Below are 63,511 nucleotides of genomic sequence, written 5' to 3'. Positions count from 1 at the left end.
CACATTTTGGCAGGAGCTATTTATTATGCATTTGTTTTTGCTGAATTCATGCATTCATGAATGCTGCTCATGACATTTATTAACCCATGTACTTTGCTTTGTCTGTCTGCTATGATGGAAAGCCTAAACTGTTTTAAATATATGTTATTAAAAAATCTAAAGAATGCCTTTTAAGAAGATTTGTCCAACATATTTTTATTTTCCTTTTTAAAAATGTGCATAATTTATTTCTTGTCTAAATTAAGTAACAATCAGAAAAGTGAAAGAATGGTATTAGATTCAGAACCAAAATAGTTTACATGTAATTGTCTTACTAGATATATAAACCAAAGTGAATTTTTTTCTAAAATTAGATATTATCATGAACGTAATTTTCAAACTATATTTTGAGTAAGAATGAATTTTTGCTTTATCATTCTTCAATTTGTGTGTTAATAGTATTTTTGTTTCATGTAATATGATGATTATACTTAACATTTTCATAATATTAAGTAATATAATGTAAAATATTCTTCAAATGAATATTAACCTTTTATTATACTTATCGCTAATGCCATTTTGCTCTTTATTTTTTATGTATCAGTGCCTCATGGGTGTAGACTGCTATCTACTAAAGAAGATTAATCAGATTTATATTCCTGTGTTTCTTTTAGAGTTCAAAGAAAATGTTGCGCATATAGGAGTTCAGAAATTGAATTGATTGACTAATGGGTTTTTCATGTAAGTTTACTTTATAAGAGTTCAAACAATGAATGTGTGTACTATTTATATGATTCTTATCTATTCACCAGGATCTGTGCAATATAGATTAAAATTTTTTAGTAATGTTCAGTCTTTCCAGGTATTGATTTCCGATTATACACTGAGAAAACTGTTACCCAAATAATATGATTAATTATATGAGGCTATTGCATTCTCATAGATAGGAAAGAATTTACTCTGAGACCAGATAAATGTGGATTCAAATCTCTACCCTAACTCATTCTATAACTTCCTACAAATTGTATTACATCTTTTTAGCCTTTTATTTCTTAGTTATACAATAGAGGTAAAAATACATAGTTTATGGTCTGTTTAAAGGATTAAATGAAATAATTCTTAACTATTATCTTCTTTCTTTACATGTTTCGATATAATCGTTATTATTGCCCATACTACAAGCAAGATTAAGTAAGATAGTATTTTCTACGTGAGGGTTTTCTCATCTACAAACTCTATGTAGACCTGGGTAGCTTCTGGCTTTTATTCCCCATGAGTTTTGTCCTATCCTTTCACAAGGAGACTATTATTGCTTCAGTGAGTGAAAAAGTGACCGCACAAAATACTCTCTTTGATCAAGGTTTATATTTTCTTAGAAGTGCTACTATCAATTGATCCATCACAATTAGCTCTCTAATGACCAGAATTGATTACTGCACTTGGTTTAGTTCTACATGAATTCAGATGGTATCAGGCCTCCTTCTTAGTGAAAGGATTGGAATTTCCCACATCTTGAAAAGGGAATTGGACTTTGGGTTCAAAGAGCATTTTACGAACTTGACTCCAAAGGCAATGGAAGTAAAAGCTAAAATAATCGAATGGGACTATATGAAACTTAAAAGCTTCTGCACAGCAAAAGAAACCATTGACAAAATAAAGAGGCCACCAACTGAATGGGAGAAGATTTTTGCAAACAGTGCCTCCGATAAGGGGCTAGTATCCAGAATATACAAGGAACTCATGCAACTCAACAACAAAAAAACAAACAACCCAATTGAAAAATGGGCAGAGGACTTGAAGAGACATTTCTCCAAAGAGGACATACAAATGGCAAATAGGCATATGAAAAAATGCTCAACATCACTAATCATCAGAGAAATGCAAATCAAAACCACAATGAGATATCACCTCACCCCAGTCAGAATGGCGATCATCAACAAGACAAATAGTAACAAATGTTGGAGAGGCTGTGGAGAAAAAGGAACCCTCATACACCTTTGGTGGGAATGCAGACTGGTGCAGCCGTTATGGAAGGCAGTGTGGAGGTTCCTCAAAGAATTACGAATAGAATTGCCATATGACCCAGCAATCCCTCTCCTGGGTATCTACCCAAAAAATCTGAAAACATTTAGAGATAAAGACACGTGTGCTCCAATGTTCATTGCAGCTTTGTTTACAGTGGCCAAGACATGGAAACAACCAAAATGTCCTTCGATAGATGAATGGATAAAGAAGTTGTGGTATATATACACAATGGAATACTATTTGGCAGTAAGAAAAGATGATATAGGAACATTTGTGACCACATGGATGGATCTTGAGAGAGTAATGCTGAGCGAAACAAGTCAGACAGAAAAAGCAGAGAACCATGTGATTTCACTGATATGTGGTATATAAACCAAAAGCAACAAAAGAACAAGACAAACAAATGAGAAACAGAAACTCATAGACACAGACAATAGTTTAGTGGTTGACAGAGGGTAAGGGGTGCGAGGGGTGGGGGGTGGGAGATGAGGGTAAGGGGGATCGAATATATGGTGATGGAAGAACTGACTCTGGGTGATGAACACACAATGGGATTTATAGATGATGTAATACAGAATTGTACACCTGAAATCTATGTAATTTTACTAACAATTGTCACCCCAATAAATTTAATAAAATAAATTTTTTTAAAAAAGGGAATTGGTTCAAATGGAAATATGCTGTAGCAGGATTGCCATTGATTTGTAGTTTTAATCATCTGGAATAGGTCTGAGCACAATGCTAGACATGTATGTATTTCTGAGGAAAATAGAATAACTACAGACGAGTAACTGCAGTCATTAAAAAGCATTATGAAATCAAGAAGCCTTTGCCTTTGTATAATTCATGTGAGTATTCTAAGACTCTTTATAAACAAAAAATAAAATATTTTCTAGACCTCTTCATAAAATAATTCTGAATGTTGTCACACATGTAATTGAAACTGTGGTTGAAATGTAGAGATGATTCTGTTTGTGGACTGTTTACTGTGTTACCAAACCTCAATTAATTCATTGATCAAAAGAAAGGCAAATGAATTCTAGAAATTAGAAAATGGGGGGGGGGGGGGGAGATGCCAATGAAGGGATTTCCTGAATACCAGCAATGGACTTGATTCTCATGGCAGAAGTATTTGTAATTGAGTTTGAGCTCAGGTCCTGAAAACCTATAACAAATAAAGACTGTTTAAATGATTTCTTGATAGAAATTCTAGGTGAAGGTTTGGATCACAATTGGAAAGGTTTGTATTTTGACAGGTAACATGAACTAGCTAACACATAGTCTTGACTCAAAAATAGAAATATGCTTTTGTTTTTTTGTGCTGTCTGTAACAAAAATGAATTTCACAAGGGAACCTAGCAAGACTGCAATGACAACATCATTTCACTTTTTTTAAACAATGTCTTTTCATCTAATCTTTTGGAGATCTAGTGTCTCAAAAATTTTTGTTTAATGACGTTTTTCATAGTGACACTCAGCTAACACTCAGAGATTTTCTTTTTCTTTACTGCTATACATATTATGGAAATCTACAGTTCTAAGCTAGCATGTATGTAAGTCTTGGACTAAGCTAATACTGGACCTTAACTGAATTATTAAAATTGTATGGAGCACACTCTTTTCCAGGACCTATCATTTAAGAACCTTTTGGAGCCAGACTTAAGCATAGTAGAGAAACAGCTTGATATGGATTCAAAAGACCAGACATTTTCTTTGTTAAAATCCTCTCCCTCCAAATTTAAAAAAGATAAAAGTGATTGATTTTTTCTATAATACGAATTTGTTATTCAGATTCATTTCTCCAAACATCTATCTGAGAGGAGTAATTCAAATAGGACATTTGTTGTGGTTGGTGGTGTGTGGAGCTCTGATATGATGGAAGCAATGAGCATTTTTAGTATCAGGTGTTACAGACCTTCCTGAGAGTAGAAGACAGAGCCTTTTGTGGGCAGGGACTCTGAGACTGTGACGATAGCCTATACTTCCCCTCCCTTAAAGCACTACCAATAGCATGTGGGAAATGGAAGGGAGAACCAATCATCAGAAGAGATGTAACCAAATCACCTTGTAAAAAAATACGAAACTATGTTCCAACTTTTAACTTTGATAAAGCACTTCATATAATTACTTTGAGGAAAGTCATTGCTACCTGTATCATCAAATTCTGATCTATTTCACTAAGAGATTGGGTCTCAATAAACTTTGAGGGAGCTTATTAAAATGGCTGAAAAAATTGGAGATAGATTTACAAATATTTATATACACATGTACTCACTTGCACACATATATAGTCTCATTTTTTGACTTTGACTCTTGCATTCTTTAAAATAAAATTTTCATCTTTCCTTTCTTCTCAAATTATTCTCATTAATATTGCAAAACATCTTCTCTAAATCCAGTCTGAGGGTCTATCTGTAACCTCAATTTAGGTGACTTATCCATTGGTTCATAGCTCCACCTTCTTTGAGAATTCATGAGTTCATTTTTTCTTTATCCTTTTTGTTTTTATCTGATCATTTGTGACACTTAGGGATGAATATCTTTATTTTTCCTTTTATTGGTTCAGTTGTCTGCAGAACTGACTTTTTCTTATTTTTTTCTTATCCTTTAGGACTCAACACTCTATAGCAATTGTAATTTAGACAACATTAGTCCTATACCACATGATTATATGACTTCATCTAAGAAAAATGATTATTAGCACAGAATCAAATAAGAGTTTTGTTAAATGGTGGCAAATATAAAAGTTGCCAACAGTGACAAGAAGACCACCACCCTTGCACCTAATCTTATTTAGTATGTAATTGTCAATACCATGAAAGTCAAAAAAATAATCCTCAGAGTAAGAAATCAGAATAATGATCAATCAAACTTAGAATTCCATCAACATTAGTACAAGGCAAGACACTTTGCAACCAATAAGAATGGTAAAGTTCTGGTAAAGTATACAATATACAGAGGGTACAAAAAAGTGTATACACATTTTAAGAAAGGAAAAAAAACTGTATTAATATTGTAATACTATGAGTGACACTAACATGCGTTTGATTAACAACATCTTTTGAGCAAATGTCATACTACACATTGCTACCTTAATTCAACTCAACTTCAAAAAGTAATAGATAGGTAACACCTCTTAAAATGTGTACTTTTTTGACACCCCAGCATTATTAAAAAAAAAAAAAAAAAACAAAAAAACTTACCACAATTTAGTTTTTGATATGTTGTTTCCACTAAAAATTCCATTAAAATGTACTGAAATAAAAATGTTTTAAAAATTAACAAATTTAGAAAACCCTACAGTATAATTTAGCTTCATCTATACAGTAGTAATTTGCCTTTTTTAGAGATACACTAGTTGTATTTTCCAATATTTTAAGTAATCAGTTTTATGTAATCTATGTTGAATTTGAAAAGATTGTGTTGAAAAATAAACTCATAAAGAATACTGTTATTAATTTCTTACTCAGAGCATGTTTATTTTTTAAAAATAATATCTATATATTACTTTTTAAATAGAATATTTCTTTAGTAATTAATTCTACCTGCCTGAAAATAAAATTCATTTTGTTTTCCAAACAATATAATTTAAGAAAAAACACTCTCATTTCCATTATGGACACACTCTTTCATAATAATAAAAATGTATTTCGCAAAATCTCTTTCATAGTATTAATTACATAGGTCAGATAAAACTGCAAAATAATTTTTGAAAATAAAACTCCTTTTCGTTGAGTTACATATTGAGATTTTCCAGAAATAAAAATAATTCTTGGTGCCTCTGTGATGTTAGATAGGTCACATAACCTTCCTGATGCATGGGCTCATTTCCATAAAATAATAAAGTAAAACCAAATAATGTCTAAGATCTCATTTAACGATAAGGCTCCATTTTCTTTTTTTCCTAATGTTTTTCAGTTTTCAATCACAGTGGATATACTATATTATATTAGTTTCAGGTGTACAGTTGTGATTAAACATTTATATAACTTATGAAGTGATCACCCCGATAAATCTAGTGTCCACCTGACACCATACATAGTCATTACAATATTATTGACTACATTCCTTAAGCTATACTTTTCATTCTCATGCCTATTTTGTAACTTTTTGTATAAACTTTTATTTCTTTATCCCTTTCCTTTTTTTCACCCACTCCCCAATGCTACTCTCATCTGGCAACCATCAAATATTCTCTGTATTTATGAGTTTGTTTCTGTTTTGTTGGTTTATTTTGTTATTTAGATTCCATATGTAAATTAAATCACATTACACATGTATTTCTCTGTCTGACTTACTACACTCAGCCCAATACCCTCTAGGTCCATCCATGCTGTTTCCATTGGTAAATTTTCTTTCTTTTTTATGGCTAAGTAATATTCCATGATATATATGTGCTACCTTTCTTTATCCACTCATCCATTCAGGAACACCTAGGTGCCCTCCATATCTTGGCTATTGTAAATAATGCTGCAATAAACAAATGGATGAACATGTCCCCTCAAAATGGAATTTTGGGTTTGTTTGGATAAATACCCAGAAGTGGTATTACTAGGTCCTTCTTTGTCACCTGTTATAACATTTGTTTTAAAGTCTATTTTGTCTGGTATAAGTATTGGTACTCCAGATTTCCTGTTTGTTTGTTTCCATTTTCATAAAATATCTTTTTCCACCCCTTTACTTTCAGTCTGTGTGTGTCTTTCAGTATGAAGTGAGTCCCTTCTAGGCAGCATATATAAGGGTCTTGTTTCTTATCCATTCAGTCACCCTATCTCTTTTGATTGGAGCATTTCATCCATTTACATTGAAAGTCATTATTGGTAGATATATAGTTATTGCCATTTTATTATTCATTTCTCCTTCCTCCTCTTGTTCTTGTTCTTCTTGTTCTTCTTGTTCTTTTTGTTCTTCTTGTTTTTGTTGTTGTTGTTGTTGTTGTTGTTGTTGTTCTTCTTCTTCTTCTTCTTCTTCTTCTTCTTCTTCTTCTTCTTCTTCTTCTTCTTCTTCTTCTTCTTCTTCTTCTTCTTCTTCTTCATTTTAAACAAGTCCCTTTATATTTTTTGTAATACTGGTTTGGTGGTGATGAACTCACCTAGCTTTCTCTTGCCTGGGAAGCTCTTTATCTGTTTTTCAATTCTGAATGACAGCTTTGCTGGGTAGAGTAATCTTGATTGTAGGTGTTTACCTTTCATTACTTTGACTATTTTGTGCCAATCCTTTCTGGCCTGCAAAATTTCTGTTGAGAAATCAGCTGAGTCTTATAGGAGCTCTGTTGTAGGTAACTAACTGCTTTTTCTTGTTGCTTTTAAGATTCTCTTTAACCTTTTTGTTTTAATTATGATGTGTCTTGGTGTGGGCCTCTTTGGATTAATCTTGTTTGGGACTCTCTGCATTTTCTGGCGCTGTATGTCTATTTCTTTCACCAGGTTAGGGAAGTTTTCTGTCATTATTTATTCAAATAGGTTTTCAATTTCTTTCTCTCTCTCTTCTCCTTCTGGTATCCCTATGACGCAAATGTTGGTATGCTTGATGTCTTTCCAGAGGTCCCTTAAACTATCCTTCTTTTGTTTTTCTGTTCTGATTAAGTGTTTTCTGTTACCTTATCTTCCAAATCATTGATTCAATCCTGTGCTTTAATCTATTCTTAATTCCCTCTGTTATCTTCTTTATTTTAGTTATTATACTCTTCATTCCTGACTGATTCTATTTATGTTTTTCCATCATTACTTTTATGTTTCCTATCTCTTTGTTGAAGTTCTTACTGACATCATTGAGCATCCCTATAACCACTGTTTTGAACTCTGCATCCGGTAGATTGTTTGTTTCCATTTTTAAGTTATTTTTCTGGAGCTTTGTTCTGTTCTTTCATTTGAGGCATGTTTCTCTATCTCCCCATTTTTACTGCCTGTGTTTGTTTCTATGTATTATGTAGAGCTATTTTGTTCTTGGTCTTCGTAGAGTCATCTTATGTAGTATGTTTCCTGTGGGAGTCAGTGGCATGGTCTCCCTGATCACCTAAGCTAGGTGCTGCAGGTATGTTCCCTGTGTGATTTGTGTGTACCCTCCTGTTATAATTGAGCCTTTGTTGCTCTTTGCACATCAGTGAGAGCAATTGACCCTTAGTCAAACTGGTTGTGTGGGCTGGTCATGTCTACAGTGGAGGAACTGCCAGGTATGCCAAAGAAAAAAAATACACATTTTAAGAGATGTTATCTATGTATCACTTTTTTAAGTTGAATTGAAATAAGGTAGCATGTGAAGTATGACATTCTCTCAAAAGATGGCATTAATCAAATGAATGCTAATGTCATTCATTGTATTACAATTTTAATACATTTTTTTCCTTTCTCAAAATGTGTATACATTTTTTTGGCACCCTCTGTATTTGCAGGGGCTGACTGTATGGAGCAGAATTCATTTTAGCAAGCTTCTGCTGCCTGCCGAGTCTGTCTTTTGGGTGTGTCACTTGTGGTAGCAGCTGGGTAAATCTCTGGCTTGGTCCAAAGCTGGACACCAGGTGTGCTGCCCCTTAGCCTCCTGGGAGGGGCCCTGCCACAGGCAAAATTCAACCACAGACTGTGCCCTACCCACAGCTATCTGTCATGAGCCACAAAGCAATACACAATGGCAGCCACCTGCACTAGGCTTGGAAGTGCCTTGAGGGTCAAGCCATGAACCGAGGCCAGCTGCCACTAGAGATGGGCTTGGAGATGCTCAGCAAGAGGTATGAAACATGCCACATGCAGAGGCTGCTTGTTTGGGTTTTGTGAACCTTTAAGAGATTTTAGGAAAGTCTGCTGCATGAGCCAGGACAGGCTGTTTGTATGGAAAAACCACTGAAAATGGTTTGTGTGGTACTGATAGATGGGTGGGGTGGGGTCACAGGGAATAACCAGGGTGGGGTGAATGGTGTTAACCAGGTTGATGGAAATTCAGATATGGCAGCCACCTACATCTGCACACTGGGAGGAGGGAGGGCTCAACAAATGAATAGTGGATTCTGCCAGCACTTCTTTCTGGGAGAAGGGTTGCCCCTCCAGCCCTCACCCTAAGCCAGAAAATTCAATTCCTCCCCAGATGTCCCTGGCAGCTTTTGAGTTGCTGCCCTGGTGACGGAGCTCAGAGTGAGTGAGGCCATCAGTGTGTAAATCCATACAGGTGCCCTTCAAGAAGAGTCCCTAGGACCCCTGCCACCCTCTGTCTCACTCATTCACATCTCTGCTGATTTTCACAGCCAGAAGTTGTCGGGACTTCTCTCCCAGACACTGGAACCCTACGCTGAGGGGACTTGCATGGGATTGGGACCCCTTTTTCCTGCAGGGAGCCCTCCACAGATGAGATAACCCTCTGATTTTTTCTCTAAATTAAAGTTTATTGGCGTGACAATTGTTAGTGAATTTACGTAGGTTTCAGGTGTACAATTCTGCAATACATCATCTATATATCATGTTGTGTTGTTCACCATGTAGAATCAGTTCTTCTTCCATCATCACATATTTGATCCCTTTTACCCTCATCTACTACCACCCTCCATTACCTTCTGGTATTGTCTATGTCTATGAATTTTTGTTTCTTCATTTGTTTGTCTTGCAACCAAATTGTCCTTTGAAAGACGATTGGATAAAGAAGATGTGGTATCACAATGGAATATTATTCTGCCATAAGAAAAGATGAAATAATGCCATCTGTCACAACATGAAGGGATCTTGAAATTATTATGCTAAGAAAAATAAGTCAGTGAAGCCCTTTGCTCTACGTTCAGGAACACGACAGGGATGTCCCCTATCATCTCTGCTTTTCAACATCGTGTTGGAAGTCCTTGCCAGAGCAATCAGGCAAGAGAAAGAAATAAAAGGCATCCAAATTGGGAATGAAGAAGTTAAATTATCACTCTTTGCAGATGACATGATGCTATAGATAGAAAACCCTAAAGACTCCACCAAAAAGCTATTAGAAACAATCAACGAATACAGTAAAGTTGCTGGCTACAAAATCAACGCACAAAAGTCCATTGCCTTCCTATATACCAACAATGAAATCTCAGAAAAAGAAATACAAAAAACAATTCCTTTTACAATTGCATCAAAAAGAATAAAATACCTAGGAATAAACTTAACCAAGGATGTGAAAGACCTATATGCTGAAAACTATAAGACTTTTTTGAAAGAAATTGAAGAAGACACAAAGAAATGGAAAGACATTCCGTGCTCATGGATTGGAAGAATCAACATAGTTAAAATGGCCATATTACCCAAAGCAATATACAGATTCAATGCAATCCCCATCAAAATCCCAATGGCATATTTTAAAGAAATAGAACAAAAAATCTTCAGATTTGTTTGGAACCACAAAAGACCCCGAATAGCCAAAGCAATCTTAAGAAAAAAGAACTATAATGGAGGTATCACACTTCCTGACTTTGGCTTGTACTACAGGGCCACAATAATCAAAACAGCATGGTATTGGCAGAAAAACAGACATATAGACCAATGGAATAGAATTGAGAACCCAGAAATAAAACCACATAAATATGGACAGATAATTTTTGACAAAGAAGCTAAAAACATACAATGGAGCAAAGACAGCCTCTTCAATAAATGGTGCTGGGAGAATTGGATAGCCACGTGCAAAAGAATGAAACTGGACTGCTGTCTGTCACCATGTACCAAAATTAATTCAAAATGGATCAAAGACTTAAGCATAAGACCTGACACAATAAACTGCATAGAAGAAAACATAGGTACTAAACTTATGGATCTTGGGTTCAAAGAGCATTTTATGAATTTGACTCCAAAGGCAATGGAAGTAAAAGCTAAAATAAACGAATGGGACTATATGAAACTTAAAAGCATCTGCACAGCAAAAGAAACCATTGACAAAATAAAGAGGCCACCAACTGAATGGGAGAAGATTTTTGCAAACAGTGCCTCCGATAAGGGGCTAATATCCAAAATATACAAGGAACTCATGCAACTCAACAGTAAAAAAACAACCCAATGTAAAATGGGCAGACGACCTGAAAAGACATTTCTCCAAAGAGGACATACAAATGGCAAATAGACATATGAAAAAATGCTCAACATCACTAATCATCAGAGAAATGCAAATCAAAACCACAATGAGATATCACCTCACCCCAGTCAGAATGGCCATCATCAACAAGACAAATAGTAACAAATGTTGGAGAGGCTGTGGAGAAAAAGGAACCCTCATACACTGTTGGTGGGAATGCAGAGTGGTGCAGCCGTTATGGAAGGTGGTGTGGAGGTTCCTCAAAAAATTACGAATAGAATTGCCATATGACCCAGCAATCCCTCTCCTGGGTATCTACCCAAAAAATCTGAAAACATTTAGAGATAAAGACACGTGTGCTCCAATGTTCATTGCAGCTTTGTTTACAGTGGCCAAGACATGGAAACAACCAAAATGTCCTTCGATAGATGAATGGATGAAGAAGTTGTGGTATATATACACAATGGAATACTATTCGGCGGTAAGAAAAGATGATATAGGAACATTTGTGACAACATGGATGGATCTTGAGAGTGTAATGCTGAGCGAAATAAGTCAGACAGAAAAAGCAGAGAACCATGTGATTTCACTGATATGTGGTATATAAACCAAAACAACAAAAGAACAAGACAAACAAATGAGAAACAGAAACTCATAGACACAGACAATGGTTTGGTGGTTGCCAGAGGGTAAGGGGGGTGGGGGGTGGGGGGTGGGAGATGAGGGTAAGGGGGATCGAATATATGGTGATGGAAGGAGAACTGACTCTGGGTGATGAACACACAATGGGATTTATAGATGATGTAATACAGAATTGTACACCTGAAATCTATGTAATTTTACTAACAATTGTCACCTCAATAAACTTAATAAAATAAAAAAAAAAGAAAAGAAAAATAAGTCAGAAAAAGTAGAAACCATATGATTTCACTCATATGTGGGATATAAAACTGAAAACAACAAAGGGACAAAACCCTCCTGATTTTTAATTAACACACACAGGTGTGGTACCAGCTTATTCTGTGTTTCCACCCCTCCTACCAGTCTTGAGTCTTGAGGCTACTTTTCTGTATGTCCTTAGTTTTATGACTTCTGTTCAGCTAGATTTCGGGCAAGTCTCCATGATAATTATTGTGTAGTTTAGCTGTAATTTTGATGAGGTTGTGAGAGGAGGCAAGCGCAATGTTTGCCTACTCTGCCATCTTGACCAGATCCCCATTTTTTTGGTAAAATTGTATTTTACATTCAAAAAATGAATCTCATCTTTCTTCATGACCTGTTCCATTTTTCTCACCATGTGCTGTTATAAGGATTTCCTCTCCATCTACACATAAATATTGTTAATTACTTAACATATTACTATAAATACCTCAGACTAGGAGACTCTTGACTCTGTGTTTGTGTGTGTGTGTGTGTGTGTGTGTGTGTGTGTGTGTGTGTTTGAGAGAGACAGAGGGAGAGAAATTTTTTACTTCCCCCAAAATATGAGCTTACCTTGGAATTAATTCTGAACAAGAGGTTGGCTGGTTTTACTTTAATCCATGTTCTGCTTTCAGGGAAAGCTAAAATGAACGTGAAGTGGACTCAGAATGATTTGGCAGTAACAGAGAACCTGCTGAAAGCTGCTGCCAGATCCCATGCAAGCTAGGCACTTGAGTAAAGATGTGCTGTTGCTTCTATTTGAATTCTAACCACCTTAACACTTAGTGGTCAGTTTAGCTTATGGTACACCTTCAATGTTGGAACATCCTGAGAGTTGATCAGCATAAAAATTGTGTTCCTTGTTTTCAATACTATTCTCATTATTTGCCTCATCTCTTCTCACTCAACCTAAATTTACCTTTACCTAATAGTAGTCTTGTGCTTTCTGTCAGTGCCACAGTCTTCATTGTTGTTAAATGACAAATATTAAATTTCTTAGGTTCTGAACTATAGTAATCAAAATAGGAAGAACATAATATATAATTGAATTTACATGATTGAAAAAACTATTGTTATAAAACTATTTTATAATTACTGTTAAAAAAATGATTATATTTTAGAACAGATATTTAAACCATTACTACTAATGTGGGAATTAAAAAATGTTTAAAAAGAAGATTAGGGCAAGTGAATATGGACACAGATGAGGCCAGACACTTTTAAAATTATTGCTAGACCTTAAATTTTATACACTTATATATACATATCTTTTTTCTAAAACAAAAAGTACCTTTTATCATTTAACTTTTGTTTACTGTTTATTTGATAGCCCCCTTATTGAATTTCCTATTTTGTATTGTTTTTGTTTATCATTTTACAGAAAATTTATGATTTGGCCTGTTAGGAATACTCCAATGCCCTTTCGAAATGCAGATACATATGTGCTTTCTGATGGGTCAAAAGTGCTTAATAATTGTATTTTTGAGATTTTTTTAATCCATGGCCTGTACTTTGAGGCTTCATGAAAAGATGTGAACTATACTTTGATGTCTAAAAAAATAAATTGGTTGACTTACTTCACAGGTATTTGTGACAGGAAACTTTCTAAACAAGCTAATGGCAGTAAATTGAGTGATCCAGATGTGTGGTTCTATCTAATTATCTTTCTAAGAATTTTCTGTATCAGTGAACTATGATGCTATGCTTAGGTACCAATTATTACTAACAATTTCCTTCAAAATTGCTCCTTGTATTATTGGACTGTCATAAATATTTTATAAGCAATTTATATAGCATAATTTATTTCATGAATTACAAATAAAAATGTTTGGTTTTCTCTTATAATTATTCTAAAATTACATTATTTCATTATAAATATGGTGAATATTTCTTCAGTAAAGTGTACTCAAAAAAACCCCTAAAATTAGACATAAAACCTCTACTTGAGCATTAAAATTTATAGGACTTTTCTGTTCATTGATTACTCTTTATTTACAGAACTATTTCAAGTAATCACCTGGCTTGAATACTATCTTTAAACATGGATAGATAATTTATTATCATTGCTACTTCTACCCTGAATAACATTGATTTATACGTACTTTTCATACTTAAAGTCAATTAAATAATATTAGAAACAACTGTGTTTGCACATGGAAAGATGAGATCCTTTAAGACAAGTATAATGGGGAGAATATTTTGCAGCATATTGACGAGTATTACCGAAAACATAGCTTCATACATTACATCACCAATGCAGCCGTAGGACTATAGGTTTTAAATACTACCTGAAGACCTTCATTTTCCATCTCATTTTTCTAACTAAATTTTAACTTAGTAATCTTATTTCTTGACTCTTATATACATACTTTTTCACTGGGCTCTCTTCCAACTAGTTCTAATTATATTGCAAAAAAGCTTCAAAACAAGATTTTTTTTTTTTTTTTTTAATTTCGTTCTATTCTTACCTCACTCTTCTTACCTCTTTACGTTCTATTCTTACCTCACTTTAATTTCGTTCTATTCTTACCATCACTCGTCCCTCACCAGGTACCCTTCTGATAAAACATAAACAATTCTCATAAGCACCAAGTATCTTTGGGAAAATTAAAGTAAGAAAAATTGGAAAAATTAACTTAAACTGATTTTTTTTTCTTCCTGAAAGCTCTGTGAAGCTTGTGAATTTTTAAGCATGTTCATTCATAGAAGTCAGATTATGTGAGGTCTGATTTAAAAATATGGTGAATGTTTAAATTAAAATAAATTGATTACAGTAAAAGACACATTGCATTAATCCCCCTCAAAATACTCTTTCTCGCTTCTAACACACTCATCCCATTGTTCTTGCCACTTTCTGAAGCAGTTCTGGAAGTCCTCTTTCATGAATGTCTTTAGTTGCACTGTTGTGGCTGCCTCAATGTCTTGAATTGATTCACAACATTTATCTTTCATGGTTATTTAGACTTTGGGGAAGAGCCAGAAGTCACACAGTGCCAGATCTGGTGAATAATGTTTTTGTTTGACAGAAATTGCCATATACCAGAAGCGATGTGTGACACAGATCCTTGTCATGATGGAGGATGGTTCACAGCAAACTTTAAAACATACCTTCTCTCAACCATGGCTTACACCCAACTGACTGCACTGAACAAGATGAAACTTGTCACACACTGTTACTAAGGTTCAACGCATCATTTCCCATACTGAAGAGTCCTGCCTCTTTGTTCGTTGGATGGCACTCGGCAGTACATTCACCATATTTTTTTATCACACCTTGTATACAGTATGACACACTGAGGCAATATCAACATCACCATGCAGATGTTTCTTATCAGATTCAGAAGCAGAGGACTGATGGGCATATAAATAAAAATAAATAAATAAATAAAAGACATGGTGACTACAGCTGAAGTATAGGACATACATGAAGTAGATAACATATGAATCTATCCAAGACTTAGGTCATTAGTGATATTCTTAATGGTGGGGTTGATGAAAAGATCTGGAAAGGAAAATGCTATGAATTGAATGCTCCTTAAAAATTCACCATGTTGAAGTTCTAATCCTCAATGTGATGGTTGTAGGAGGTGGGACCTTTGAGAGGTAATTAAGTTTACATGACATCAGGAGACTGGGGCCCCCATGATGGGATTAGTGACCTTATAATAAGAAGTAGGAACACCGCAGATTCTTCTCTTTACCTTGTGAGGATACAGTGAGAAGTTAGCTGTCTACAAGTTAGGAGGAGTGTCCTTACCAACAACCAATGCAGCCTGCATCTTGATCTTCGACGTCCAACAATCAGAACCTTGAGAAATAAGTTTCTGTTGTGTAAGCAACCCAGTCTATGGCATTGTGTTATAATAGCCCGAGATAACTAATACAGTAATGCTTATCTATATTTTTGTGAATGTGGTTAATCTGAAAATGCACTTAGAGTCTTAGGATGGTCTGTTGTTTCTTTTATGACTAAGTTATGCATTGAAAATATAATGGGGTGTTTCTAAAACCTAGACTACTTTAGTATCTCCAAGAAAACGGCTTGTGAAACTCAAGAATCTGAGGAATTTTAGTCCATTGTGTTTAAATTTTGATGGCAATCTTAAAAATTAATAAAATGGTGATCAAATTATTTTAATCACTAATACAACTATTTTTTATTTAAGTACTGTCATGGGTCATGATAGTATTTATGAGTTTTGCTGTATAGAGATTTTATACTGAGGTTGCCTGCTTGTATGTCAGTAACACTCTACTTCAACATGATTTAGCACTAGAGTTCCAAGATCATTTTTTTCCCTGTAAAATTCTTACAATTTCAAGTTTGGAATATAATGTAGAGAGCTCTTGGCATCTGTTCTTACTTCTATCTATCTCCTTACCACTTTGTCTCAGATATCAAGAGATCTTACTATGAATTCAATGGTACAGTCCATTGCCATGAAAATTCTCATGCTAAAATAGATGTATCATAATCTGGTATATTTGAATAATACCACTCAATCATTACAAAATGTCTCATTCTCCATCTTTCATTTCCCCTCTATTTTGGCTTTCAATTGGCTCATAAGTATTTTTTAAAAATAGACAGAAAGAAGAACAAAAATGTAATAGGTAGTTATACATAAGGCTGTATTCAAATTTAAAATTTCTAGATGCTAAAGACTGAGTTTTTATATTCTTTTTGCAAATGTAAGACTAAAATTAATCTATTCTCTAGGAGCATATCTGGGATTTTTGGAAGGTCTATTAATTAGTTAAGGTGAAATGTACCAAGAAGGATATAGTATACATAACATATATTTGATCTCAAACTTTTAGTATAGGTACAAAATCCACAAGCATTTTTCTCTGAGAATGATTATCCAGTATTTTCAATTTTTCAAAGGACATTTGAGAATTAATAACGCTGGCTAATTTTAGCAAATAAAAATATTTTTCCTTCCTTTTTCAATATTTCTGGTGAAAAGTTTCCTTGGTTTTTAGTCATCTGTTATTGCTTTACTTCTTCACTTCATTATTTTCTGAGGAGATGTGCATTTTGTATTAATTATCATGCATTAAATTGTCCAAGTTTTGTTGACTTCAAGAGAATTTACTAAGGGAAAATAATGTATTGTTTTTATATGTGAATTTCAGCCAGGAGGCAGTTGTAAGAAAATATGTTTAACCATCATTGCTGTGAGTCTGATTTAAACTGTTCTAACAAGTAAACCTCACACTTCAGCATGAACACAGCAGTTCTCTGGCATTGAAAAAAATTATTTTTACTCTTCTTGTTTTCCTGAAAATTAAAAATTGCAAAGCTCTCTCCTTCCTTCTCCCATCCCTTGCTTCTTCTCTTTGCCCTTCCATCAGCCTATCACAGCATGTAGCACAGATCTAAATATTTTGTGTATGCTTTAATAGAATAATTCTCATATACTTTTAAGAGAAAAAATTAACATGTTAAATTTTAGATATGTATATAAAAATATAAAATTAGTTGTTTGTTTATCTAGACTAATTGAACCAGTATAAATTTTGTATGCTGTTTTGGGTTAAGGTAGACCTTAGAGGAAGAACTATCATTAAACAAAAAATGACAAGTGCACTAAATTCTACAGAGTAAAAGTGAAGAATATTGAAGCCAAAGGAATTATAGTCTGGGGAAAGTTGGATAGAGAAAGCTGAGACCTGAAACACGAATACTAGTTTGTTAGCTTAAGCAGAAGAGAAGTATTAGGTTGGTGCCAAAGTAATTGCGGTGTTTGCATTGTTGAAATTTGCTGTTTTATATTGGAATCCTTCTTAAATAAATGTGGCTGTGTTACACATCATTTTAATGTGCATTTCTCGTTTTATGTTTTTTTTGTGTTTTTTTTTCTAATGGCTTATTACTTGCTGTTTATTTTATACTTATTTTAGACTATGGAAATGATGTTAGACAAAAAGCAAATTCAACTGATTTTCTTTTTTCTTTTTTGAGTTCAAAATGGGTGGTAAAGCAGTGCAGAAAACTCTCAACATCAACAACGCATTTGGCCCAGGAACTGCTAATGAATGTACAGTGCAGTGGTGGTTCAAGAAGTTTTGCAATGGAGACGAGAGCCTTGAAGATTTGGAGTGTAGTGGCCGGCCGTTGGAAGTTGACAACGACCGCGAGCAATCATCGAAGTTGATCCTCTTACAACTACACAAGAAGTTGCCAAATAACTCAAAGTCGACCATTCTATGGTCATTTGGCATTTGAGGCAAATTGGAAAGGTGAAAAACCTCAATAAGTGCGTGCCTCATGAGCTGACCGAAAATCAAAGAAATAGTCATTTGAACTGTCCTCTTCTTTTATTGTATGCAACAACAACAAACCATTTTTTGATCGGATTGTGATGTGTAATGAAAAAGGGGTTTTATACGACAACCAGTGATGACCAGTTCAGTGGCTGGACTGAGAAGAAGCTCCAAAGGACTTCCCCAAAACAAATTTGCACCAAAAAAAGGTCATGGTCACTGTTTGGTGGTCTGCTGACGGTCTGATCCACCACAGCTTTGTGAATCCCGGTGAAATCATTATATCTGAGAAGTATGCCCAGCAAATCAATGAGATGCAAAAACTACATTGCCTGCAGCCAGCACTGGTCAACAGAGAGGGCCCAATTCTTCACAACCCTCGACCGCACCTCACACAACCAATGCTTCAAGAGTTAAAGAAATTGGGCTATGAAGTTTTGTCTCATTCACCATATTCACCTGACTTCTCACCAACTGACTACCATTTCTTCAAGCATCTTGACAACTTTTTGTGGGGAAATTCCTTCCACAACCAGCAGGATGCAGCAAATGCTTTCCAAGTGTTCATTGAATCCTGAAGCATGGATTTTTACGCTACAGGAATATACAAACTTATTTCTCGTTGGCAAAAATGTATTGATTGTAATGGTTCCTATTTTGATTAATAAAGATGTGTTTGAGCCTAATTATAATGATTTAAAATTCATGGTCTGAAATGCAATTACATTTGAACCAACCTATAGAAGTCAAAAAAATTCATTTCTTGCAGACAGAACAGTATGTATGATAACCTTGGGGGAGGAGAAGTGGTATAATAGAAGAATTGAAAGAAATTCATGATAGTTGGAGTATAGAAGGCTTTTGTAGGAGTGATATTAAATAAAGCTGAAGAGACAGAGGCAGTACCAAATAAGACAGGGTTTTAAAGTCCAGGGAAGAAATTTGGTCTTTATTATGAGGGCAGTGGAAAACATTCAAAAGGATTTTAGTTCATGGTTGACATGGCCAGAAATGTAGTGTGAAACACCACAGTAGCAAAAATGGATGGGGAAATAAAATGAGCAGGTAGAAGTAACATTTAACCAGCTATTGCATACAAAATTATGATTGATATGATCATGATATATATCCATAGAATCCGATGGCATTACGAGAACCCTGTGACTTGGACTCACAGGATGGCTATAGAGATGGTAAGCAGAGATAAGAAAAATATATTTTGCATTGCTTGGGATTTGGTAGTTGTTCCTTGTCTTTTAGGAATAGTGGCACTCTCTCTCAGTGGTATATTGGAGCTGATATGTGGAGAGGCTAACATGTGAAGGAAAAATCCCAAAATACGTGAGAGAATAGATACAAATAAAAATTCAAAGACAGATGGGAGAATAGTTGCTCTTGATTTACTTGGTTAAAACCTGACAATCTTACGAGCATCCTGGTGGTTAATGAACACTAATGAATTTATAGATGTCACTGACTAGCAGCTTCATTTTGAATGACGTGTTGCTATCTGCCCATTGAAAGTGGCCAGTTTCCTGTGAGGTCCCTAAGGTGTAACTATTTTCGATAATTCCATGAGATTTACTTGTCGGTTGTATGAAAAACCAGTGATCAGAAAAAAAGCTTTTCATTGTACGGACACGGAAAAAAAATTATCAAGATAGATTATATTTTATAAATAGATTCTAAACTAACATCAAATGTAGATTAATGTATCCATAAGATTCATGCTATTTCTATTCAATTATCACACCACTCCGTATCCTAGAAAGTCACAACTTGTCAACAAGTAAGTTACTTCCCAGATATATTACTACTTTAAATACAGGAATACAGATAAAACTAAGTTTTTTAAAATGGAAAAACATCTTTGTTTTCAGTTAAACTGTAATCAAACTAACCTTCCATTAGACATTTGAATTTCCCGAATAAGATTTTCAACAGTTTCTTCCTTTTCTTGTATCTAATGACAATCGATTCCTTAATTGTTATATATATATATATATATGTGTATATATATATATATATATATATATATATATATATATATATATATATAATGTCTTTGAGGGGTTCAAATTAATGAAAAAGATCTTTGTAGTAAGCTAATCTGCCTATATTTCCTTTTTGTTTCTACTTCTTAAAGCCATATATAGAAAAGTCAAATATCTCTTTCAAAATGGCACTTTAAATATTTGAAGATGATTATCATCTAACCTCTAAATTTCCATAAACAAAACCTTCCATTTTTTCAGATATTTCTGTTATTATTTACTGTTACTATGCACCAATACTTTTATCAATATCCTCTGATATATTTTCCATTTTGTCTAAATTTCCCTTAAAGTGTACAATCCAGAAGTGAATTAAGTATTCTAATTGTGGTCTAAGTAGCTCAGAAGTTATTGTAACTCATTTGAGATACCTATTTATTTAACAACTATTTATTGAACACATTTATATGAGAAGCAGTTTGCAATGGTCAAGATAGTCAGTAACCCAGCCACTATATAACCTACTATCCATAGCAGACACTTTTGGGGTTCTTTGCTCACTGTAACTCTTCCAGTGATGTGCTAAGGCACCTCATACAACCCAATAGTGCATATCTCCTCCCAACTTTGGTTTTAGTCATATTCTACTGATAGCTTGAAATAGGCCTTGAAAGGAGTATTTATACCATGGAAATTATTGAACACCAAAATAAATATTTTGATTTTTGCTTGTTTTGCTTGCTTTTTTTATTGTTGTTTTTAGGGTTTTCCTTTGTTTTGTTTTGTTTTTCTTTTTGGAAATCTGGTTATCAAACATATATCAGTATACCACCTTTTTTTGTTGTTGTTGTTGTTTGTTTATTTGTTTGGAGTTTCTTCCTCCCCCATTTGTGGGATCCAAGCAGTAAATTTTTACTAAGAGACTTGGTCTTATGACTATAGTTGATTAAGCTATTGGCAAACAAAGTGGATCATTAATAGATACTTGAAATTAATGTTCATTCTATGTTTTGAGGAGAAAACATTTATTTAAATCTATTAACTATATCATGCTGATCCTCTATACATTTATTAATAAATCAATAATTTTAAATTCAATTCCTTCACCTGATGAAAATGACACCAACATATAAGTTGGAGGTGTTTCATTGACTTGTTCTTCAAGCATAGGCACTCCTGAATGGGTTAACCAGTTCTCATGTGGAGGATATGTGTCACTCTCTTTTTTTATTGCTGCTTTCAATTTATATTATCTTCAATTGCCATCTATGCCTTAAATCCAGACTATAGACCCCAAGCTCGTCAATCATATAAATATCTTCAAGAGAACTCTCTTGCCTGGTTAAGGATGGTATTGCTCCAAAACATAACATATGTTATGTAGACAACTGTGACTTAACATGAATTCAGTAAAAGATTCATCACTCTCTGAGAAGATTTAGAAAATATTCAAGATTTTAATTGACATTATTTAATATTTTATAATCATAGATGGCAGGTATCAACCCACTTGCATTCAGTAAAGATCTTTGCAATTAGCAAACATCACAAAAGCGAGGAAGTAGCCTACTGAAGATCCTGTTACTATAACTGGGTCTCAACAATTCTAGGGACCACTTGCCAGATGCTTCATAATGAATATACTGTGAAGAATATCAGCAGATTTTACTGCACTAATACTTGTGACACCTAATTATATCTGCAAACAAAATAAAGGAGAAAAATAGCTGAGTAAATGGAAAGTGTTTTTTCATAAACACTTAGATACAGAAAATGCTTCTGAAATTGCTCTGGAGGTGGTATTGGCTGCATTTACTCTGTTTTACTTGCTAAAATTTAAGCAAAATTATGATCCACCTGTGTTGTTTGGCATATCAAACCATGAACTTAATTTATTTTGGTAGCTAATCAGTATTTGCAAAAATTGACATGAAAGGGAACTTATTTAAAGTAAAGTTAATGATTTTATCAATGTAAAGCTTTGAAAATTCAGCAAGTGAACAGAGAGTTTATATAGGTAGAAATACAGAACGGTAAATGGGTAAGATTTTTAAAAAGTCTCTTAATGAATGACCTGTGGATTTTTTGGGAAGAGAGGGCCACATTTAATTTAGAACAAACACCAATCAACTGTATATTCAAAATCCTCTCCAAAGCCCAATGCTTGACTGGAATAATGCTCCAAATGCACAATGAGTGCCTTCTCCTTTAGGATAGTTTGGGGGAATTTTATTAACATTTATGTTCCATTATTTCCATTATTACCACTAGACCAGATTTATACTTAAGTAGTTAGCATAGTTACATGGTATCTAAAACTAATGGCTCACTATCCCAGAGCTTGAAGATTTGGGCTTTCTAAAAGTCTGCCCAGGTTTTAGCACATCTTGTCCCTGTAGTTTGTTTTTTCAGGGATAGGTGATACTATTATAGATTGATATAACTGTAGGGAAATAATTCTATTTATTACTACAATGAAACCTCTTCTTTTTTACAGTTTAGATATGTAATCTATTTACCACACATAGAGTCTATTTAGAGTTCTCTCCTTAATATTAAGTTGGTGCAACAGTAATTGTGGTTTTTGTATTTATTAATATTTTTAACCTTTTAAACCACAATTACTTTTGCACCAAACTAATAGTAATGCTGCATGATTCTGACTTAACTGATGTCTCAGAATCTTCTCTTTAAAAGAAACCACAATACAAAAGATTTTTTCTTCTCTATTGTTCATTTTTGTTCTCAACATCTAATAAATTTATATTTATTCAATATATTCATCCAGTTAAGACAACACTAAATTCTACTACAATAGTTCACAAATTTTCCTAATAACCTTTCCATACAGTATCATGAAAAAGCAAACATCTTATTAAAGAAACATGGATTTGTACCACACATGTGTACAGTAATTGTGATGATATCTCTTTGTTTTCCCATGAAAGTACTCACTTGCATGTTCTTAGGAAATCCATGTCTCCTAAGTAGTAGCATGATATACTACTTTGTTTTCCATATAAATCAATCAATCTCCGTGGTCCATTTTTATGTTCTTCTTCATATTAATTTCCTCAGTATCTTAGTTTAGAATTCTCTAAGGTGATTCATACTTCTGAGAATTGAGAAAATAGTTTCCTGGATATTCCATCTTTTATTCAGTATATCAATGTTCTTATACTAGCCTCCTTGTCAATTCTTGCATTAAAGGGAGTCTATAATTTTATTTTATGTTTAGCCCACAGGGCCAGTCTTTTAAAGTAACAATAGTTATGTTACCCAAAATGCCTTCCTTAGGACAGCACTGATCTGTAGGAGAGCAATGCCTGCCTTCTTCCTGAGTGAGGATTATCCTGAAATCACCAGATTAACTACAATTTCATGAATGTTTGCCCTTCTGAATGTGATTTGCCAATGTAAACAATGGCTGGACAGAAAGACATCAAGGGCGAGTCCCTATTACATTTAATTCAGGCTTAGATCTGAATCCTTAGCCACAAACAGCTTTAGAAGCATCTTCATTCTAAAATAAACCATTTTCAGTGCTTTGAGATTTTGAGTCCTTGATTAAAATACATTTTTACCTGATGTTCACTTGAGAAATGAGTTACTTTAGGAATATTCATGTAAATTATTGAGTCAAACCAATATGCAGTTGCTCATTTAAAATTCCCTTTAAAGTAGAAGGCAAAGAGTTTGCCCAAGTTCTTATAATCAGTTGTGAGCTGCTGTGATGATAGATGCTTCCTTTTCTTTGTTCTTAGAGTCTTCTTTCTGAGGCTATTTCCACATATCCCCCTCTGTATGGCAGAGATAGCAACATATGGAATGAATGCTGCTTCTTTTTTTGGCCGTGTTACACTAACTCATCTCATATTAAATTCTGACTGATAATTTTCAAAACACACAGACATAAAACACCTTCTGATCATTTTCGACTTATTGCCTCTTTGACAAAATTTCATGTTTACTCAACCAAATTCATATTTCTTAGTTCTAATTGTCTCTTTATCTCTTATAGATGGGTCCTGTCAGCAATTTGTTTATTATTATTATTATTTTTAGGAAAGCTCTTCTCACAGTTTATTGTTGTTTTACCAAAATGAAAAAAAGGAGAAATATTCCCTTTGCCTTCCAGCTGAACTTGTTGCCCTCCTTAGAGCTTTATAGTCTTGCCTTTTCTAAAACCTGTTTATATCTATACTCATACTTGCTGTACATTTGGTATAGTTTATGGTTAAAGGAAACTGGAAACAATGAATTTCTCATCTACAAAGATTAAAGCTCCCAAATTGCCCTTATATTCTAGTTCTTTAGGATGTCTTGTAACTACCTCTGCTATAAAATGATGATGTTACACATGGAAATGGTCTGGTTGATGAAAGCCTAGGCCATTACCTCTTATGAGTCCATTCTTTTGAGCAAGCAATGCTTTCTGATAACTCTCTGTTGCCAAGTATTTTACTAATGCTGTGCCCAGAGCCTCGGCAATGTGACTGCAGCTCCTTTCATCAAAATATAGAGTCTATATTCCATTTCTTTGTGATTTGATTTGCCAATAAAATGTGGCATAAATAACAGTATGCCACATCTGAACATAGGCCCCTTGAGGTCTTGCGACCTTCCACTCAATCTCTGGGCAGCCTTCTCTTATGTAAAAAAGCCACGTTTTTCCTGCTGGAGGATGAAAGACTACATAGGATCAACCCAGTCGTCTCAATCAAATCTCCAGAGATGTGAGAGAGTCCAACCCAAATCAACAAAGCCCCATAACAAACCCAGAGATGATAGTAAACACATGGGAAAGCCCAGCCAAGACCAGAAGATCTTCCCAGCTGAGCCCAGCTTAAATTGACAATTCTAAGTTGTTGCTATATAGAAACATATATATAATTAATTTTTCCTAACCTTGAGTCCAGTAATATTGCTAAATTCAGTTATTAATTCTACCAGTTTGTAAACTACCTTGTATTTCCTACCTGTTGCATATATGATAACTACAGACAATGACAGTTATTTATTTCCCTTTCTAATTTACCTCTTTCATTTTTTTGTTTGCTTTAAATCATTTGGTAGGACCACTGGTATAATGTTGACTATAGTTTGTAATAGCAGATACCCTTGTTATATTCCTGATCTTAAGAAGAAACCTTTAAAGTAATTGAAATTCACTAATTTATTAATGGAATAAACCAATAGAAAATATAGAACATCATGCTCCTGGACATGTCCATCTATGTTGACACTGATCCATTAATCACCCCCCTTAAGATATTTGATTGGTTATGATTCTGCAGTATATCAGTTCATATTAATTGATTTGATTTATGAGATTATCACTAGTAATTTGTCAGATTTTTTTCCCCAACGTATCAACTGAGTCACATTTTCTGGATGAAAATATTATTAATTCGTTCTATGTTTTTCTAGATAATTTACATATAATTTGAAAAATGCATATATTATTTACACCAAAACATTTGTATCTTACAAAGGTGATGTGGCACTTTGATTTTTTTCACTAAAAACATATTTCTTGGAGACTTTTCCAAATAAAGACTCAGTGATGTATGTCATTTATTTTATAGAATCTTTGTCAAATTATCTCATAATGAAAAAAATATAACTCGAACCTAATACAAATTTTCACCTATTAGTTCAGTGTTTTGTTTTGTTTTGTTTTTAATTAGCATGTGGAGAAAATAGATAATCACATGCCCTGTTTAACTGGAACATCATTTGGGAGAATAAATTAGCAATATCTATTCAAGTAATAAATGCTCATATCCCTTGAAGAAAAAGTTTCTAACGCAATGAGTTTCCGTAATATCTAGTATTTTCTTTGTTTAATTTGTACTCATGTAATTTATCCAAATTTTAATAAGGATTTTTATTTATATTGGATTTATAAAGTTAACATGGCGGTGAAATTTATACTTAGCAGCATTTGGATTTTCAGATACTAATAGATTTACTATATTTCTATGTTTTTTCCAGTATTATTGAAATATGATTGACGTATAATATTGCATTAGTTTAAATTGAACGACATGATTTTATACCTGTATATATAAATATGTTGATATATAGAAATATAAATATATTGTGAAATGGTTATCGCAATAAGTTTAGTTAACATCCATCACTTTACATAGTTGACAATTTTTTTCTTTGATGAGACTTTTAGGATCTACTCTCTCAGCAACTTTCAAATGTACAATACACTATTGTTAATTATAATCATTATACTGTAACTTATGTCCTCACAACTTATTTATCTTAGATCTGGAAGTTTGTATCTTTTAACTGCCTTTACCCATTTTCCACGCTCCTTACCTTCCACATCTGGCAACCATCAATCTGTTCTCTGTTTCTATAAGGTTTTTTTTTCCTAAATTCCACATATGAGATCATAAATGTTTGACTTTCTTTGCCTAACTTAGCACAATGTCCTGAAGTTACATCCATGTTGTTGCAAGTGGCTGGATTTCCATTTTTATGAATAAATAATATTCCATCATATGCATATTCCATATTTTCTTTACCCATTTATTTGTTGACAGATATTTAGGTTTTTTTCATATTTTGGCTATCGTAAATAATGCTGCAATCAACGTAGGTGTACATATACCTCTTCATGATAAATTTTTTTTTTTTCTTATAATACCCAGGAATAGAATTGCTACATCAGATGATAGTTTGATTTTTAAATATTTTTAGACAATCCATATTGTTTTCTATAGTATCTGCACCAATTTACATTCCTACCAACAGTGCACAAAAGTTCTCTTTTCTCCACAGCCTCTTTAACACTTGTGATTTCTTGTCTTTTTGATAATAGCCATTCTAAAAAGTGTGAGGTAATATCTCATTATGGTTTTGATTTGCATTTTTCTGTTGATTAGTGATGCTGAGCACCTTTTAATGTACCTGTTGGACATCTGTATGTTTTCTTTGGGAAAATACCCATTCTGATACTCTACCCATTTTTTAATTGGATTGTTTGGAGTTTTCTTCTCTTCTTTTCTTCTTCTTCTGTTTTGTTATTGAGTTGTGTGAGTTATTTCTATATTTTGGATATTAACTTCTTATCAAATATATAATTGGCAAATTTTTCTCCCATTATGTAGGTACACTTTTCATTTCGTCAATTGTTTCTTTTGCTGTGTAGAAGCCTTTTAGTTTTATGTAGTCCCACTTGTTTATTTTTGCTTTCATTGACTGTGCTTTTGATGTCATATAAAAAAAAAGAGAAGAGAAAAAAACTGGAAATATAGGGCAAAAGGTAAAGTTTATTTTATAGAAGTTCTAATTAGTTAGGTGATATTTGACCAAAATGTATGTAAAAACACTAATAAAGTGAGATCTGAAAATGTTGATAAGAATATTCCAAGCAGAGAAAACTCCAAATGCTAAGATTCTACAGCTGAAATGTACTTGACAAGTAATAAAACAGATGACCACTGTACCGGAAAAGGTGAAGCAAAGGACCAAGACATAAGGAGCTAGCATCAGAGATTGAGCTGGGGGTTAGAGCACAGGTTTTTGTAAAGATTTTAACTTTTACTCTGAGTGAAATTTTAATCCATAGGAGGGCTTTGAATAGAAAGATACCATAATATGTTCTATGTTTCAAATAATTTATGGTGACTACTTTATTGAGAATAGCCTTTAGGTGAGCACTGGAGGAAGTACCAGACACCGGTAAGGAAGCTATTGCAGTAATCAACAGGATAGATATTAGTAATATGCAAGAGGGTTAATTACTGAGATGGGAGAGTATGGTCTGATTCAGAATATATTTTGAATTCAAGCCTATAGGATTTGCAAATGGACACCCTAATATGAGAGAAAAAGAGAATTCAGTGATGGCTTCAAGAAAACTGTGACAGGAACAAGTTGGGAGGATGGAGGCGGGGGAAGAGACATGCTTTGGGTTTTAGAAATGTTATATTGGGAATACTTACTAAATATTCAAACAGAATAGGAGAGAGGCAGTTGAATAGATGAGTCTGGAGTTTAGGTCTTCAGCCTGAACTGAAAATAAAAATATTTAAATACTATAGATAGTATTAAAGCTAGGAGAATGGAAAAAGTGGCTAAAAAGAGGTTCAAGTAATGAGTCCTGGTATCTACCATATTTAGAAGTTACAAATTTGAGAAATAATTAGACAAAAAGAAAAAAAAAAAAGAGTAGATCATGTTGGAAGAAAATCAAGTGTGATAAATTACAGTCCAAGAGAAGAGTTAAAAATAAAGTGGGCGACTATGTTAAATGCTTTTGTTAGGTCAAATAAGGTGATAAATCAGAATTCACCATAAGATTGTTAAACATATATGGTCCTTTGCAGACTTGTAAAAGCAGATTCAGAGGAATAACAGTAGCAAAAGCCAGACTGACATGGATTCCAAAAATAAAAGAATAGGAGGAACTGAAGACTTGAATATTGAACATAGACCTTAAAGAAATTCTTGACGAACCAAACATGTATTGCGAGAAAAAGAAAATTCAAAGATGACTACAAGTGTTTTCTTCTTTCCAACTGGAAAGATGAGAATGCAATTTAATAAGATAGAAGGGCCATATTTATGTACTATTTTTGTTTTGAGGAGGTTTCTTTTTTTTCTTTCTTTTTTTTTTTTTTTTAATAAAGAGAAGAAAAACAGGTAAGTTCCATTTCTTGAACATTCAATTATTATTTGAATTCTTGTGAGACGGATAATGTTCTCTTCAACCCAGTGTATGGTCTCCATGTTCCTCTGTTTGAAAATTGTAACTGTGCTTAACCATGAAAGACATTCCAGTAGTACCCCGTTTTTTTTGTGTATGTTTAATGAAAGACTACTGGCATTGATTAGAGTATCATTTTCTTATTTTTAATATATGATTAAAGAGTTTTAAATTGTATTTCTTGGGAATATAGTAGACATACCATGAAACCATCTCTTACTACAAAATTTCTAGACATTCTAGTAAAAATAAATCATTATTTTAATTGCATTGCTGAGATTTCAAAATGAAGAGAAACTGGAGTTTATAATATACACAGAAGTAAAAAATGTGATATACCTAGCAAAAGACCAAGAGGGAAAGATGAAAACGTTCTGTTGTAATATTAATATAAAATGCTTTAAATAGTATCAGTGGCAGGTGAAATGTGTTAAGTTAAAGATGTATACTTATAAATCTTAAAACAATCAAAACAACATCATTAACAGCATCAAGTTCATGCTAATTAGATCAAGAATGGAAAAAGAAATGGAATTATAAAACTACTCAACTCAGGAGAAAAAAAGAAAAAGAAGAAATAAAAAGCTGAAAAATGTGGGAAAATAGAAAATAAATTGCAATATGGGTTGATTAAAATCAATAATGACATCACTGTAGATGATCTAAACAACCTAATTAAAAGGCATAGATTGTTGAGTTGATTAAAAAATCAAGACTATAATGCCTACAAGAAATCCACTTTAAATATCAAGATGCAAACAGTATAAAAGTAGGCAAAATAGGTATCATGCTAACATTAATCAACAGAAAACTAGAGTGGCTTATATTAGTAACAGAAAAGTAGATTGCAGAACAAAGATTATCACGAGACATAAAGAGGATCATTTCATAAATGATAAAGAGATGAATTCATTAAGAGGACATAATATTAAACATTTACATATTTAATAGCAACACTTCAAAATACATGAAGCAAAAAAGTCATAAAACTGGAAGGAAAAATAGACAAATCTATAATTATATTAGAGATTTCAACACTCCTCTCAGTACCTGATATAAGAAGTAGATAATAACATCAGTAAAATAGAAGATTTAAACAACACATCAACCAACTTGACCTAATTGTCATTTATAGAATACTCCATTCAACTACAGAAGATGTGTATTCTGTAGTCAGAAATACACAGAATGTTCCTCAAGATAAATCATATTTTGGGGGACTGTGGGGGCAGAGCCCCAGAAAGTAGTTTACAGGCTCTCGGCCTCACGTGGAGGGGTGCTGGCTCGGGTAATAGATGGCCGTCAGCTGGGGCTGGTTGGCCGTCAGCTGTAGCCATTGAGCCATTAGCCACTAATATAACTGCTGCGGCTACAAAGGAGAGCCGAGGAGAGTGGAGGAGAGTGAAAGAGAGTCGTCGGTGGGTTGCAGACAAAACGGACAGCAGGTCGCACGTCCAGTGAACCCAGCCTCCAGTGAGACCGTAGTGGTATGACTCCCCTACCTATGGCTCCGTGGGTGTTCCTTTTTGGCCTCACCATATCCTGCGTTATGTGGGGAGCGGGACCAGAGACCCTGCAGGCCTCCCCGCCTGGCACCCTGCACGACAGGGACCACATAAAAAAGTCTTAGTAACTCTACTCTGTCACTAAAACTAGGAGAACAGAGAGAGGTAGACTTGCCTTAAGTGTCTCTCAGTATGGAACTGATAATTACAGAAATTCAGATTCAATAATTTGAATCCTAGTTTCTTCTCTTATTAGCTGTATGCCATCAAGTTTACTTAGTGTTAACAGCTGAGGCTTCTGGATCTGTATAGCAGTAACAAAAATGTGATAATACTTGTCTCATCAAGTTGACACAAAAGGTAAATGAAATTGCTTTATTAAAGTTCCCATTATATAAAAATTACATATTGTAACTTTATATCAAAAACATATCTGCTTCAGGACACAAGAAATCTATATGTTCCTAGTGAAACTATTTTTATTACTGTTCTACCCCTGATGTTTCCAATTATGCACTATTAGCTATAATTTTCATGAGTCCTAAACTCTCTTTAGTAAAAAAAAATCTGAAAAATTTAAGAGCATAAAATGCTTTGCTTTCAAAATTGAAAAACTTTCATGCAATGTCCTTGTTAGGCAAAATGGTTTCTAGTGTTTGATGTGACACATTCCATCTTAAGAAGCAAGTTGCTATCAGTGACCATCAGTTCACCCAGGGAGGGATGGGCCTGTATCACCTGAAAGGAATATACTTACATAGAATAAGGAGGCCCATTAAATTGTTTATTGCCTTGGAATACACAGCTTTTAACAAGCTCATGCCACTTGGCTACAAGCCACCTGTGTTCGTGGAGGATATATCTACTATCTATCTATCTATCTATCTATCTATCTATCTATCTATCTATCATCTATCTATATGTCTCAAGCCTCCATCCCCTTTCTGGTGCAGAGATCCACTGTTTTGCTGCTGACCAAGACTTCTGCCCTTCCTTATTTCCCTTAATAAATGTTTTGTTTAATTCTGGAATTCCCAGTCTCTTTCTAAAGGCTCTTGGTCCCGTCATCTTTTGGAGATCAGTTCCAGTACACCTTGGGAAATTTTCCCAACAATGCTATTCATATAAAGTTATTTATTCAAGGTTAGCTATTAAAATATTACAACTAAAATCAATTGAGTTGAATGTTATCATTTCTACCTTTTTTTCTTTTAGATAATCCAGGACAGAGTTTTCATTACCAGAGGGTTATATATATCAAATATATTTTTTAAAACATAATCCATTTTTTAAATCTCAAAATAAATTACACGTATAAAGGCAAAGGATTGATTAAATCACTTTTATTCACAATAAGAAGATATTAAACTTGTTTTTGGAAAGTTAATGATAGAGAGATAATTTAGATTACTTTTAATTTTTTAGATTACAGAACAGTACATACAGTGTAATTTACATACATGTGAGAAAAAATCTTGGAAGCATATATATTAAAATGTTAACAGTGAGTTTAAGATCACAGATGATTTTATGTTTTTCATTATTTGTATTTTTGTTGTATCTGGAAATATATGTACCTTACTTTTACAGTAAGAAAAATGCAACAAAGATGTTAATATATTTTAAATTATGCAAAAAAATCTTGTTGATTGAATAACAGAATGTGTATATTAACAAGTCTGAGTCAGAAAATATGCAATTAGTTCAAACAGTTACCTTATTTTCCCCAGAAATTACAGATGTTTAGTTCACTTAAATTGATCAACAATTTGTTCTGGTATCAGTAGGAACTTACTGAGAAGTGCTTGTGGAAGAAACTCTGTACTTATTGAACAGTTTGCTTTATTTCAAAAAGTAATTTCTTAGAATTCATTTATTACTACAGGTGCTGCCTTATGAATATATCATTTGTCCATTGGGCATTCAGGTGGTTAATGACTAAGTCTCTCTAATTATAGAGGAAATCAAGATGCGTTGACACTGCTATTTTTGGGGAGTGACAATCTGGGTGCATGCCGCATTCTGACATTCAAAGTACACATTAATATCAAAAATTCTCTGTAAAAAAATTACTTTAGAAATAATTCACAGAAAAATTTTGCATATATTTTGTCAGACTTTTCTAATCAGCTGTACCATCAATTCCCATACCCCCATACCTCCAGATTTAAAGCCCAAAGAGTTAGCAATAGAATAATTATTTGACTGCTAGTAAGATCCTTTCCTCTCAAGGTTAGTATGAAGTTGCAGAAAGGACACAAAGTTGGGAAACAAAGATCTTGGATTATGGACTTGGTTCTGATGTGAGACCCTATCACTGTAACTTTGAATAAAATTCCCTTTCTCATCAAATAATTTGACTAAATTTTCTCCAAGCTCCATTTTGGATAAAAAAAGTCTGTGACTTTTTTTTTTTTTTTTTTTTAATTTACTTTTGGATTAAGAAGGGAATTCATCTAAGACTTTAGGACATTTTCATGTCTCTTAAACAGAAATGTTGGTCATTTGCAAGGCTACTTTTGATAATACGTTTTCTCTCTTAATTCCCAAGTTTCATTGTAACCATCATGAGGAGAAATAGCTTCTTACAAGAAAGTCTTTTGAACATTTTAATAAACATTTATTGATAAACATTTTCCCATATTTAATAGGTTTGACTACATAGGTTTATATAGGTACCTTACATTTATGATATGTATCTATTGCTACACACACACACACACACTTAAGAAAATCCTGTGAACCTGAATTTGTGAAACTTTCTTGACTCACGTTTCAACAACTTCTGTCTGATGGATTAAAAACTGCATTCTCTTAATAGTGATTAATTTTCTTGCTTCATTAACCAAATTTACAAAATTAGGAAACGTATTTCTACATGTTTCTCGGATTCTTAATTTGTTCAATGTAGTTTTAAACAATTAAGAACACTACAGTTGATCATATAGCTAAAATAAAGTGTGCCAAAATATTTATGTATAGCTTTTTTCTATGACACAAACATGGTCCACTTACCATAAATAAAATGATTTTTTGTGAAAATTTGTGAAAATTTTGTAATGTGATTTGCATATATGGTTACATTTCTTGATTTTTTTTAATCAACAATATTGGTTTAACCCTAAACTAAGTGAATTTAGTGATTGATTTCCATAACACTTTTAAAATTAGTAAAAGAAAGGGTAAAGGGGGTCAAATACATGGTGACAGAAGGAGATTTAACTTCGAGTGGTGAAGACATAATGCAATGTACAGATGATGTATTATAGAATTATCCACTTGAAACCTATAATTTATTAGCCAATGTCACCCCAATAAATTTAACTTACAAATATATATATATATATATATATATATATATATATATATATATAATTGGTAAAAGTGTTTACTTATTTATTTTCTAGGAGACCATGAATAAGTGGCAATATATTTTAATTCTTTAAATTAATAATCCAGAAAAAATTAGAAATCATTCAGTACATCTATAAGCATCAATGTAGAACTCACTTAATGACTTCAATTAAATGGTGGCTAAAGTAATTTCTTAAAGTTTTCTCCCCATAATCATTGTTTATCATATCTAAAATGTGAAAATATGAGAAATGTGTTTTAGTCAAATGTTTTAAGTATAAAGTTAGCCAAATTCAGGTTACTTTTATCTCAATCATAAATGAATTCCATTGTCCTGAATTTACATTATGGCTTACAACTCATGTATTTTTCAAATAAAATAATCTCATTATTTTCCTGTATAGTATAAATATTTTTACTAATTCATTGTTTTTTTCTTGTTACTCTTCAGCTTGCATTACTTGAGCTGTTTTACTAATTTCCTTTATTTTACCTTTCATGCATCACCATACTATTGCTCAAACAAGAGGCACATCTATTGTTGTCACAATGACAGCCACAATGACAATAATACCACCCACTACCATGATGTGTTTAGAAAACTTTGTAGTTTTTTATGAGCATAACACATGTTTAAATTATTTGTGAATCCCTTTATGTCACAATGATTTTTTTTCAAAATGGAACCCTACTCTTAGATTTTTGTGGATATACATAATTCCCTGTCCCTGGGCTCATCTATGTTTTGGCCAATCGGATGTTAGCAGATCTAATGCAAAGAGAGTATTGAAAGGGTTTTTATGATTGGGTTTGGCTTCTTTTGTTCTTTCACATAACAATGAGAAGGACATGCTCAGATGATGGCAGGTCTCAGAAGAAGGATGAGAACAACATAAAGAGGAGATGTCCTAGACTAGAGTGAGTCAGCTGACCTACTGACACAAGAATACACTTGGCCAAGATCAGCCAACTTTCAGCTGATACCAGACTTGTGAAAAAATAAAAATAAATAAAAAAATAAAATAAACACGTATTGTTCTATGCCAATGAGGTTTTGTAATTGTTTGTTACACACTAGTTTTGTGATGATAACAAAATAAGATCTTTCCAAAATCATCAGCCATATCAATAATAGTTACATAAAGACTGGTTGTCTCAGAGATATTTTTCATCAGATAAATCAGTAACAACTGGGAAAATATCATTCACACACTTAAATCTTGTGATAAACTTCTGCCTTAGTCCATATTACTAGATTTTAAATCTGTGCTGTAGAATGTGTTAATGCCATTATTTTTATTATCTTCTATTTGTTTCTCACTTTTTTGTTATTTTAAAATATATTTTAGCATACTTTAAAATGTTTCGAGATTAAATCATAAGTTTTAAAAACCTTTAGGCTCTTATTTTTTATTATTAATGTTTGAACTAAATCACTTTTAACTCCATTAACAGATATTTGGAATCCATTTTGAATGATTGAGTAGACTAATGCTCAGTGTCAAAAATGTTTAGTTTTGGATTTCATCAGATAAATCTGAGGAATGTGATGGTTAATTTTCTGTGTCAACCTGAGTCATGGAGTACCCAGGTATACGGTTAAGAATTATTCTGGGTGAGTCTGTGAGCAGTTTTAGATGAGATAACGTTTGAATAGGTAGATTGAGTAAAGCAGATTGACATATTTATATCAGCATCTTCAGATCTTCTACTGGTCACCTCAGCCTTCAAACAAAATGGTATTGTATATTCATTTTTTTATTAATCATATATAATACTGCTTTATTTTTTAAAAGATGATTATAAAAATATTTCCATCCTTCCCTCTCTTTTCACTTTTAATATCTCACTTCTTTTGTTTGCAGGTTTACTTTCATATTTTCAAGGGGGATAAAGTTTGCATTTTGTTCTATAGCTGTATTTTTTTTAAATCATTGAACAATAACCCTAGAGTCAAGTTTGAAAGGGTTCTCTTTTTAACTCTGAATGAATTATCATTGTAGTGTTTTGATTTTCTTCATAGACGCTAGTTTATTATGTAAGTGTTTGATATTTTTTCCCCAAAGATTTCCCTCCAATTTCCTCCTGAAGCCTCGATCATTTTGCTCTAATTTGGTATGATTGTTTTATAGATCAGTTGATCTTTGATCCTGGAATTTCCCAATATTACTGTCCTTTGTTAGATCTATACTTTTTTGATATTACATATTTTCCTTTAATTATTTTGACAAAGTAAGTCTTCAAATAGTTCCTAAGAAAATTTGCAGCAGAAATAATATTTCTGAGTACTGAAATTTGTTTGTTCCTGAAATGTTTTTAGTCTTCACTTCCACTTGAATAATATTTTAGCTGGACATAAAATCTTACATTAAAAATCATTTTTCCTCAGAAACAAGATTTTGTTTCTTCTTATTCTGCCATAGAATTTTACTGATGTGAGTTAAGATGCTAGGCAGATTGTTGTTCTTTGGTAAGAAATTTGCATAGGCACCTCTGCTCATCCTTCTTTTGCACTCACACTACAAACTTTAGAATCTAATTTTATTCATGGTGATAAAGAACAGTGCTTACCCACATGGTAGACACCAGACATTTATTGCTATTGTGCACCTCAAGTAACACTATGAGATTATTTGGAATCCATTTTGTTCCTGGAATTTCCCAACATTGCTCTCCTTTGTTAGATCTATAATTTTTTGATATTACAGATTTTCCTTTAATAATTTCTGGGCTTTCAATTCTATTTCATTGTTCTGTGTCTGTTTTTCTGCCAATACTATAGTGTTTTGGTTACTACAGTTTTGTAACATAGTTTGAAATCAAGGAGTAGGATACCTCCAGCTATGTTCTTTTTTTCTCAGATTTACTTTGACTTTTGAGATCTTTTGTGCTTCCATACTAATTTCAGGAGATTTTGTTTTATTTCTGTGAAAAATGCAATAGGGATTTTGATAGCAATTGCATTGAATCTGTGATTGCTTTAGGCATTATGGACATTTTAACACAATGTTAATTCTTCCAATCCACGAACACAGAATCTTTCCATTTCTTTGTGTTTTCTTTAATTTGTTTTGATAATGTCTTGCAGTTTTTAGTGTATGAGTCTTTTACCTTGTTTTTTTGTTTACTCCTACAAAATTTGTTCTTTTTGTTGTGATTATAAAAGGGATTGTTTTCTTAATTTTTCTGTCTCATATTTTGTGGTCAGGGAATAGAAACACAACAGATTTTTATTTAGGGAGCCAGATTCTCATGTGCCAACATTGCTGCTGCCCCTATTACACTTCTTTGGGCTGTGGTGTGGGTGCCACTTTCTGATTCCTCCAATTCCACAGGTTTGCTGAGGCTGTGGGCTCAGCTATGGAAGCTGGAGGACCAGGTCTATGGGAACCATCCCTGTCCTTCTCCCTCAGCGTTGTTTTGCTTCCCCTACACTTTCCAATACACCTACCTTCAGATATGTGGATGTGTGGATCTCTCAGGTATCTTGGTGTGTTGAGTAGAGGAAACTTTGTTGGGTTATAGATGACCTGTTGTTGTAGATTTAAGGGGAGATACAAAAGGGTTGCCTCACTTTGCCATGACTCTGATGTCACATCCTATCATTTCTTTGTTTTTTTCTTTTTGTTTTCTTTTTTACAGTAGGGCAAATTAAACTCTAGTCTCTTAGCCTATTTGAAGTTTATAATACAGTATTTTCGTCTACAATCACTATGTTGTGCATTAGATCTCCAGGAATTATTCATTAGCTTCAAGATTGTACCCTTAAACAACATCTCCCCAATTCTCTTATTCCCCAGCCTCTAGTAATTACCATTCTACTCTCCGTTTTTATGAGCAGCTTTTATAGATTCCACATGTAAGTACTATCATACAGTGTTTGTCTTTCTCTGTATACACACTTTCAATTGATTTTTTGTTTCAGCCACACTTCTGATTTGAACTTGCCTTTTTGGGAGTTCTTGCCTTCTCCAGGGTTCTGCAGGTCAAAATGACTTCCTAATCATTGATTTCATTTTATGACTTTCTTTTCTCCGATGCATCAGGCACCACTCCTCCACTTGATTTATATCATCTAGAAAATTTCCATTTTATTTCTGTGAGTTAGCCTTTTCTAAACCTCCACTGTAATTTTGTTATGCTATCATAGGCAAAAAGATAAATGAATGTGTTGAGCCCACAACCCTGAAATAGATTTTCATTAGAAAGTGGATAGTCTCTACTTAATTGTAATCTCTTTAAAAAATTGAATTTTCTCCAGTGCACTTTAGTAAAGAATAAACTAGCCATAAAGTTCATTTGTTCTAGTCCCTATAGCCAGGAAAATTATGCTGAAATGTAATAATTCATTTCTATTACATTTTAATTATTTTCTGATTATTCATGATGCAGTCGACTTTTCAAAGTAATGTTGTTGTTTTGATTATGTCTTAAAATAATAGCCAACTTGTATTCCTGAAGATCTCTTTATTAATGAACATGTTTTCCATATCAAGCAATAGCATAATATAACACTATGCATGGCACAAACTATGGTAAAACATCTTTTAATGTATTCCTTGTGGGTACAATACCCACTCATTTATTAAATTTAATGTGTCATGTTATGAAAGTATTCATTAACTGTGTCACTGAAAAATTACCTCAAATTAATAATAATAATAATAATAATAATAAATAGATTAGTTTCAAGAAATAACAAAATTCCTAGCCTTTATACCTTAACGGGGCAACTTAAAAATGAAATCTGATTCATTTTAATTCTTTTAAAATATAAAAGAGTTTGTACCCAAAATATTCAATAATATCATATTTATATAGAAAACTTTGTATTATGCAAAGTAAATCATTCATTATTTATGGAATGTAGCAGCACTTATAAAACTAAAATTCTACCAAAGAAAATAAAAACTAATAACCTTCTAGAGAGTGAAGACTTTTTTTCTATTAGATACACATTACTCAAAGCAAAGTTAAATAAAATTTAAATGCATGCTATCATTGTTTGCTAAAACAATAAACTTACCTGATCATGCACTCATTAGCAGCTTTGACTAGTTTGCTCTGAATTAATTCTACTCTGTTGGGAGATAATTACACAAGTTTCTAACTTTTAAGGTATGCTGAGACAGAAAATCTTATAAGGGATACTACTTTAAATTGGACTATGGTCAGCATAAACTAATGGAACACAGAGGCTGTACTTTCTTTCAAGTATCAGGTCACTGTTGTCTTGAGTTATAAATAGTTGAAACGTTGTCTTCTACAGGGTTCTGTAAGTCAAAATGACTTCCTTAATTGTTAATTTCATTTTATCACTTCATATCAAACACAAGTCTCATGCATTGGGAAACAGGGTTGTTTCACTTCAAAAATTTATCTTGTTAGAGCTAGTGAATCTATTAATTAAGAGGTTTGACAATGAAGACACTGTGGTTCCAACTTCAGGTCCTTTTGTTCTTTTAATAAGTCATTTTCGTAATGGTCTTCAAATTACAATATTCTTCTCAGCTATTTGTTCACATTTTCGAATGTGTAGACATTTTCACTATTATGAGGAATAAAATTGTATAAAATGTGTACATTTTTATTTATGGTATGGGCTCTCTTTCTCATAAATACTTCTGACTATTTATTTGTTTATTTATTTACGTGAATAGGAGTGCAATTTTATATTGCTTTTTTTCTTTATTCCTTCATTTGTTGCTTATATTTTAAGTATAACTTCAGACATAGAGCATTACTACAGTAGTAGTAAGCTGAAAACCTATGACCTTTCATCCTTAGAATCTAAATGTTGTTGGAGGTGGCACTGTATCCTGCTGAAATACTGTATGCCATAGCACCACCTGAAGGAAGGGGTGATCCTCGACATAATATTGGCTAGTAAGATATAAACAAAAGTTGGTATCTGAGCCTTCCTGAAAGTTTCAGAGGACAGATTCAGTTGGCTAGTACTTCTGGTTTTAACATTACTTTTTTCTTCCTGGCTAAAATATTGACATCATAACTGAATTGATCTGCCATCTACAAACTGACCATAAGAGAAGGAACATGTTCACAGTGACATCTGTCCTGAGAGCTTTTAATTACTACTTTAGACTGGGATTACCTACTTCCATTCTTCTGGTTGCTTGAGGAAAAAAAGAAACCTCAATCTTGTTTAAGTCACTAGTAGTTGAAATTTCTCTTGCAGGCAGCTAGATTTAATCCTTGCTTGTATCTCATTTTAACAAGATTGGGATCTTTTGTAGAGTTTTCAAATATACCAGACTCCACCCACACTCAGTCAAATTTAACGAGCTAACTCTGGGTGAGATAAATGGGCATTACTATTTTTGAAAAGGTCTCCAAAAAGCCTAATGTCCCACACAGTTTGAGAAACCATTCCTCTAAGTGTTCCTTTTGTTCTATCCACTATAGGGATGATATGTTGTCTGAAATAATCAGTTCTCATTCGGATATTAACTTTGAAAATATTTTAATTTTTTTTCCTGTAACTCAAGTTTAGAAAATGAGCTACCATTGTACCGACTTCAATGTGATATTTTTTCAATAATTAAACATAAGTATAATTTCAAAAGTCAAAATAGCAAGCAATATTTTTTGAAACAATAACATTTTAGAGTAAAAATTATATAATTTTATGTTACATGCCTATTCTTCTGATGGAAGACTTTTTTATTTTTAGGTACTTAATGCTATCAATTTTCATGCTATGGAGTTGTAGATAATATATTTTAATGTTTCTGTACAGAGCTGACAAAAATCTTACTGAAACTTGGGACCTAGTCTAAAAGAGCAAGTGTTAGAAGTTAATTTGCAACTCTGATAACCCAGGAGAGATTTACCTAACTCTGGAAGTGTGCATTCGCTTTACAAATAGTGCTGAGACCTGGGACTTGGAAATATTTTTGGTTTGCAAAGTTGAAGACAATATTCGTATCAGTCCCCAGGAGAGATTTATTTACATTCCAAAAGATAGTAAGAAATCAGAATCTTTCAAAGGAACAAAGTTTATATACACACACCAAGGGGAGAAGAACAGTGTGTATATAAATACCCAGATTCTTTTCTTTTTTTTTGGTGTTTCTCACCTATAGTACAGGCCACATTACTTATTGATGATGTCTGGTCCTCATCACATTGCCCTAAGGGCAAGAATTAGGACAAATGAGTGTCAGTGCAACTATTATTACATGAACAATAATAACCTATCTCTGTTCCAGAAAACTCCTGTGTGCATTCAGGTTGTTATTAATAAATATGAAAATTGCGAACATTACACATGCTTTTTGATTCACAAATGGCTTTTCTACTCCAAATTTACAAGACTTTGGCCAAGTTTTAGTAGATTTTAAGCCTTTAAATTTAGTGTACACTTTTAAATATGGCTGTCAGGTTGGCCCAACACCATTTGTTAAAGTGTCTACCCATACTGCTCCATTTTGTTTGCTTTGTTTTTAATTGTTTTGCAAAGTTAAAGTGGTATCTGGCACCAAGTCACTTGAAGAACATCACGTGAATATCCACTGTTTATACCAAATGGTACAGCTGTAGAGCTAGAATCCCCAAGCCAAAAGGTCAATCTCCCCATTCTTCTTTCTTGTTTACTTCCTCCCTCCTTGCCTTCCTGCCTTCCTCACTCTCTTTCTGTCTTTCTTTTCTTCCTTTCACCCTTCATTCCTCTGTAGTTTCCTTTTCATTTGTTTTCTTTTACAACTTTATTGCATTCTGCAGATTTTTATATATTATGTGTTTAGTTCCATTCAATTGCAAATATCTGAATTTTCTTTATGGTTATGTTTTTGATCCAGGGACTATTTAGTGTATGTTGCTTAATATTCAAATATTTTGAATTTTACTATATGTCTATTGCTATTGGTTTCTAATTTAATTGCACTGTCATCGTGAAGATACTCTGCATGATTTCAGGCCTTTTAAATTTATTAATAGTGTTTTATGACTCAGCACATGAGCTTTCTTTGTGAAGGTACACCTGAAAATAATTTGTATAGAGTTATTGGGTATAGTGTTCTATATAAATGTCCAGTAGAGCAAGATTTGTGGTAATGTTTTAAGTTTTCTATATCTTTACTAATTTCTTGACTATGTATTTTACCTACTATTAAAAGATATTTGTAAAATATTAAAATCTCCTACTATGATTTTGGATTTTTCTTTAATTTTGTCAAAGTTTATATCATGTTTTTTTAAAGCTCTACGTTATGCACTGTAATATGTTTATAATTTTATGTCTTCCTGATGAATTATTCTTATTATCATTTTGAAATGACTATGTTTACCTCTGGGAGTACTCTTTGTCTTGAAGTCTATTTGATTTGATGCTAATCTAGGAAGGTTAGCTTTTTCAGTCAACAACTCACAAGATTTGTCTTTTTCCATTCATTTACTTTCAACTGTCTTTATATTTAAAGTGTGTTTTTTATAGGCAGTATTGCTTATTTATTCATTTTGATAATCTCTGCCTTTTAATTGGAATGTTCAGAATATTGCCTTGCAATGTTAACTATTGATATTGTTGAATTTTTATCTACCATTTTATCATTTTTCCCCATTTTCCTTCTAGTTTTGATTTCTGTTCTCTCATGCCCTCTTATATAATTTGTTGTTTATCAAAGTTCCATTTTAATATATCTATTGGCATTTTAGCTATGCCTATTCATGTTACAGAGTGCATTCTTAAATTTTCAGTCAGCTTAGAGTCAATACTGTACCATTTCAAGTTACAGCTAAAAATCTTGAAGTCATATAGGTTATTTCCTCCCTACCTTCATGGTAATTCATCATATGAATTTTAATACATTTTTAAAAAACGTAAAATAACGTTTTAAATTTTCCTCTAAGGTCATAAATACTTTAACTGACTTAAATAAAGACAAATCATGTGTTTTGTTTTTCCTGTTATTTCCCATTAATAATGATTTTCCTTTGTTCCTCAAGATGGAAGTTTCCTTCTCAAGTCCTTTTTCTAGAACCTGAATATTTTGCATATATAGTAATGCAGGTCTGCTAATGATAAATTCTGTATTTGTTCATTTGAAAATGTCTTATTGTGCCTTAATTCTTGAAGGATATTTTCATTGATTATAGAATTCTAAGCGGACAGTTCGCTAAATAGAAAGTTTTTTTCCCCTTATGAAAAGTTAAGATTTTTATTTCTTACAAAATTTCTGTTGAAACTCTTTTCTGATTCTTACTGTTGCTTCTTTGGAGAGAATGCATCTTATCTTTCTGACACATTTAGAATTGCCCTTTTTGTTTTGTTTTTAGAAGTCTTTCTATAGCATGTTTACTACATGAATTGGAAATAATTAGAAATTACTTTTCTTGGATTTCACAGAGCTTTTTGAATAATTGACTTGGTGAATTTTATCTATTGTCTCTCTTCTCTGTTTATGAGATTTTAATTTTCATAATATTAGATCCATATGTCTTTTACACTCTTTTTGAATTTCCACCCCTTTTACTCTCTGTACTTCAATTGGGATATTTTTTCCTAAGCTAACTTCCTGCTTATTTTATCTTCTTTATTGTGATGTCGACTGTATTGTTAACATATCTTAATTATATTTCTGGTGTTTTCTGAATTCTAGAATTTCTATTAACTGTTTTATAGATTACATTTGCCTATGGTATTTTCTTTATTCTTGAACTAGTCATTATCATTTAATTCTCTCTAATAGTTCTAACACTTAGATCACCTATGAGTCGTTTTAAAAATCACTACGATGTAAAATTTTAAATGGAAATTTTGTGTTCTAACAGTTTTAAATTTACAGAAAAAATGTAGAGATAATACAAAGACTTCTCATATACCTAGCACCCAGTTTCTATAATTAACATTTTACATGAATATGATGTGTTTATTAAACTTAATGAAACTATATTAATATATTATTATTAATGTAAAGTTTATGCTTTATTCAGATTTCCTTAGTTTTTACCTAATGTTCATTTTATGTTACATTATAATTATACTCTAGCCCTGTTGGTTCTATGATAAGATGTAGGGGAGCAGAAACATTCCATAATCTTATGAATAAATCTTAGTCTTTTATTGGGCCTCTGTCTCTGGGATCTATCCTTTACAAGTATTTCTCCAGTGGTATTGTTTTCTTCCCCCTTAGAACAGAAGGGAGAAACAGTAAGACTAGAAGGGGCTTGTATATGAGCAACACCTTTCCTCCAGGTAGGACAGGGCTCTGGTAAAGTCTTTTTCCCTTCTGATTAGGCCTTTGTTTTAGAGCATACTCCTTGTATATTCTACAACGACTATTTTAGCCCTCCTACTCCCAGTCATGAAACAATCATTCCTGGATCTTGAGCTTGAGAACCTCCTGTGTTTCCTTGAGATAAAAACAAACAAACATTAAACTGTTGAATATCACGGCTAGGACTGCAGCACCAGGAATTTCTCATTCTCAAGCTAATCTATACTAGGCTTCAGCAATTAGTCACAATCACCATTTAAGTATTCTTACCAGTGTTTATGGCCCAGTGGCTTCTGCTCCAGGTAAGCAGATCTAAACTATGACTCTCTAGATTCACCTATCTTGTCAAATTTGGGAGCAGTATTTAGCCTTGCAATCTCCGTTCTCTAATAGAGTAAACTATTACTTTTCAGCTTAAATTTTGTGTGTTGTGAATATGGGAATAATGCCATCTCAGCTGTTTTTATTTTGGAACTGAAAACAGAATTCCTCAATGTCTTTTAGTAGGAACAATAAGTTGACTTGTGGGTCTTTTTACACTGTTTTGTTGTTTTTGGTTGGGTTGGTTTGGCTCATTTGATCTCCTTTGGAATGTCTATGATCTTTTATTGAAAGTCAGGTACGTTTTAAAGAAAATTGACAGGGTTCTATCTTATGTTATCTTCCTCTTAACAGGATCTATTTATTTATTTATTTATTTATTTATTTATTTATTTATTTATTTATTTATTTATTTATTTCTACAAAGTAGTTAGAGAACTTTTAGATCACCTTGATCCAGGCAAGGATGTTTGTTAAGCTGTGAGATCTGAATTCCAACCTTAGTACGCAAGACTGCTAAAATTCTTGTGGAATACTTTAGTCATATAGCTACTACTTTCTGCTTTGTGTGTATCGCTATTTGCATATTCAGTTTAAGAGTCAGAAGATACCTTATTGTGGTCTGCATTTTGTCCTCCAAATTCATATATTGAAGTCCCAATCCGCAGTACCTCAGACGGTAACCTTATTTGGAGATAAGATCTTCAAAGAAGGGATTAAGCTAAAGTGAGCCCCTAAGGGTGGGGCGCTCATCCAATATGAGTGCCTTACTAATAAGAAGAGAGAGGCTGTGGGTACACAGAGGGATGCTTATGTGAAGAGACAGCAAAAAGTTGGCCTTCAAAATCTAAAGAGAGAGGGCTCAGGGGAATCCAACCTTGTTGGTACCTTACTCCTAAACTTCCAGCCCCCAGAACTATGAAGGAATACATTTCTATTGTTCAAGCCACTCAATGTGGTATTTTGTTATGGCAGCTCTAGCAAACGAACAAATGCTTTATGAACATATCTGAAACAGAATTTTAGTCTCGTATTCTGCAATTATCTCTTTCCCCTTATGTCTCAGACTATTTGGTAGTTTCAAAGTATAACTTCATTATTGTTAACTCAGTTAAATTGCAACAAGACCTGGGATGTCAATTTTCCTATGCCTCTACTTTCCCTGTTCTGATTTGGAAAATCATTCAAGAGAAAAAGCTGAAGTGACTAGGAGGCTCAGCTCGGTATGATTCCCTTATCTCAAGAATTTTTCACTCTTTTAATGTTGTCTGCCTCATGTATTTTTTTTTTTTTTTTTTTTTTTTAGGTTTATAATTGATCTTGGTGAGAGTGCTTGTCTTTATACTGTTCTCTACCAAGAAGTTGAAATCTCCGTTCAGTTGTTGTAGGATTTAATTTTTTATTGATAATTTATAAATTAAGGCATAATAGACTATTATGGTACAGTGTATTTTATACAGTGTGTAATTTGAGATTTGGGTGCTCAACTATCTTTTTCTCTTGCAAAAGTACCCATTTTTTCCCTTTCTCATTGAATGTGTGTATAACTCCTTCTAATTTGCCACTGCATTTTCTAAGTGAGAAATTTTTATTCCATCTGCCTTCAGATTTTTTTCTTCCATAAATAAGCTCATTCCAGACTGATTACAAGAGTGCTGAAGATTTGTCTCTATCTCTGTCACAAGATATAAATAGATAGATAGGTCCATATATCTTTATATATCTTTAATGAGAGGAGGACACTAGTATCTCGTTTAGTGATTTAAATATTTACCTTAATAAAAGAAAAAAATTAAGCCCGATAACCTTTTGTGGTATCTTCTAAAAATCCACTACTTCACGATAAACATGAAACCCTTCCTAGCTTTTATTCTTTTAGTTGGTTTAGGTTGCATCCTTACCTGGGAACTATAAGCTGAAATTATATGTAAAATAGTTGGTATATGCTCGTATCATATCCTTCCTATCATCAACTCTAAATGTGATAAACATTATTTCAAATCACAACATTTATTGATATTTTGTTGAACTTACTATTTATTTTTTGTTTGCCCAAAGACAATTTAAAACAATAGAAGAAGCAATGAAAGCATATTATTGAGAGCTTCAAATTTAAGATCTGACCTTTCTGTCAAGCACAGGCAATATAGATGGTTTCTATATTTGGAGGCATAGTCTGACCAACCCGAGTTTCAAATTTGTACACAATTGACCCAAAATAATGATATTGGTAACAACAACTTTATGCTTTATGGGTCTTGTGCAAAGAAAGAAAAGCGCAATCAATTCTCTTTCATGAGATGTTGAGATCTGTAGGCTCCCTTCAAAGGAGTTCTTTGTTCTCATGTGGAAAGGGTTAAGGAAGGGAAGAAGGGAAGAAAGAGCCCTTTCCATTCCCTTTTAATACAGGGTCTGTGAAAGTGATTCAGTGAGGCAGAAAGTTTCATTGCAAGTCTATGATACAGGTCCTGTTTCAGGCAGTAAAGAGAAAGTGAATTTCAAAAGTCTTTTCAAAAAAGTAGATTAAAAAAAAGTAACAACAACAACACTGAAGGGCCAGGTCAATTCAAACGTTGTGCCCATAAAAAATAAGAAATATGGAGAAGTGAAAAAAACCTCCAGTGCTAAATAAGTTTTATTAGGTTATCTACTCATGTTGACTTTCTTTTGTAGTAACACTGTCCCCAAAACATTTTTTCAAATATATATATATATATACATATATATATATATATATATATATACACATATAAATATATTTATATTTATAATAAGTATATATTCAAATGTTTACATTCCAAAGCAGGAAAGCCTAATGATCAACTTAGAAAAAAGCAATATTTTTTGTTTTAATAAACTAGAGATCCATGGTCCCGATATACTCCCACAGTTTTGTGTATAAGTGTGGGCATGCATGTGTACATAAGTAATTCTGTATGCATGTGCATGCTTTTTGTGCGTTTTATTATGTCTTCACAGATCAGATACATTATGTATATGTATGTTTGACCTGCAGTATTTTGGCCTACTGTATATTAATTTTAACAACAACATTAATTATCAACATATAAAATTCCTGGGAATTCACATTTAAAAATCCATATTTTCAGCTTCTCTTGGAAGAGCAAATATGAAACAATGACAGGCCAGCAATCTCTTATGAAAATATTTTGCTGAAACCTAGACTAAGTGGGCATTCTCTTCTGCCATAGTTCTTACTACACTGATCATCTCCAAATTTGAGATGTCAACTACCATATGTGACAGAGTTTGTACTACTTAATTGTAAATATGAGAGGAAGTTTTTCTAACTCATGTCTCAATTAAAAGTGAAAAAAATTAAAAGACCAGTGGTCCATGTGTTTCAGATAAATGGGAGTAATCATTGTTCTTCGTAAATGTGAAGAATATTTATATATTTTAATATGCAAGGTGTGTTACTGTGAAAAGAAGTAAAAACTGTTAGAAAAGACAAACACTAACATACATACCAGAATTCAGAAATATCAAATGATTTTTTAAAAACTAACAAAAATAATGAACTAAAAAATAACCCTGCATTGCCACATACTTTATTTCTGATACTGTTGTATAGAATAGCCCTTTCAGCACTAATATCTAAACAACATTTTCAACTTTTGGGAACTTGAAATATTATCATTATCAGATAGATTTGATTTGTTGTAGATAGTATTGTGTCAGTTGTGTTGAAATCCATTGGAGTGAATGTTTTAGAGGAAGTTACTGGCTAATAAGGAAAGGACATTTTATTTAAGGAATGGAATATTTTAATTTGAGATATGGGTAGAATCAAATTTTCCCTTTTGATCTTTGTCTTATTGATGTCGTACATTTCACTTGTACGTACATTATAATCCTACATTATATTATTACTTTTATTTAAACAATCTTTTAACATTTGTTTGAACAATATCTGAAAGAGATTTTAATAATAATAAAAGAAGCCATACATTTACTGTTGCAGTTACCATTTCTGCCACATTTTATTCCTTAAGGAGATCTATTTTTCCATCTTGTATACATTTTATCCTTCCTGGAGGACTTTGACATTGTTTGTAATGCAGATCTGATGGATTGCTTTAGCTTTTCTATGTCTCAATTCATATGTATGATTTTACTTTTTGTATATCTAAAAACAATGTTGTCTTTGTATTTGAAATATTTTTTCTTTCTTTCAGTACTTCAAAGATTTTTAACTATCTTCTCACTTGAATTGTTTCTGATAAACAATCTGTGGTCACCTTTAACTGTACCCTCTTCCCTGCTCTGGCTACTTTTAAAACTTTTTCTTTATCATTGGTTTTAAGCAATTCAAATTGATTTTTTTCTATGTTTCTGTGCTTGCCTTGGATTGAGTATCTTGGATCAAGCTTATTATTTTCCTTTTTTTTGCCCTTAAAAATTAAAAAAAATATTGCTTTCGTTATTAACGAAAGCAAGTAATTTTAAACTGTTCTTCAGTCTTTGTTTCTAAAAGTTATTTTAAGGCAGGAGTTTATTCTGGTTTTCAAAAGCAAAAGTTTCCTTAACTTATTCTTTTGAATTATAAATATATCCATGTTTGTTTAATTTAAAAAATAATGTATTTTATTTGTTTATTTATTTATTTATTTAATATCCTACGCAGTCTTGCATGCTGGAATCATCCTGGCTCCTCTCACTATCCACAAGATAAATGTTAAATTTTTTTTCTTACATTAGTGTCAATCACGGTCTGTACCTAAGTTCTCCTGTTTGGTAGTTATTTATTTAAACTGGCTCTGATGTACTGAAAAGAGTTCTTTTATTGTATGCTTAGCTCAGGCTAGCTGGAAGATCACTTATTTTTGGAAACCTGGAAGTTCTCCATGGACAGTGTAAATGTATAAAACAATACTATGCACACAGTTCACTGTGCCCGTGGTTCTAATTTTCTCTATTTGTACTATCTCAAAATGTAATTACACCATTCATATTGTCTAATACTATTTGCATAACATTTCGGGGAAATGTAATCTTGAAATAGATAAGGAAGGAGAAGACTGAATGGGAATGCTGGTAGTAGAGCTATGCCTCAGAAAGTCATGTTCTTCAGTGAGAGACAATGTCTTTCTCTTTAATCAGTTAAGAACTTATACCCCTGAAGTACATCTACAGATGTGACAAAGGATTACAGTCCTCTCCTATATAGTTCTCAGCTTTCATTAACATTCCTCAAGATCTCTTCCCTGCTTTAATTAATAAAAATTTCTTCTGGAGCTTGTCATAACTTTCAGTAACATGTCTAATTTTCAATGCTATTACAAATTTGCATTTATTTGTATATTTTTTCATGTGAAATCAGGCACTATCTTAAACCAAAATCTAATAGAATAAAACTTTTATTTTTCAGCAACATTGCATAACCTATCTGATTTAACTGAATGGTAACATTCTGAAATTCTCTTGAGGAACTGGCAGCAAAAAGCATTACTGCTGCCTTAAAAAAAAAAAAAAAAAAATCTAGTACTGAAAATTAACTCCTAGGGGATAAAAAATTTAACTTGAAAGCCAGAAATACTTTTCAGCTCCATCCATGAAAATTTTAAATATTATTCCTTAAGACTGTGTTAAATAGTAATGTAAAATATTATTTTTGGGGTTTCTTCATGGTAATATCAGCAGCTTTGATAAAATACAAAATGACTAGGGAACTTAGTTCTACCCCAAAAAGACAGGCTAGAAAAATATGTGTTGTTTTTCTTGGCACGGTTAATAGTAAAGTACCTGCCAATAAAAGCTTTGCAGAATATTTTAAAGAGCAGAATTCTACCAAAAATCATTCTCATATACTTTTTGGTTTGGGTTTTTCACTGTTTTATGGTGATAAAAGGTAAACAAAGAACTATCCCCTCCCCCCCGTTTTAGAGGAGTTTTAGTATAGAAAATGATTTGTCTAAAGTGCCCCAGTATTCCCAGTGTAAACTGATACAAATTTAAATTGCGTGAAGTTTGGAGCAAACACAAATTTATGCTGCTTCCCTTCTTTCCCTGACAGGACTGCTTTCCCTGTTCTGATGCTCGTATCTCCCTTAAAACGAAGCACATATGTCATTCCATAAAGATATGGTTATATTGTAATGGCAATCACATTTTTTTAGACTGTACATCATATCATTAGTTCATCTCATCAATCCTGGACAATGGTTTTCATGTGTGGGCTGTTACCAAGGCTTTTGGTAGTATTATTCTATTTGCTTATATAGCTCCTGCATTACTGACCAATTTATATTAAGTCAGTTTATCTCATATTCTCTTTTGAGGGAAAAATAATGCATTAATATATACAAGGGAAAATGAAATGGTTCAGGGGGCTACCTTTCTAAAACAAAAAAATTGTGAAGGGAACCAAAATATTTAATATTCATTTATTAAATCACACTAGAGCTATTCTTTATTAAGAATTTATCCTCAGTTTTTTATTGAAATGAAAAAAGACTCTCTTAAAGTCTTTTTCTATATGTTTTCCCTATGATTACCTGGAATGCTTTCTCTGCCTCTCAGCTCCCTTTGGGAACATTCTCTCTCTGTCTCTCTCTCTCTCTCTCTCTCTCTCTCTCTCTCTCTCTCTCTCTCTCTCTCTCTCTCTCTCTCCCTTTCTTTTAATTCCAGGTAAAAGTCTTCTGCTATGATGAAGAGTTCTCAGTTCTCTAGTAATAGCAATAAAAGTTCCAACCTCTTGAGGACCTATTGATAGAATGTGAACAGCACTGTGGTATATTGTCTGTAATCTTATAAACAATTTTTCCATTTTGGTATTATTATTTTCATTTTTCAAATGACAAAATTAAGGTTTAAAGCAATTAAATATCTTAGCAAAATTAATATACCATAATTTATATTAATTTATATTCTGGTGTCAACCCCTTCTTGCTCCTAGAACACTATTTGATTACCAGTTCTAATTCACTTAATAAGCTCTGAGCTCCCTTGAGTATATGAAACGTGTCTTATTCATATTTCTACCACTAGCGTGCCATGTTTAAAACCTGAAATTCAGTAAATGTTTAGCACATATGTTGACTATAAATAAAGAACATGAAATATTTTTATAAATCTGACTTTTTTAAAAGTCTGAGTGACTGTCACTATAAAGACATGTTCAAATATTTCATACACATCATGTTAATATAAATTATTTTATTAATTATAAATATTGTTCCTGTTTAGCAACATGTGAATTTTGGACTCATCTAGAAAAAGCGAATACTCATTATTATATCAGACTGAATAAGATGTCAAAACATCAAGGATCCCTGCATCCAGCTGAAAGGTCAGTTAAAACTGGGCTTTTTGAAGAAACTTGAGGCACGCTTGTAGCACAACCCTCTGATTATGATATTCCAGTTGTCATAAAAATTGTTTGAAGAATAAAAAATGTTAAGGCTTTTTGAAAAACAAACAGCACTGAGCTAGGTGATCCATATTTCTTATATGCTACTGAAAAATAAAACTACACCTTAGGGAAAAGTTCTGATTAACTCTCTCTTGCTCTTTCTGATAGCTTGGGTCCATCTTTTCTATTATAACAGTGTTCATGTTCAGTTCTGCCTAAACGTCCTCAAGCCACGGCAGATGTATTTTTCCAATTTTCAAATATGATATGAATATAGAAACAATGTTTTATATAAATTGTTTTATTTATAAACACACTATTCTAAGCCAGTTAAATGAACAAATCCTAACCAGATGTTTCATCATCTGTATATTATGTTTTGCTCTTTAACAGTAGAAATAACTTTACCCTTGAATTATTCTAACATTGGCTGTGGTCTTCTCTAATTCATTCATTTTGCTACGAGCAATGGGAATTATGCAAGATGTTTAATCCCTGATTTTAAGGAATAGCCAATTTTGGGAAGAAAACCATATACATGAAATAATTAATAGCAATGTAAGTTGATTATATATTGTAATGATTGTAACAAGTGATACTGTTGAGAAACAAAACCAAAAAAAAGAGAGAAGAAAAAGTTCAGAAGTATTCAGGGTCCTTTTTGTTTTGTAAGTAATTGGGGTTTGCCAAGTTCTGAGAAATATTTATAATTTTGAACATTTATGCTGCTTGCAGGAAGATATGTATGTGTGTGTGTGTTTCCTATTATAGCACAGATTATTTTTATTTGACTTTGATAGACTAATCTTATAATTGCTAAAATGATGTATCACTTGTGTCATCGCCTAGTTGCTTTGGTACAGTGAAATTTAACCTAAAGTTTGTCTCTAGTTTACTGAATTATGTTTGGATTTTAATCTCTAGTAAACCACAAATTCTCAAATTTCTGTGTGTATGGCAACTAGCCTGGGAAATACTTAGAAAAATACAGATTCCTGGCATTTATCCTCAGAGATTCTGATTTTTTGGCTATGGGTTGGCCTAGAAGTCTGAATTTTAATTAGTTTCCTGCCCACCCAAAGGATCCTGATATAGATGGCTAGTATGGAGAAGCAGTACTGTATGAGGTCGGGTGACAGCAGAGTTCTGGCTATCTTACGGTATTTGCGTTTGTATCTCCATTACTTTGCACAGTGTTTTTTTGTTTGTATGTTTTGTTTTGTTTTTGTTTTGTTTTTAATGGAAAAATGACCAGACTGACCATTTAGGCAGCTTTAGCAGCTTCATGCATTAAGCAGGTGTTTGTTTAGTAATTTAGAAGTTTCCATTGTGGTTTTTTTTTAATTGTAATGTTTATTTTGCCAATATGGATCCAATTTTAGGAATGTAGCAATAAATAAGACAAGAAAACACATCCTGAAAAAAATGTTAATAGAATTGGGTAAATGTATCAATAAAGATAGACATGGAGTGAGGGAGCGTAGGAAAGGTCGTCATTTCTCATACTGGGTTCAGATAGAAGATGTCATGAAGTAGGTGATGTCTGTAGTGCATCTTCAGGCAGAAGCTGGAAACAGTGTGTCAGGGAAAACTGGTTGAAGTTGTTCCAACCAGAGAAAGGAGCAAGGACAAAGGTAAGCAGATGGGTAACACTGTTGCTGTGGAGGAACCACCAGTAGGCAGAGGCAATTTGGTTTGGTATAAAGATGGATGCAGCAAGAGGAGGAATGTGACAGGGATCACAACCAAAGACAGAGGCAGAAGCAGGACAAATTATAAACCTGAGTAGGATGATATCTTTGTATATCATAGGGTCATACACATTGTCCTGGGAAATCGAATGTATTCGAATCAGTAGAAGTATAGTTGTACTGTATGTGAAGGGGGCACATACAGCAGGTAGACTGATGTGTATCCATTTTCTTTACCTGGAGCTCTTTGGGAAGGAATAGAAGAAGACAGATGACTAAGTCTCATCACTTTGTCACCTGACGTCTAGGTTAAAAGACAAGTGGTATTTACTAGGAAGAGACTGTATCTCTGCCATGCCATTAGCAGAATGTCTCCAGTTAAGGATGGCCTGCAGTAAAGAGAACCTAGGATCCATGGATTTAAGCTGAAGGCTCCCCGGGGAAACTAATAGGAACTGTGTAACTCTCAGGGGTGCACACTGGAGGTGTTTCAAAACTCATACATGCCTCCTGCTATAACCTCATTTGGAGACAATTCTGGGGCAAAGAACGCATTTCTGTAGTGAGGAAACAGGACCTGAGGAGCCACCCTTGATGTCCCAGATTTCGCTCTACTTCATCTGAGCCTACTGACTGCCTGTATCAGCACATTATTAGTAAAGCTTAATACTAGACAAGATGGTTGATTTTTATTAGTTTGGTTTGGCAATTCAATCATGTGTGCTGTCCCTTGTGCTGGGTAGCATAATTAATGTAGAATAATATAATAATTATTTTTGGTGAGAAAAGTGGAGACACATACTTAAAAAAAAAAAGATACTTATATGTATCATGCTGAAATTTCCCTGATCATCAAGAAAGAAACAAGGGCTGGGAATATTGACTTTTCTGTGATCATAAAACTGGGATAAACTTGGAACACTTTGGGGGTTGGGACAAACAAGCAAAGACAAAATCATTTATCTTCTTTTCCTGATTACTGATTTCAAATTGTATTTTCTAATTAAATAATTACTAGAAAAAAAAAGTAAATGTTAAATAGGATTCATAGTTAATTTTATCTGCAAAGAGGTTCTTGGAGGAGAACTTGAGGGTGATTGAAGTAAAGGGTGGAATAACTAAGAATGAAGTTGCTTTTGCAGTAGGCGTGGTTTGCTTGGAATTACAAATACTTAGAATACTTTTAAAATTCCTACATATTTGTGGCATCACCTACAAAGCTGGTCAGCTAGTGTAAATAAACAATGTTGTTTATCTATCCATGTTACTTCGTCACTTCTACGTGATGGTCAGTGTTTCATAGGAAGGATCACAGAATGGGGATGAAATTAAGCCCATTCTGCTGGTAGTGACTTCTGTGATAAGCTTGTGTTCCTGGCAATTGCCGTAGCCCTGTTCATTGATTGCTGTCCTCATCCCTTACTGCTTTTACAGGGGCATAGGTATGTCCAAAGGGAGTAAACAGAATATAGATTGTTTGGTATTCTTTTCAAAATACGAGTATAATTAAAAAAGAAGAAGAATCACAAATGCTACTAATGCTTGTGGCCTGAAGTCTTATAACGTCACAGGAAATCCAGCGTAATGTAGACAAAAGATTTCACGGGAAGTCATGACATTGTTCTGGCAAGGAAGAAAGAGAAATAAGGTAAAAAGGAACTGACAGATTGGTGTTGTGTAAACCTGGAGAGTTAACATCAAGGACTTAAAAATCAATTCTCTGCTTTATTGGGACCCAGTGTAATTATCTACATACAGGTGTAATGTGATGGAAAGTCCCTCTTCTAGCAGGAGGAGAGGTAGTCAATTCTGCTCTGAATACAAATAGATCACAGGGAAAGGAAAACTATGAATCAGGAAATAAATGAAAGAAACAAAAGTATAAGGCCAACAAAGAAATCTGATTTCCCAATCATTTCATCCTTTTCCTATCGACACATGATAGCAAAAGTATAACATAAAGCCTAAAAATATGGTGTGATTAAATAAAATAATAGGAAAAACTTTTTAAAGTTAACCACTGACACTTTGTGTTAAAAGGCAGGTAACGGAACGCCATTTGTACAAACTATATCAATGTCAACATTTTATTATGTTACGCATATTTCTATACTTAGATATTTATTTATGAAAAAAATGAATCAAGCAGAGGGCTTTCAGATATTACACACAGCCTGGAAAACAATTTGGTTTAAAAACTATTCTCATTTTATCTGTTTGCTAGAATTTATTTCTGTAAGGAGACATGAGTTTTCTTTTGTAACATCAGCTAATCAACCTAGATTTTTAACAAATTGAAAGTTTTTATCTCATTATTGCTATATGTGTGTGTGTGTGTGTGTGTGTGTGCATGTGTGTGTGTAGGTATATATATATATACACACACACACGTACATATATATGGATAAATATTATGAAATTGCATTTCATAAATAACTGGATATGCTGGTATTATTTTAGGGAGTTAATTATAAAAAATGTTTTCTTCTAGCTTTTCATTTTTATTTTGCTCCTCAAGGAAATATGACTCTTCCTTTCTCCCTCTCTTCCTTCCTTCCTTTTTTCTTTCCTTCCCCTCCTTCTTTCTCTCTCCCTCTCCTTCCCTCTTCCTTTTTCTTTCTTACAACATTACCACCAGACATTATTACTATGAAACACCAGTATTAAGTTCAGTATTATCTGCTGCTGACACAATAAAATTTAAGGATATAAAGTAATGTTTTTAATATTAACAGAGTAAATAAATGATGGAGTCAAGTATAACTGATTATTTTAGAGTAACTGGAAGAGTTATTATTTATTTATTTTGAGGGGAAGGAATTTCTTTTCATTACAGTTTCAAACAGGGAAAAAATGAGCCTACTGCTTCATAGTCACACGTGATTTCAGCCCAAATGTAATATTACTTATGGCTTAACCCTGTTGATTATTGTTCTCTGCTCTTTTTCTCATGTGCTTCAATTTGAAAGTAATAATATAATATTGACTACTTAGGGAGTTTATTTGGGAGATATGATGTACTTACTAAATAAAGGAAACAGAGCTTGAAATATATTGAAGATATATATGTTATATCTATCTATTTATCATCTATCTATCTATCTATCTATCTATCTATCTATCTATCTATCTATCCATCTATAGATATAGATAGGTATTATTTTTTATGTTAGCAAATGTGTAGTCAATTCCAAAACAAAAGCGACTATAGAACACTACTACCGGTATATAGGATTTGTATTAGACCAAGTTTAAAAAAAAATTGTTTTGGAGGATATTTGTTGTAGTATGTTTCTCTAACAAATCATTTAAGATATAGTTTTCAGCTTGATCAAGGTCTTTCCTAGATCACACAAACTACATTTTAGTGAGGGTACAAAATAGCAATGTTTTCACTATTTCTATATGTCAGTATATCAATATTTTAATACTTTTAGTATTATTTCCTTTGTAAAGCTAAATAATTTCATTATTTTGGTTTTATTTGTATGATGCAATCCTTAATTCTTCAACTGTTTTATTCTTCTAAAAATTTTGACTGAAAGCTTAAATTCCAATCCTGTGTATCTTTATTTACCAAATACAATCAATATTCTTGCTCTAATATAATAGAGTCTCTAATATGTGAAAAATAAAAAAATAAAAAAATAAATAAAAAAAAAAACACCCAAACTATTCAATGGAATTGGGGTTCTACAAGGTCTGACAATTAGGTTTGCAGACTCATCCTAGAAAAAGTGCTACACACCTCATTGATGAGTATCACTATGGTCACCTTCAAAGTATTCTCTTTGGGAAACTATGCACCGACGCCAGCACCTACACCACCCTTCAAAGAAACTTTGGAACTCTTTTTCTGGAATGGCCATCAAGGCTGTTATCATATTACACTTGATGTCCTGAATGTCATCAAAATAGGTTCCTTTCATTATTTCCTTTATCTTTGGGTAGAGAAAGAAGTCATTGAGGGCCAGATCAGGTGAGTATGGAGGGTGTCCCAATACAGTTATTTGTTTACTGGCAAAACACTCCCTCACAGACAGTGCCGTGTGAGCTGGTTATTGTCGTGATGCAAGAACCGTGAATTGTTGGCAAAAAGTTCAGGTCATCTAACTTTTTCACACAGCCTTTTGAGCACTTCCAAATAGTAAACTTGGTTAACTGTTTGTCCGGTTGGTACAAATTCGTAATGAATAAACCCTCTGATATAAAAAATGTTTAGCAACATCGTTTGACTCTTGATTTGGATGGAGTTTTTTGGTCATGGAGAATTGGCTGACTACCATTGTTCACTTTGTTTCAGGGTCGTAGTGGTATACCCATGTTTAATCACCTGTGATAACACGATAACATTTAATCACCCAAGATATCATCTTGCCTCTCTAAAAGGTCTTGGAAATTTCAACTATCCTTTGCTTTTGTTCATCGGTGAGCTCCTTCAGGACCATTTTTGCACACACCTTTCTCATGCCAAGATTTTCAGTTAAGATTTTCCGAACTGTTTCTCTATCGATATTTTCTTGGTGTTATGCTTCTCACAGTCAGCCAATGATTTTGACACACAATTCAATATCGATATTGAAACATTTTTGCAATGTTTTCATCAGTTCTGCTTATTACTGGCCGCCCTGACCACTCTTCATCAGTGACACATTCTCTCCCCTCAGAAAAACGTTTAATCCATTTGTATACTGCTGTTTTCTTCATGGCATTATCCCAATAAACTTGGACTAAACATGTTCCTGATTTACTTCCACTCTTGCCAAGTTTAACAAGAAATTTAATGTTTTTTCATTGCTCTAATTCAAGCTCATTCTCGGGATGACACACAAAAATTTTTAACAATAATGAATGCCACTCAGCAAGACACTGCCACATGTCAACAGGAACACAGCTGGGAGACAATGATGTACCGAGGTTATGAAACCTTACTGCACTGTTTGTACAGTGCTGCCAACGTAAGTGCATAGTGGCAAGTTCGCAAACTTAGTTGTCAGATCTCATATAGGTGAATGCATAAGATAAATGAGCATGTTTTAATTGTTTTTAGCTACAATGATTTCCTATTAACAGACTTTGAAAGGTCAGAAGTGAATCACATGATTTCATATATCCTCACTATGAAATAATTTGATTAGCTCTCTTGTACAGTGTTTCCCCGAAAATAAGACCTAGCCAGAACATCAACTCTAATGTGTGTTTTGGAGCAAAAATTAATATAAGACCCGATATTATATTATATTATATTATATTATATTATATTATATTACCCGGTATTACATTACATTACATTACATTACATTACATTACATTACATTACATTACATTACTTTATATTATATTATATTACATTATATTATAAAGACCTGGTCTTATATTATATTAAAATAAGACCAGGTCTTATATTAATTTTTGCCCCAAAAGATGCATTAGAGCTGATGGTCAGCTAGGTCTTAATTTGGGGAAAACATGGTATATCTATCTATCTATCTAACATCTCATCTATATATCTACAATTATCTATGTCATTGGTTTGAGATTTAGATATTAGCTTTTAAGAATCCAAATCCAAGGAGACTGGGCTTACAGTTGTGGATGAAACCCTGTATTCCATTCCTGACTTATTCTCCACAATCGGAACTCCTGAAAGTTCAGTATACATCTGACACAGTGAGGACAAAGTTAGGGCTTGTAGAAAATGCTTAGCGCAAGCTTTAAAGAAGTAGCTTTTGATCTTAATATCTGGTATTACAGTTAATACAATTACACATACATTATAGACATGTGAATATAGATATCTAATATTTTATAGCTCTAGCATGCTTAGATGTTAATTTATTTCGTCACAAACCTTTGTTATTCTCATTTTTATGATGTAATAGTTACTCAGAATAAATTCCTCTGTTAAAACTAAGTAGGCCATATAATTTAATGGACACAGAACATTCAAAATGTTTCCTAGTAATATTAAGAGTTTATGTCTTGAGATTTGATAGTATGACTGTTCTATCTGAATAATTGTATTTACAAAAGAAATCGCTGAAGCAGTTCTGCAATTTCTAAGTTAAAATAATTTTTTTGAAAAACTCAATGCCATCTTGAAGTGAGGACAAATGCAATGCCTGGAACATTTTATATGAATATTATGCACTTGATTGATGGTACAAAGCTGGGAGAGTAGTGACAAATCATACTAGATATATTCAAATAAAAATACAGAATTCTACTCATTTCTTCCTTCTACATGTTATCCCCAAAGTGCTTCAATTTTTTCATTGTTATCTATAGTTGTTTTGTTTTGGATTATAATGACCATCATGACTGTTGAATGTTTTGAGTGAATGACTTTTTATTGATTTGTTTAAATATGACCTTTTATCTTTCTGACCAACTTGAGAAAATAATCCTCACTTCTCCTACATTTGCAATTGCCTAACGCAGAATTTGAGAACAAATATGTCACTAATTCTTTTTATCCAAAATCTAATTACAATAACAGAAGTATTTTTAATCCCTTTAAAATACTTGTTTTATCTTAGAGGGTAGTTAGCATACTGAACACTTTGTACTCTCAGACATGGAAAGGAAGGAGACTATAGCTTCAGGCTATCTTTCCTATGGACTGCATCGAACAGTGAGCCATCAATTAAGATGATAAGACAGGCCCATTTAAAATAGAAATCTGATAATTCTAAAATTTATTAGAAAATGATGCACTCCCATATGACCTATGGATAAGAACAGCTTCTTCATGGCAATGATAATTTAGAAATATCTCAAAAATTTATTGGTAGTAAAGATATGGTCAGTTCAAAAAGAAAATGCAGATGTGTTAGCCATCAGTTGTAGAAGGACATAATATATGAAGGAAAACCCAATTAGTAATTATTAAGAATTATTTTCTTAGACTGAAGCTACTACATTTTATATTTACGTGTTATACTCCCAGTCATCTGTCTACAGCTAGGACCAACTCATATGAAAGACACATGCATAGTGTTTTGAATAATCTAAATAATCTATGTTAAAATATTTTAAATGAATTTAAATTTAGGATGAAAGCTTATTTTATTTTATAGTTCCTACAATATGCTTATCACATATTCATAAATTGAGGTTTATATTTAGGGGATGGGAATTGGAATAAATTAGGAGACAGAAGGGAAATAAAAACTTAATAGATTTTTAACTTGCAATATTATGGTATTTTTAGTAAACGCTATTGTTAAATACAGTTTTGGGAGTATTTTTTGTTTTTTTCTCCCACAGATATAAGGCTATGTATAATAAACATGTAATATTTTAACTATGTTAAACATAACATAGTTAAAATATTTTTTTAATTTTTTAATTATAGTTGACATACAATATTATATTAGTTTCAACTGTACAACATAGTGATTAGGTATTTTTATAATTTATGAAGTGATCACCCTCTTGAATCTAATACCAATCTGACACCATACATAGTTATTACAATATTATTGACTATATTCTCTATGTACTTTCCATCCTATTCTGTAGGTACTTTCCATCCCCATGACTATTTTGTAACTACCAATTTGTACCTCTCAATTCCTTTCCTTCTTTACTCAGCCCTCTGACTATCCTCCCATCTGGCAACAATCAAAATGTTCTCTGTGTCTATGAGTATTTTTTCTGCTATGCTTGTTTGTTTATTTTTTTCTTTGATTCCACATATAAGTAAAATCACATTGTATCTGTCTTTCTCTGTCTGGCATACTTCACTCAGAGCAATATCCTCCAAGTCCATTCATGTCGCTGCAGATGGCAAGATTTCATTCTTTTTAATGGCTGAGTAATATTGCATTGAATATATGTTCCACTTCATCTTTATGCATTTAACAATTGACGGACCTTAGGTTGTTTCCATATCTTGGCTATTGTAAATAATGCTGCAATGAACATGTGATGCATAAGTTTTTTGAATTATTGTTTTAGGTTTTCTTCATCTAAATACCTAGAAGTGGAATTACTCAGTCCTTCTTTGTCTCTTGACAGCTTTTGTTTTAGTCTATTTTGTCTGGTAAAAGTAATGCTATCTCAGCTTTTTTTTTTTTCCTTTCCATTTTAATGAAATATCTTTCTCCATCCCTTTACTTTCAATGAGTCTTTTCATCTGAAGTGAGTCTGTTGTAGGCAACATATGTAAGGACTTTGTTTTCTTCTTCATTCAGCCACCCTATGTCTTTTGAGTGGAGCATTTAATTCATTTACATTTAAGGTAATTGTTTAAGATACATAGTTATTGCCTTCTTCTTCTTCTCTTCCTTCTCCTTCTTCTCCTTCTTCTCCTTCTTCTTCTTCTCCTTCTTCTCCTTCTTCCTCTTCTTCTTCTTCTTCTCCTTGTTCCTCTATATTTCTTGTAATACTGGTTTGGTGGTGATGAACTCCTTTTATTTTATTTATTTATTTATTTTGGTTCGGAAACATTCATTCAATTCTAAATGATAGCTTTGCTGGGTAGAGTAACCTTGGTTGTAGATCTTGGCTTTTCATCACTTTGAATATTTCCTGCCAGTCTCTTTTGGCCTGCAAAGTTTCTGTTGAGTCCCTTGTATGTAACTAATTGCTTTTTTCTTATTGTGTTTAATATTCTCTCTTTGTCTTTAATCTTTAGCATTTTATTTATGATGTGTCTTGGTGTGGACCTCTTTGGATTCATCTTGTTTTGGCCTCATTGTGCTTTCTGGCCTTGTATGTCTTTCAAAATTAATAATAACTAGTCCTCAAGGAAGAGGACTTGACAGCACCATTTGTCACATGTAATTCATTCTAACTTTATCTGGTAATCAGACTGACCATCTGTGTTAACTGACCTTATCTACAGGAAAAACTAACTTCTTATGTTTTTATGACAGGAGGGAGGTAGTTTTGCATCTTGAAGCAAGGTGCTCCCTGGAGGTAGGCCCTTACCTGTCCACAGAATCTGAAAGATAGAGGATCTAGCTCTCTTGAAGTTTGAATTTCAAACATATGTTCCTAGGTCCCTTAGAAAGACATTCCTTGGTCACAAAACTGACAAAAAGCCAATCTAATCTTCAAAAGGATCTATTAGGTTGGTGCAAAAGTAATTGCAGTTTTTGCAATTTTTTTTTTAACCTTTTAAGCTGCACTTACTTTTGCACCAACCTAATACCATACATATGTTTCAAATAGTGGAGAAAGTACTTACAAGTTTTCTAAAATAAATGCTCAAAAAAAGAGGAGGGAAATCTGTTTTGTTTTGTTTTTACTTTCAACAGAGAGAATTAAGTCTCTATTTTTAATTTGTATTTGTTCTTACAATAGAAGCATAAGAGCATCACGTGGTTGGGATTTCTTAAGAAATATTTTATATGATGATTTGCTATTATTTTCTTTACAAAGTTTCTCCTGAATTGTCATGCTGTGCTTATTTTTTCTTACATACCTCTCACTTGCCTTTTTTACAAGTCAAAGAGAAAAAAATATATATATGTATTTTAATAAGTTAAAAGTAAATTGTTACAAATGTAATCCCGAGTCAAAATTTACCCTTTGCTTTATATTTTATTTCCATTCAATCAGTTAATGTTTGAGTTTAGGTGTGGTGAGAAAGTAAGCTAATTTAAAATTTCAAACTGAAATCTCAGTATTACACAATATTTGATCAGAGTCACATTAATCACCGTTCATGTTAAACCTCTAGCTACTGTAGAGTACCTTCCTGAATAATGGCTGCCCTCCAGGGTTATCAATTATTAAAACAGAAGCCTTTTTTAGAGGAATGGTCTATAATATTTCTAGTTTCATTGATTTCATAGAATGCATTTTAACAAGCAAGATGGAGAAGTTCACATTTTTGGATACTTTTAAAAAATATTATAATTAAATACACATATATCTTGAAATTATCTTTTACACAGACTTGTAATACTTGGGATCGATCTATTCAGAGCTTGTTTTCTTCTAACTATAGAGTTACTGAGGCTTGCAAATATTCATATATGAAACAGAGAACTGAACCAAGAGCCATAGAAAACTTACAATATAATATCCTTAGATAGAGATCAAGACAATTATACATAAAATATATCACCTGCATTAATGCAAACT

At 32.9% G+C, this 63,511-nt stretch overlaps 1 pseudogene; it reads left to right on the top strand.

The window, feature by feature from the left end:
- The first annotated feature begins 17,847 nt into the window (after window positions 1-17,847).
- Window positions 17,848-18,872, top strand: LOC148754822 (histone-lysine N-methyltransferase SETMAR pseudogene; annotated as a pseudogene).
- The last annotated feature ends 44,639 nt before the right edge of the window (window positions 18,873-63,511 follow it).

This window comes from Rhinolophus sinicus, chromosome 17, assembly GCF_057876585.1.
Source record: "Rhinolophus sinicus isolate RSI-liver-muscle chromosome 17, RSI-T2T, whole genome shotgun sequence".
NCBI lineage: Eukaryota > Metazoa > Chordata > Mammalia > Chiroptera > Rhinolophidae > Rhinolophus > Rhinolophus sinicus.
Note: the sequence above shows the minus strand (reverse complement) of the source record. Positions and strands in the feature narration are given on the sequence as shown.